The following is a 70830-nucleotide window of genomic DNA, read 5'->3' on the forward strand; positions in this document are numbered from 1 at the left end:
CCATGGGGAATTGTTTCTGATATCTGCATCATTTTCAACCCTGGGCAGTGGTTGGAGATAAGGTCTAGGTTCTGAAGCCTGAAAAACCGAAGTTGGGAAGAGATGACGACCTAAGGCCATGGCGGGTCTGATATGCTCAGTGTGCGGTCAGCTGCCTGGGTGTTGGTCAGGAGGTTCGGGCTCAGGTTGTGTCAGTCAGTGCATTAGTCCCAGGTTAGACTATATGATTTGGGTACAGTCGAGTGCCGTATAGGTTTATCCTCATTTGAGGTGCCTGGGGAGCTCAATAGGCAAGATATTTTTTCTAGAGGGCAGGCAGAGTGCTGCACTTTGGTTCCAGAATTGCCAAACTTGAGGGCTTCTGGGCCAGGAGTGTGAGGACAGAAGTCTGAGAACACAAGCTAGACTTGGGCTTCAGGCCGAGGGCACGGCAGGTACCTCCTGCAGATCTGAACCAATATTTCATGCATCTGAAGTCACGGCGAGGATCAGACGTTGGCTCGGGTTGGAGTTTCTGTGCATTACTGCCCCTTCATGAACGGAGCGGAATCTCAAGGCCATGGAGGTTTTCCCACGTTGGGAGTAGTGGGATGCCCCCTTCAAGGATTCCTTCTGCGGGACAATTGAGACCTGTTGGTCAGCTCCAGGACATCCCATATGGAATGACTCCAGAGCACCGTTCGAGGATCGATGCCAGGGAATCCCGCCTCGCATTCCAATTTTCTCCCAGCAACAAGACAGTTGAGTTTTGATGGCTCGGCGGGAGCAATCGGGGCGGCTGTGTTGAAATGGACTTTCCCGAGGTTGGGGCCTAATGTGTGTTTGTGTCCATGAGGGCCTTGGAATGGGGCGGTGACACCGGGACACTGAAGTATTCTCCTAAGCTTTTGACATAGGTCCCATGCACAAGTTTCCTTGTGGAAACGAGATTTGTTCTGAGGGGTGCCTCAGGAAACCCCCTATGCTGGTCTTCGAATCCAGGCTTTTGAGGAGACATGTCTGTAAACCAAAGCAATGGATCCGAATATGGCCTAGGGTCCTGTCTGGTTCCATCTTCTTCTCTGGGGATATCCATCTATGGAATGAGTGGAGGTAGATGCTCACCTGTTGTCAGACCACCCTTGTTTGTCCCCGGAGTCCTACACTATTGGGATGGCCCCTGGGACTTTGGAGAGTTCTCCTAATTTGTACGATTTTGGACAATGGAATGGGCAGAATTCCCATGGATTGGGTAGGCACAGTCCTAATGTGTGGCTCCAGGGGCCCCAGCCTGTAGGGTGTGTGGCCCAGGAATCTGAGGACAGAATTCTGAAAACACAAACTCAGCTTAGGTTGGGAACGTAGGTATGGCAGGGCCAATCTACAAACCATGAGAAGGACTCTTCAGGATATGAAGAAAGAGCGAGTCTGAGGCGCTTGCTCAGGCTTTTGTCTCTGGATTTTGTATCAAAGATGGGAGTGGAACGTGGGGAGGCCTCATGGGCCATGGACGAATCTTCCTCTCTGTGGATTTGGCCCGGTCCCAATTTCTTTCCGTCAATCTGTGGGATGGGAGGTCTCCTCTCAGGTTTGTTACCTCAGGTGTCCCAACCAAAGAGGAATTCCAAAGCAGAGCCCTGGGGAAGAGTGAAGGGACAACCCAAACGATGGTTATAAATTGGGGCCTAGGGCCATGGCAGACCCAATATGCTGTCTCTTCATCCAGCCACTGAGTGGCCTTACTTAAAGACTGGGCACAGGCTGAGGGTCAGCATGTGTGTTTGTGAACAATGTGGCCCGCGAGCATGGGCGGGGCCTCATGGGCCACACTGGTTTCAACTACACTGAACTTTGGATAACATGCCAATCACAAGGTCTCTTGCCATGGGGAAGGAGCTCTGATTTCTGCATCATTTTCAACCCTGGGCAGTGTTTGGAGATAAGGTCTACGTTCTGAAGCTTTAAAACCGCAGTTGGGAAGAGATGACGACCTAAGGCCATGGCGGGTCTGATGTGCTCAGTGTGCGGTCAGCTGCCTGGGTGTTGGTGCGGAGGTTCGGGTTCAGGTTGTGTCAGACAGTGAATTAGTACCCAGGTTAGACTATATAATTCAGGTACAGTCGAGAGCCGTGTAGGTTTATCCTCATTTGAGGTGCCTGGGCTACTCATTAGGCAATATATTTTTTCTAGAGGCAGGCAGAGTGCTGCATTGTGGGTCCGGTATTGCCAAACATGAGGGATTCTGGACCAGGAGTGTGAGGTCAAGTCTGAGAACAGAAGCTAGACTTGGGCTTCAGGCCGAGGGTACGGCTGGTACCCCCTGCAGATCTGAACGAATATCTCATGCTTCTGAAGTCACGACGAGGATCAGACGTTGGCTCGGGTTGGAGTTTCTGTGCATGACTGCCCCTTCATGAATGGAGCGGAATCTCAAGGCCATGGAGGTTTTCCCACTTTGGGAGTTGTGGGATGCCCCCTTCAAGGATTCCTTCTGCGGGACAATTGAGACCTGTTGGGCAGCTCCAGGATATCCCATATGGAAGGACTCCAGAGCACCGTTCGGGGTGGATGCCTGGGAAGCGGGCCTCGCATTCCAAATGTCTCCTAGCAACAAGACAGTTGAGATCGGATGGCTCTGCGGAAGCAACCGGCGTGGCTGAGTTGAAACGGACTTTTAAGGTCGGGCCCATTGTGTGTTTGTGTCCATGAGGGCCTTGGAATGGGGCGTTGGCACCGGGACCCTGAAGTATTCTCCTAAGCTTTTGACCTACCTCCCATGCACAAGTTTCCTTGTGGAGATGAGATTTGTTCTGAGGGGTGCCTCAGGAAACCCCCTATGCTGGTATTGGAATCCAGGCTTCTGAGGAGACATGCCTGTAAACCAAAACAATGGATCCGATTATGGCCTAGGGTCCTGTCTGGTTCAATCTTCTTCTCTGGTGATATCCATCTATGGAATGAGTGGAGGGAGATGCTCACCTGGTGTCACACCGCCCTTGTTTGTCCCTGGAGACCTACACTATTGGGATGGCCTCGGGGACTTTGGAGAGTTTTCTTAATTGGTGAGATTTTTGCCAATGGAATGGGCACAATTCCCATGGATTGGGTAGGCACAGTCCTAATGTGTGGCTCCAGGGGCCCCAGCCTGGAGGGTGTGCGGCCCAGGACTTTGAGGACAGAAGTCTGAAAACACAAACTCAGCTAAGGTTTTGGGACGTAGGTATGGGAGGCCCAATCTACAAACCATGAGAAGTACCCCTCAGGATATGAAGAAAGAGCGAGTCTGAGGCACTTGCTCAGGCTTTTGTCTCTGGATTTTGTATCAACAATGGCTGTAGAATGTGGGGAGGCCTCATGGGATATGGACGAATCTTCCTCTCTGTGGATTTGGCCCGGTCCCAATAGTTTTTCTTCAATTGTCGGATAGGAGGTCTCCTTTCAGATTTATTACCTCAGGTGTCCGAACAAAATAGGAATTCCAAAGCAGAGCCCTGGGGAAGAGTGAAGGGACAACCCAAACTATGGTTAAAAATTGGGGCCTAGGTGCTTGGCAGGCCCAATATGCTGTCTCTTCATCCAGCCACTGAGAGGCCTTACTTGAGGACTGGGATCATGCTGAGGGTCACAATGTGTGTTTGTGACCAATGTGGCCCGCGAGCATGGGCGGGGCCTCATGGGCCACACTGGTTTCAACTACACTGGACTTTGGACAACCTGCCAAACACAAGGTCTCTGGCCATGGGGAATTGTTTCTGATATCTGCATCATTTTCAACCCTGGGCAGTGGTTGGAGATAAGGTCTAGGTTCTGAAGCCTGAAAAACCGAAGTTGGGAAGAGATGACGACCTAAGGCCATGGCGGGTCTGATATGCTCAGTGTGCGGTCAGCTGCCTGGGTGTTGGTCAGGAGGTTCGGGCTCAGGTTGTGTCAGTCAGTGCATTAGTCCCAGGTTAGACTATATGATTTGGGTACAGTCGAGTGCCGTATAGATTTATCCTCATTTGAGGTGCCTGGGGAGCTCAATAGGCAAGATATTTTTTCTAGAGGGCAGGCAGAGTGCTGCACTTTGGTTCCAGAATTGCCAAACTTGAGGGCTTCTGGGCCAGGAGTGTGAGGACAGAAGTCTGAGAACACAAGCTAGACTTGGGCTTCAGGCTGAGGGCACGGCAGGTACCTCCTGCAGATCTGAACCAATATTTCATGCATCTGAAGTCACGGCGAGGATCAGACGTTGGCTCGGGTTGGAGTTTCTGTGCATGACTGCCCCTTCATGAACGGAGCGGAATCTCAAGGCCATGGAGGTTTTCCCACGTTGGGAGTAGTGGGATGCCCCCTTCAAGGATTCCTTCTGCGGGACAATTGAGACCTGTTGGTCAGCTCCAGGACATCCCATATGGAATGACTCCAGAGCACCGTTCGAGGATCGATGCCAGGGAATCCCGCCTCGCATTCCAATTTTCTCCCAGCAACAAGACAGTTGAGTTTTGATGGCTCGGCGGGAGCAATCGGGGCGGCTGTGTTGAAATGGACTTTCCCGAGGTTGGGGCCTAATGTGTGTTTGTGTCCATGAGGGCCTTGGAATGGGGCGGTGACACCGGGACACTGAAGTATTCTCCTAAGCTTTTGACATAGGTCCCATGCACAAGTTTCCTTGTGGAAACGAGATTTGTTCTGAGGGGTGCCTCAGGAAACCCCCTATGCTGGTCTTCGAATCCAGGCTTTTGAGGAGACATGTCTGTAAACCAAAGCAATGGATCCAAATATGGCCTAGGGTCCTGTCTGGTTCCATCTTCTTCTCTGGGGATATCCATCTATGGAATGAGTGGAGGTAGATGCTCACCTGTTGTCAGACCACCCTTGTTTGTCCCCGGAGTCCTACACTATTGGGATGGCCCCTGGGACTTTGGAGAGTTCTCCTAATTTGTACGATTTTGGACAATGGAATGGGCAGAATTCCCATGGATTGGGTAGGCACAGTCCTAATGTGTGGCTCCAGGGGCCACAGCCTGTAGGGTGTGTGGCCCAGGAATCTGAGGACAGAAGTCTGAAAACACAAACTCAGCTTAGGTTGGGAACGTAGGTATGGCAGGGCCAATCTACAAACCATGAGAAGGACTCTTCAGGATATGAAGAAAGAGCGAGTCTGAGGCGCTTGCTCAGGCTTTTGTCTCTGGATTTTGTATCAAAGATGGGCGTGGAACGTGGGGAGGCCTCATGGGCCATGGACGAATCTTCCTCTCTGTGGATTTGGCCCGGTCCCAATTTCTTTCCGTCAATCTGTGCGATGGGAGGTCTCCTCTCAGGTTTGTTACCTCAGGTGTCCCAACCAAAGAGGAATTCCAAAGCAGAGCCCTGGGGAAGAGTGAAGGGACAACCCAAACGATGGTTATAAATTGGGGCCTAGGGCCATGGCAGACCCAATATGCTGTCTCTTCATCCAGCCACTGAGTGGCCTTACTTAAAGACTGGGCACAGGCTGAGGGTCAGCATGTGTGTTTGTGAACAATGTGGCCCGCGAGCATGGGCGGGGCCTCATGGGCCACACTGGTTTCAACTACACTGAACTTTGGATAACATGCCAATCACAAGGTCTCTTGCCATGGGGAAGGAGCTCTGATTTCTGCATCATTTTCAACCCTGGGCAGTGTTTGGAGATAAGGTCTACGTTCTGAAGCTTTAAAACCGCAGTTGGGAAGAGATGACGACCTAAGGCCATGGCGGGTCTGATGTGCTCAGTGTGCGGTCAGCTGCCTGGGTGTTGGTGCGGAGGTTCGGGTTCAGGTTGTGTCAGACAGTGAATTAGTACCCAGGTTAGACTATATAATTCAGGTACAGTCGAGAGCCGTGTAGGTTTATCCTCATTTGAGGTGCCTGGGCTACTCATTAGGCAATATATTTTTTCTAGAGGCAGGCAGAGTGCTGCATTGTGGGTCCGGTATTGCCAAACATGAGGGATTCTGGACCAGGAGTGTGAGGTCAAGTCTGAGAACAGAAGCTAGACTTGGGCTTCAGGCCGAGGGTACGGCTGGTACCCCCTGCAGATCTGAACGAATATCTCATGCTTCTGAAGTCACGACGAGGATCAGACGTTGGCTCGGGTTGGAGTTTCTGTGCATGACTGCCCCTTCATGAATGGAGCGGAATCTCAAGGCCATGGAGGTTTTCCCACTTTGGGAGTTGTGGGATGCCCCCTTCAAGGATTCCTTCTGCGGGACAATTGAGACCTGTTGGGCAGCTCCAGGATATCCCATATGGAAGGACTCCAGAGCACCGTTCGGGGTGGATGCCTGGGAAGCGGGCCTCGCATTCCAAATGTCTCCTAGCAACAAGACAGTTGAGATCGGATGGCTCTGCGGAAGAAACCGGCGTGGCTGAGTTGAAACGGACTTTTAAGGTCGGGCCCATTGTGTGTTTGTGTCCATGAGGGCCTTGGAATGGGGCGTTGGCACCGGGACCCTGAAGTATTCTCCTAAGCTTTTGACATACCTCTCATGCACAAGTTTCCTTGTGGAGATGAGATTTGTTCTGAGGGGTGCCTCAGGAAACCCCCTATGCTGGTATTGGAAACCAGGCTTTTGAGGAGACATGCCTGTAAACCAAAACAATGGATCCGATTATGGCCTAGGGTCCTGTCTGGTTCAATCTTCTTCTCTGGTGATATCCATCTATGGAATGAGTGAAGGGAGATGCTCACCTGGTGTCACACCGCCCTTGTTTGTCCCTGGAGACCTACACTATTGGGATGGCCTCGGGGACTTTGGAGAGTTTTCTTAATTGGTGAGATTTTGGCCAATGGAATGGGCAGAATTCCCATGGATTGGGTAGGCACAGTCCTAATGTGTGGCTCCAGGGGCCCCAGCCTGGAGGGTGTGCGGCCCAGGACTTTGAGGACAGAAGTCTGAAAACACAAACTCAGCTAAGGTTTTGGGACGTAGGTATGGGAGGACCAATCTACAAACCATGAGAAGTACCCCTCAGGATATGAAGAAAGAGCGAGTCTGAGGCACTTGCTCAGGCTTTTGTCTCTGGATTTTGTATCAACAATGGCTGTAGAATGTGGGGAGGCCTCATGGGATATGGACGAATCTTCCTCTCTGTGGATTTGGCCCGGTCCCAATAGTTTTTCTTCAATTGTCGAATGGGAGGTCTCCTTTCAGGTTTATTACCTCAGGTGTCCGAACAAAATAGGAATTCCAAAGCAGAGCCCTGGGGAAGAGTGAAGGGACAACCAAAACTATGGTTAAAAATTGGGACCTAGGTGCATGGCAGGCCCAATATGCTGTCTCTTCATCCAGCCACTGAGAGGCCTTACTTGAGGACTGGGCTCATGCTGAGGGTCACAATGTGTGTTTGTGACCAATGTGGCCCGCGAGCATGGGCGGGGCCTCATGGGCCACACTGGTTTCAACTACACTGGACTTTGGACAACATGCCAAACACAAGGTATCTGGCCATGGGGAATGTGTTCTGATATCTGCATCATTTTCAACCCTGGGCAGTGGTTGGAGATAAGGTCTAGGTTCTGAAGCCTGAAAAACCGAAGTTGGGAAGAGATGACGACCTAAGGCCATGGCGGGTCTGATATGCTCAGTGTGCGGTCAGCTGCCTGGGTGTTGGTCAGGAGGTTCGGGCTCAGGTTGTGTCAGTCAGTGCATTAGTCCCAGGTTAGACTATATGATTTGGGTACAGTCGAGTGCCGTATAGGTTTATCCTCATTTGAGGTGCCTGGGGAGCTCAATAGGCAAGATATTTTTTCTAGAGGGCAGGCAGAGTGCTGCACTTTGGTTCCAGAATTGCCAAACTTGAGGGCTTCTGGGCCAGGAGTGTGAGGACAGAAGTCTGAGAACACAAGCTAGACTTGGGCTTCAGGCCGAGGGCACGGCAGGTACCTCCTGCAGATCTGAACCAATATTTCATGCATCTGAAGTCACGGCGAGGATCAGACGTTGGCTCGGGTTGGAGTTTCTGTGCATGACTGCCCCTTCATGAACGGAGCGGAATCTCAAGGCCATGGAGGTTTTCCCACGTTGGGAGTAGTGGGATGCCCCCTTCAAGGATTCCTTCTGCGGGACAATTGAGACCTGTTGGTCAGCTCCAGGACATCCCATATGGAATGACTCCAGAGCACCGTTCGAGGATCGATGCCAGGGAATCCCGCCTCGCATTCCAATTTTCTCCCAGCAACAAGACAGTTGAGTTTTGATGGCTCGGCGGGAGCAATCGGGGCGGCTGTGTTGAAATGGACTTTCCCGAGGTTGGGGCCTAATGTGTGTTTGTGTCCATGAGGGCCTTGGAATGGGGCGGTGACACCGGGACACTGAAGTATTCTCCTAAGCTTTTGACATAGGTCCCATGCACAAGTTTCCTTGTGGAAACGAGATTTGTTCTGAGGGGTGCCTCAGGAAACCCCCTATGCTGGTCTTGGAATCCAGGCTTTTGAGGAGACATGTCTGTAAACCAAAGCAATGGATCCGAATATGGCCTAGGGTCCTGTCTGGATCCATCTTCTTCTCTGGGGATATCCATCTATGGAATGAGTGGAGGTAGATGCTCACCTGTTGTCAGACCACCCTTGTTTGTCCCCGGAGTCCTACACTATTGGGATGGCCCCTGGGACTTTGGAGAGTTCTCCTAATTTGTACGATTTTGGACAATGGAATGGGCAGAATTCCCATGGATTGGGTAGGCACAGTCCTAATGTGTGGCTCCAGGGGCCCCAGCCTGTAGGGTGTGTGGCCCAGGAATCTGAGGACAGAAGTCTGAAAACACAAACTCAGCTTAGGTTGGGAACGTAGGTATGGCAGGGCCAATCTACAAACCATGAGAAGGACTCTTCAGGATATGAAGAAAGAGCGAGTCTGAGGCGCTTGCTCAGGCTTTTGTCTCTGGATTTTGTATCAAAGATGGGCGTGGAACGTGGGGAGGCCTCATGGGCCATGGACGAATCTTCCTCTCTGTGGATATGGACCGGTCCCAATTTCGTTCCGTCAATCTGTGGGATGGGAGGTCTCCTCTCAGGTTTGTTACCTCAGGTGTCCCAACCAAAGAGGAATTCCAAAGAAGAGCCCTGGGGAAGAGTGAAGGGACAACCCAAACGATGGTTATAAAATGGGGCCTAGGGCCATGGCAGACCCAATATGCTGTCTCTTCATCCAGCCACTGAGTGGCCTTACTTAAAGACTGGGCACAGGCTGAGGGTCAGCATGTGTGTTTGTGAACAATGTGGCCCGCGAGCATGGGCGGGGCCTCATGGGCCACACTGGTTTCAACTACACTGAACTTTGGATAACATGCCAATCACAAGGTCTCTTGCCATGGGGAAGGAGCTCTGATTTCTGCATCATTTTCAACCCTGGGCAGTGTTTGGAGATAAGGTCTATGTTCTGAAGCCTGAAAACCGCAGTTGGGAAGAGATGACGACCTAAGGCCATGGCGGGTCTGATGTGCTCAGTGTGCGGTCAGCTGCCTGGGTGTTGGTCCTGAGGTTCGGGTTCAGGTTGTGTCAGACAGTGAAGTAGTACCCAGGTTAGACTATATAATTCAGGTACAGTCGATAGCCATGTAGGTTTATCCTCATTTGAGGTGCCTGGGCTACTCATTAGGCAATATATTTTTTCTAGAGGCAGGCAGAGTGCTGCATTGTGGGTCCGGAATTGCCAAACATGAGGGATTCTGGACCAGGAGTGTGAGGACAAGTCTGAGAACAGAAGCTAGACTTGGGCTTCAGGCCGAGGGCACGGCTGGTACCCCCTGCAGATCTGAACGAATATCTCATGCTTCTGAAGTCACGGCGAGGATCAGACGTTGGCTCGGGTTGGAGTTTCTGTGCATGACTGCCCCTTCATGAACGGAGCGGAATCTCAAGGCCATGGAGGTTTTCCCACGTTGGGAGTTGTGGGATGCCCCCTTCAAGGATTCCTTCTGCGGGACAATTGAGACCTGTTGGGCAGCTCCAGGATATCCCATATGGAAGGACTCCAGAGCACCGTTCGGGGTGGATGCCTGGGAAGCGGGCCTCGCATTCCAAATGTCTCCTAGCAACAAGACAGTTGAGATCGGATGGCTCTGCGGGAGCAACCGGCGTGGCTGAGTTGAAATGGACTTTTAGGATCGGGCCCATTGTGTGTTTGTGTCCATGAGGGCCTTGGAATGGGGCGTTGGCACCGGAACCCTGAAGTATTCTCCTAAGCTTTTGACATACCTCTCATGCACAAGTTTCCTTGTGGAGATGAGATTTGTTCTGAGGGGTGCCTCAGGAAACCCCCTATGCTGGTATTGGAATCCAGGCTTTTGAGGAGACATGCCTGTAAACCAAAACAATGGATCCGATTATGGCCTAGGGTCCTGTCTGGTTCAATCTTCTTCTCTGGTGATATCCATCTATGGAATGAGTGGAGGGAGATGCTCACCTGGTGTCACACCGCCCTTGTTTGTCCCTGGAGACCTACACTATTGGGATGGCCTCGGTGACTTTGGAGAGTTTTCTTAATTGGTGAGATTTTGGACAATAGAATGGACAGAATTCCCATGGATTGGGTAGGCACAGTTCTAATGTGTGGCTCCAGGTGCCCCAGCCTGGAGGGTGTGCGACCCAGGACTTTGAGGACAGAAGTCTGAAAACACAAACTCAGCTAAGGTTTTGGGACGTAGGTATGGGAGGCCCAATCTACAAACCATGAGAAGTACCCCTCAGGATATGAAGAAAGAGCGTGTCTGAGGCACTTGCTCAGGCTTTTGTATCAACAATGGCTGTAGAATGTGGGGAGGCCTCATGGGATATGGACGAATCTTCCTCTTGTGGATTTGGCCCGGTCCCAATAGTTTTTCTTCAATTGTCGGATGGGAGGTCTCCTTTCAGGTTTATTACCTCAGGTGTCCGAACAAAATAGGAATTCCAAAGCAGAGCCCTGGGGAAGAGTGAAGGGACAACCCAAACTATGGTTAAAAATTGGGGCCTAGGTGCATGGCAGGCCCAATATGCTGTCTCTTCATCCAGCCACTGAGAGGCCTTACTTGAGGACTGGGCTCATGCTGAGGGTCACAATGTGTGTTTGTGACCAATGTGGCCCGCGAGCATGGGCGGGGCCTCATGGGCCACACTGGTTTCAACTACACTGGACTTTGGACAACCTGCCAAAGACAAGGTCTCTGGCCATGGGGAATGTGTTCTGATATCTGCATCATTTTCAACCCTGGGCAGTGGTTGGAGATAAGGTCTAGGTTCTGAAGCCTGAAAAACCGAAGTTGGGAAGAGATGACGACCTAAGGCCATGGCGGGTCTGATATGCTCAGTGTGCGGTCAGCTGCCTGGGTGTTGGTCAGGAGGTTCGGGCTCAGGTTGTGTCAGTCAGTGCATTAGTCCCAGGTTAGACTATATGATTTGGGTACAGTCGAGTGCCGTATAGGTTTATCCTCATTTGAGGTGCCTGGGGAGCTCAATAGGCAAGATATTTTTTCTAGAGGGCAAGCAGAGTGCTGCACTTTGGGTCCAGAATTGCCAAACTTGAGGGCTTCTGGGCCAGGAGTGTGAGGACAGAAGTCTGAGAACACAAGCTAGACTTGGGCTTCAGGCCGAGGGCACGGCAGGTACCTCCTGCAGATCTGAACCAATATTTCATGCATCTGAAGTCACGGCGAGGATCAGACGTTGGCTCGGGTTGGAGTTTCTGTGCATGACTGCCCCTTCATGAACGGAGCGGAATCTCAAGGCCATGGAGGTTTTCCCACGTTGGGAGTTGTGGGATGCCCCCTTCAAGGATTCCTTCTGCGGGACAATTGAGACCTGTTGGTCAGCTCCAGGACATCCCATATGGAATGACTCCAGAGCACCTTTCGAGGATCGATGCCAGGGAATCCCGCCTCGCATTCCAATTTTCTCCTAGCAACAAGACAGTTGAGTTTTGATGGCTCTGCGGGAGCAATCGGGGCGGCTGTGTTGAAATGGACTTTCCCGAGGTTGGGGCCTAATGTGTGTTTGTGTCCATGAGGGCCTTGGAATGGGGCGGTGACACCGGAACCCTGAAGTATTCTCCTAAGCTTTTGACATAGGTCCCATGCACAAGTTTCCTTGTGGAAACGAGATTTGTTCTGATGGGTGCCTCAGGAAATCCCCTATGCTGGTCTGGAATCCAGGCTTTTGAGTAGACATGTCTGTAAACCAAAGCAATGGATCCGAATATGGCCTAGGGTCCTGTCTGGTTCCATCTTCTTTCCGGGGACATCCATTTATGATATGAGTGGAGGTAGATGCTCAGCTGGTGTCAGACCGCCCTTGTTTGTCCCCGGAGACCTACACTATTGGGATGGCCTCGGGGATTTTGGAGAGTTCTCCTAATTTGTACGATTTTGGATAATGAAATGGGCAGAATGCCCATGGATTGGATAGGCACAGTCCTAATGTGTGGCTCCAGGGGCCCCAGCCTGGAGGGTGTGTGGCCCAGGAATCTGAGGACAGAAGTCTGAAAACACAAACCCAGCTTAGGTTGGGAACGTAGGTATGGCAGGGCCAATCTACAAACCATGAGAAGGACTCTTCAGGATATGAAGAAAGAGCGAGTCTGAGGCGCTTGCTCAGGCTTTTGTCTCTGGATTTTGTATCAAAGATGGGCGTGGAACGTGGGGAGGCCTCATGGGCCATGGACGAATTTTCCTCTCTGTGGATTTGACCCGGTCCCAATTTCGTTCCGTCAATCTGTGGGATGGGAGGTCTCCTCTCAGGTTTGTTACCTCAGGTGTCCCTACCAAAGAGGAATTCCAAAGCAGAGCCCTGGGGAAGAGGGAAGGGACAACCCAAACGATGGTTATAAAATGGGGCCTAGGGGCATGGCAGACCCAATATGCTGTCTCTTCATCCAGCCACTGAGTGGCCTTACTTAAAGACTGGGCACAGGCTGAGGGTCAGCATGTGTGTTTGTGACCAATGTGGCCCGCGAGCATGGGCGGGGCCTCATGGGCCACACTGGTTTCAACTACACTGAACTTTGGATAACATGCCAATCACAAGGTCTCTTGCCATGGGGAAGGAGCTCTGATTTCTGCATCATTTTCAACCCTGGGCCGTGGTTGGAGATAAGGTCTAGGTTCTGAAGCCTGAAAACCACAGTTGGGAAGTGATGACGATCTAAGGCCATGTCGGGGCTCATGTGCTCAGTGTGCGGTCAGCTGCCTGGGTGTTGGTCCAGAGTTTCGGGTTCAGGTTGTGTCAGACAGTGCATTAGTGCCCAGGTTAGAGTATATAATTTAGGTACAGTCGAGTGCCTTGTAAGTTTATCCTCATTTGAGGTGCCTGGGAAAATCATTAGGCAATATATTTTTCCCAGAGGGCAGGCATATTGCTGCATTGAGGGTCCGGAATTGCCAAACTTGAGGGCTTCTGGGCCAAGAGTGTGAGGACAGAAGTTTCAGAACACAAGCTAGACTTGGGCTTCAGGCCTTGGGTAGGGCAATGGGTATGGCAAATACCCCCTGCAGATCTGAACCAATATCTCATGTATCTGAAGTCACGGCGAGGATCAGAAGTTGGCTCGGGTTGGAGTTTCTGTGCTTGTCTGCCCCTCCATGAACGGAGCGGAATCTCAAGGCCATGGAGGTTTTCCAACGTTGGGAGTGTGGGATCCCCCTTCAAGGATTCCTTCTGCGGGACAATTGAGCACTGTTGGTCAGCTCCAGGACAATCCATATGGAATGACTGCAGTGCACCGTTCGAGGACTGATGCCAGGAAGCCAGCCTTGCCTTCCAATTGTCTCCTAGCAACAAGACAGTTGAGTTCTATGGCTCTGACTGAGCAATCGGGGCGGCTGTGTTGAAATGGACTTTCCCGAGGTTGGGGCCTAATGTGTGTTTGTGTCCATGAGGACCTTGGAATGGAGCGGTGGCACTGGGACCCTGAAGTATTCTCCTAAGCTTTTGACATAGGTCCCATGCACAAGTTTCCTCGTGGAGACGAGTTTTGTTCTGATGGGTGCCTCAGGAAACCCCCTATGCTGGTCTTGGAATCCAGGCTCTTGAGGAGATATGCCTGTAAACCAAAGCAATGGATCCGAATATGGCCTAGGGTCCTGTCTGGTTCCATCTTCTTCTCTGGGGACTTCCATTTATGGTATGAGTGGATGTAGATGCTCAGCTGGTGTCAGACCGCCCTTGTTTGTCCCGGGAGACCTACACTATTGGGATGGCCTTGGGTCTTTGGAGGTTTCTTCTAATTTGTACGATTTTGAACAATGGAATGGGCAGAATTCCCATGGATTGGGTAGGCACAGTCCTAATGTGTGGCTCCAGGGGCCCCAGCCTGGAGGGTGTGTGGCCCAGAAATTTGAGGACAGAAGTCTGAAAACACAAACTCAGCTTAGGTTGGGGACGTAGGTATGGCAGGTCCAATCTACAAACCATGAGAAGAACTCTTCAGGATATGAAGAAAGAGCGAGTCTGAGGCGCTTGCTCAGGCTTTTGTCTCTGGATTTTGTATCAAAGATGGGCGTGGAATGTGGGGAGGCCTCATGGGCCATGGATGAATCTTCCACTCTGTTGATTTGGCCCGGTCCCAATTTCTTTCCATCAATCTGTGGAATGGGAGGTATCCTCTCAGGTTTGTTAATTCAGGTGTCCCAACCAAAGAGGAATTCCAAAGCAGAGCCCTGGGGAAGAGTGAAGGGACAACCCAAACGATGGTTAAAAATTGGGGCCTAGGGGCATGGCAGGCCCAATATGCTGTCTCGTCATCCAGCCACTGAGTGGCCTTACTTAAGGACTGGGCACAGCCTGAGAGTCACAATGTGTGTTTGTGACCAATGTGGCCGCGAGCATGGGCGGGGCCTCATGGGCCATACTGGTTTCAACTACACTGAACTTAGGACAATATGCCAATCACAAGGTCTCTTGCCATGGGGAAGGAGCTCTGATTTCTGCATCATTTTCAACCCTGGGCAGTGGTTGGATATAAGGTCTAGGATGTGAAGTCTGAAAACCGCAGTTGGGAAGAGATGACTACCTAAAGCCATGGCGGGTCTGATGTGCTCAGTGTGCGGTCAGCTGCCTGGGTGTTGGTCCGGAGTTTCGGGTTCAGGTTGTGTCAGACAGTGCATTAGTGCCCAGGTTAGACTATATAATTTAGGTACAGTCGAGTGCCGTTTAAGTTTATCCTCATTTGAAGTGCCTGGGCAAATCATTAGGCAAGATATTTTTTCTAGAGGGGAGGCAGGGTGCTGCATTGTGGGTCCGGAATTGCCAAACTTGAGGGCTTCTGGGCCAGGAGTATGAGGACAGAAGTCTGAGAACACAAGCTAGACTTGGGCTTCAGGCCGAGGGCACGGCAGGTACCGCCTGCAGATCTGAAACAATATCTCTTGCATCTGAAGTCACGGCGAGGATCAGACTCTGCCTCGGGTTGGAGTTTCTGTGCATGACTGCCCCTTCATGAACGGAGCAGAATCTCAAGGCCATGGAGGTTTTCCCACGTTGGGAGTTGTGGGATGCCCCCTTCAAGGATTCCTTCTGCGGGACAATTGAGACCTGTTGGGCAGCTCCAGGATATCCCATATGGAAGTACTCCAGAGCACCGTTCGGGGATGGATGCCAGGGAAGTGGGCCTCGCATTCCAATTGTCTCCTAGCAACAAGACAGTTGAGATCTGAAGACTCTGCGGTAGCAAACGGGTTGGCTAGTTGAAATGGACTTTCCCGAGAATGGGGCCTGATATGTGTTTGTTTACATGAGGGCATTGGAATGGGGCGGTGGCACCGGGACCCTGAAGTATTCTCCTAAGCTTTTGACATAGGTCCCATGCACAAGTTTCCTTGTGGAAACGAGATTTGTTCTGATGGGTGCCTCAGGAAATCCCCTATGCTGGTCTGGAATCCAGGCTTTTGAGGAGACATGCCTGTAAACCAAAGCAATGGATCCGATTATGGCCTAGGGTCCTGTATGGTTCCATCTTCTTCTCTGGGGACATCCATCTATGGTATGAGTGGAGGTTGATGCTCAGCTGGTGTCAGACCGCCCTTGTTTATACCGGGAAACCTACACTATTGTGATGGCCTCGGGAAATTTGGAGGGTTCTCCTAATTTGTACGATTTTGGACAATGGAATGGGCAGTGTTCCCATGGATTGGGTAGGCACAGTCCTAATGTGTGGCTCCAGGGGCCCCAGCCCGGAGGGAGAGTGGCCCAGGAATTTGAGGACAGAAGTCTGAAAACACAAACTCAGCTTACGTTTGGGGAAGTACGTATGGCAGGTCCAATCTACAAACCATGAGAAGAACTCTTCAGGATATGAAGAAAGATCGAGTCTGAGGCACCTGCTCAGGCTTTTGTCTCTGGATTTTGTATCAAATATGGGCGTGGAACGTGGGGAGGCCTCATGGGCCATGGACGAATCTTCCTCTCTGTGGATTTGTCCCAGTCCCAATTTCTTTCCGTCAATCTGTGGGATGGGAGTTCTCCTCTCAGGTTTGTTACCTCAGGTGTCCCAACCAAAGAGGAATTCCAAAGCAGAGCTCTGGGGAAGAGTGAAGGGACAACCCAAACTATGTTTAAAAATTGGGACCTAGGGGCATGGCAGGCCCAATCTGCTGTCTCTTCATCCAACCACTGAGAGGCCTTACTTGAGGACTGGACACAGGCTGAGGGTCACAATGTGTGTTTGTGACCAATGTGGCCCGCGAGCATGGGCGGGGCCTCATGGGCCACACTGGTTTCAACTACACTGGACTTTGGATAACATGCCAATCACAAGGTCTCTTGCCATGAGGAAGGTGTTCTGATGTCTGCATCATTTTCAACCCTGGGCAGTGGTTGGAGATAAGGTCTAGGTTCTGAAGCCTGAAAAACCGAAGTTGGGAAGAGATGACGACCTAAGGCCATGGCGGGTCTGATATGCTCAGTGTGCGGTCAGCTGCCTGGGTGTTGGTCAGGAGGTTCGGGCTCAGGTTGTGTCAGTCAGTGCATTAGTCCCAGGTTAGACTATATGATTTGGGTACAGTCGAGTGCCGTATAGGTTTATCCTCATTTGAGGTGCCTGGGGAGCTCAATAGGCAAGATATTTTTTCTAGAGGGCAGGCAGAGTGCTGCACTTTGGTTCCAGAATTGCCAAACTTGAGGGCTTCTGGGCCAGGAGTGTGAGGACAGAAGTCTGAGAACACAAGCTAGACTTGGGCTTCAGGCCGAGGGCACGGCAGGTACCTCCTGCAGATCTGAACCAATATTTCATGCATCTGAAGTCACGGCGAGGATCAGACGTTGGCTCAGGTTGGAGTTTCTGTGCATGACTGCCCCTTCATGAACAGAGCGGAATCTCAAGGCCATGGAGGTTTTCCCACGTTGGGAGTTGTGGGATGCCCCCTTCAAGGATTCCTTCTGCGGGACAATTGAGACCTGTTGGTCAGCTCCAGGACATCCCATATGGAATGACTCCAGAGCACCGTTCGAGGATCGATGCCAGGGAATCCCGCCTCGCATTCCAATTTTCTCCCAGCAACAAGACAGTTGAGTTTTGATGGCTCTGCTGGAGCAATCGGGGCGGCTGTGTTGAAATGGACTTTCCCGAGGTTGGGGCCTAATATGTGTTTGTGTCCATGAGGGCCTTGGAATGGGGCGGTGACACCGGGACCCTGAAGTATTCTCCTAAGCTTTTGACATAGGTCCCATGCACAAGTTTCCTTGTGGAAACGAGATTTGTTCTGATGGGTGCCTCAAAAAACCCCCTATGCTGGTCTTGGAATCCAGGCTTTTGAGGAGACATGTCTTTAAACCAAAGCAATGGATCCGAATATGGCCTAGGGTCCTGTCTGGTTCCATCTTCTTCTCTGGGGACATCCATTTATGATATGAGTGGAGGTAGATGCTCAGCTGGTGTCAGACCGCCCTTGTTTGTCCCCGGAGACCTACACTATTTGAATGGCCTCGGGGACTTTGGAGATTTCTCCTAATTTGTACGATTTTGGATAATGAAATGGGCAGAATGCCCATGGATTGGATAGGCACAGTCCTAATGTGTGGCTCCAGGGGCCCCAGCCTGGAGGGTGTGTGGCCCAGGAATCTGAGGACAGAAGTCTGAAAACACAAACTCAGCTTAGGTTGGGAACGTAGGTATGGCAGGGCCAATCTACAAACCATGAGAAGGACTCTTCAGGATATGAAGAAAGAGCGAGTCTGAGGCACTTGCTCAGGCTTTTGTCTCTGGATTTTGTATCAAAGATGGGCGTGGAACGTGGGGAGGCCTCATGGGCCATGGACGAATCTTCCTCTCTGTGGATTTGGCCCGGTCCCAATTTCTTTCCGTCAATCTGTGGGATGGGAGGTCTCCTCTCAGGTTTGTTACCTCAGGTGTCCCAACAAAAGAGGAATTCCAAAGCAGAGCCCTGGGGAAGAGTGAAGGGACAACCCAAACGATGGTTATAAATTGGGGCCTAGGGCCATGGCAGACCCAATATGCTGTCTCTTCATCCAGCCACTGAGTGGCCTTACTTAAAGACTGGGCACAGGCTGAGGGTCAGCATGTGTGTTTGTGACCAATGTGGCCCGCGAGCATGGGCGGGGCCTCATGGCTCACACTGGTTTCAACTACACTGAACTTTGGGTAACATGCCAATCACAAGGTCTCTTGCCATGGGGAAGGAGCTCTGATTTCTGCATCATTTTCAACCCTGGGCCGTGGTTGGAGATAAGGTCTAGGTTCTGAAGCCTGAAAACCACAGTTGGGAAGTGATGACGATCTAAGGCCATGTCGGGGCTCATGTGCTCAGTGTGCGGTCAGCTGCCTGGGTGTTGGTCCAGAGTTTCGGGTTCAGGTTGTGTCAGACAGTGCATTAGTGCCCAGGTTAGACTATATAATTTAGGTACAGTCGAGTGCCGTGTAAGTTTATCCTCATTTGAGGTGCCTGGGAAAATCATTAGGCAATATATTTTTCCCAGAGGGCAGGCATATTGCTGTATTGAGGGTCCGGAATTGCCAAACTTGAGGGCTTCTGGTCCAAGAGTGTGAGGACAAGTCTGAGAACAGAAGCTAGACTTGGGCTTCAGGCCGAGGGCACGGCTGGTACCCCCTGCAGATCTGAACGAATATCTCATGCTTCTGAAGTCACGGCGAGGATCAGACGTTGGCTCGGGTTGGAGTTTCTGTGCATGACTGCCCCTTCATGAACGGAGCGGAATCTCAAGGCCATGGAGGTTTTCCCACGTTGGGAGTTGTGGGATGCCCCCTTCAAGGATTCCTTCTGTGGGACAATTGAGACCTGTTGGGCAGCTCCAGGATATCCCATATGGAAGGACTCCAGAGCACCGTTCGGGGTGGATGCCTGGGAAGCGGGCCTCGCATTCCAAATGTCTCCTTGCAACAAGACAGTTGAGATCGGATAGCTCTGCGGGAGCAACCGGCGTGGCTGAGTTGAAATGGACTTTTAGGATCGGGCCCATTGTGTGTTTGTGTCCATGAGGGCCTTGGAATGGGGCGTTGGCACCGGGACCCTGAAGTATTCTCCTAAGCTTTTGACATACCTCCCATGCACAAGTTTCGTTGTGGAGATGAGATTTGTTCTGAGGGGTGCCTCAGGAAACCCCCTATGCTGGTATTGGAAATCAGGCTTTTGAGGAGACATGCCTGTAAACCAAAACAATGGATCCGATTATGGCCTAGGGTCCTGTCTGGTTCAATCTTCTTCTCTGGTGATATCCATCTATGGAATGAGTGGAGGGAGATGCTCACCTGGTGTCACACCGCCCTTGTTTGTCCCTGGAGACCTACACTATTGGGATGGCCTCGGGGACTTTGGAGAGTTTTCTTAATTGGTGAGATTTTGGCCAATGGAATGGGCACAATTCCCATGGATTGGGTAGGCACAGTCCTAATGTGTGGCTCCAGGGGCCCCAGCCTGGAGGGTGTGCGGCCCAGGACTTTGAGGACAGAAGTCTGAAAACACAAACTCAGCTAAGGTTTTGGGACGTAGGTATGGGAGGCCCAATCTACAAACCATGAGAAGTACCCCTCAGGATATGAAGAAAGAGCGAGTCTGAGGCACTTGCTCAGGCTTTTGTCTCTGGATTTTGTATCAACAATGGCTGTAGAATGTGGGGAGGCCTCATGGGATATGGACGAATCTTCCTCTCTGTGGATTTGGCCCGGTCCCAATAGTTTTTCTTCAATTGTCGGATGGGAGGTCTCCTTTCAGGTTTATTACCTCAGGTGTCCGAACAAAATAGGAATTCCAAAGCAGAGCCCTGGGGAAGAGTGAAGGGACAACCCAAACTATGGTTAAAAATTGGGGCCTAGGTGCATGGCAGGCCCAATATGCTGTCTCTTCATCCAGCCACTGAGAGGCCTTACTTGAGGACTGGGCTCATGCTGAGGGTCACAATGTGTGTTTGTGACCAATGTGGCCCGCGAGCATGGGCGGGGCCTCATGGGCCACACTGGTTTCAACTACACTGGACTTTGGACAACCTGCCAAAGACAAGGTCTCTGGCCATGGGGAATGTGTTCTGATATCTGCATCATTTTCAACCCTGGGCAGTGGTGGGAGATAAGGTCTAGGTTCTGAAGCCTGAAAAACCGAAGTTGGGAAGAGATGACGACCTAAGGCCATGGCCGGTCTGATATGCTCAGTGTGCGGTCAGCTGCCTGGGTGTTGGTCAGGAGGTTCGGGCTCAGGTTGTGTCAGTCAGTGCATTAGTCCCAGGTTAGACTATATGATTTGGGTACAGTCGAGTGCCGTATAGGTTTATCCTCATTTGAGGTGCCTGGGGAGCTCAATAGGCAAGATATTTTTTCTAGAGGGCAGGCAGAGTGCTGCACTTTGGTTCCAGAATTGCCAAACTTGAGGGCTTCTGGGCCAAGAGTGTGAGGACAGAAGTCTGAGAACACAAGCTAGACTTGGGCTTCAGGCCGAGGGCACGGCAGGTACCTCCTGCAGATCTGAACCAATATTTCATGCATCTGAAGTCACGGCGAGGATCAGACGTTGGCTCGGGTTGGAGTTTCTGTGCATGACTGCCCCTTCATGAACGGAGCGGAATCTCAAGGACATGGAGGTTTTCCCACGTTGGGAGTTGTGGGATGCCCCCTTCAAGGATTCCTTCTGCGGGACAATTGAGACCTGTTGGTCAGCTCCAGGACATCCCATATGGAATGACTCCAGAGCACCGTTCGAGGATCGATGCCAGGGAATCCCGCCTCGCATTCCAATTTTCTCCTAGCAACAAGACAGTTGAGTTTTGATGGCTCTGCGGGAGCAATCGGGGCAGCTGTGTTGAAATGGACTTTCCCGAGGTTGGGCCTAATGTGTGTTTGTGTCCATGAGGGCCTTGGAATGGGGCGGTGACACCGGAACCCTGAAGTATTCTCCTAAGCTTTTGACATAGGTCCCATGCACAAGTTTCCTTGTGGAAACGAGATTTGTTCTGATGGGTGCCTCAGGAAACCCCCTATGCTGGTCTTGGAATCCAGGCTTTTGAGGAGACATGTCCGTAAACCAAAGCAATGGATCTGAATATGGCCTAGGGTCCTGTCTGGTTCCATCTTCTTCTCTGGAGATATCCATCTATGGAATGAGTGGGGGTTGATGCTCACGTGGTGTTAGACCGCCCTTGTTTGTCCCCGGAGATCTACACTATTGGGATGGCCTCGGGGACTTTAGAGGTTTCTCCTAATTTGTACGATTTTGGACAATGGAATGGGCAGAATTCCCATGGATTGGGTAGGCACAGTCCTAATGTGAGGCTCCAGGGGCCCAAGCCAGGAGTGTGTGTTGCCCAGGACTTTGAAGACAGAAGTCTGAAAATACAAACTCAGCTCAGGTTTTGGGACGTAGGTATGGCAGGCCCAATCTACAGACCATGAGGAGAACTCTTCAGGATATGAAGAAAGAGCGAGTCTGAGGCACTTGCTCAGGCTTTTGTCTCTGGATTGTGAATCAACGATGGCCATGGATGTGGGGAGGCCTCATGGGCCATGGACGAATCTTCCTCTCTGTGGATTTGTCCCAGTCCCAATTCTTTTTCGTCAATCTGTGGAATGGGAGGTCGCCTTTCACATTTGTTACCTCAGGTGACCCAACCAAAGAGTAATTACAAAACACAGCCCTGGGGAAGAGTGAAGGGACAACCCAAACTATGTTTAAAAATTGGGACCTAGGGGCATGGCAGGCCCAATCTGCTGTCTCTTCATCCAACCACTGAGAGGCCTTACTTGAGGACTGGGCACAGGCTGAGGGTCACAATGTGTCTTTGTGACCAATGTGGCCCGCGAGCATGGGCGGGGCCTCATGGGCCACACTGGTTTCAACTACACTGGAATTTGGACAACATGCTAATCACAAGGTCTCTTGCCATGAGGAAGGTGTTCTGATGTCTGCATTATTTTCAACCCTGGGCAGTTGTTGGAGATAAGGTCTAGGTTCTGAAGCCTGAAAAACCGAAGTTGGGAAGAGATGACGACATAAGGCCATGGCATGTCTGATATGATCAGTGGGTGGTCAGCTGCCTGGGTGTTGGTCAGGAGGTTCGGGCTCAGGTTGTGTCAGACAGTGCATTAGTGCCCAGGTTTGACTATATGATTTGGGTACAGTCGAGTGCCGTGTAGGTTTATCCTCATTTGATGTGCCTGGGCTGCTCTTAGGCAAGATATTTTTTATAGATGGCAGGCAGAGTGCTGCATTGTGAGTCCGGAATTGCCAAACTTGAGGGCTTCTGGGCCAGGAGTGTGAGTACAGAAGTCTGAGAACACAAGCTAAACTTGGGCTTCAGGCAGAGGGCACAGCATGTACCCCCTGCAGAGTGAATCAATATCTCAAGCATCTGAAGTCACGGTGAGGATCAGACGTTGGCTCAGGTTGGAGTTTCTGTGCATGACTGCCCCTTCATGAACGGAGCGGAATCTCAAGGCTATGGAGGTTTTCCCACGTTGGGAGTTGTGGGATGCCCCCTTCAAGGATTCCTTCTGCAGGACAATTGAGACCTGTTGGGCAACTCCAGGAAATCCCATATGGAATGACTCCAGAGCACCGTTGAAAGATGAATGCCAGGGAAGCCCGCCTCGCATTCCAATTGTCTCCTAGCAACAAGACAGTTGAGGCCGGATGGCTCTGGGAGAACAACCGGGGTGGCTGAGTTGAAATGGACTTTCCCGAGGATGGGGCCTAATATGTGTTTGTGTCCATGAGGGCCTTAAAATGGGGGGGTGGCACCGGGACCCTGAAGTTTCTCCTAAGCTTTTGACATAGCTCCCATGCACAAGTTTCCCTGTGGAGACGAGATTTGTTCTGATAGGTGCCTCAGGAAATCACTTATGCTGGTATTGGAATCCAGGCTTTTGAGGAGACACTTCTGTACCAAAGCAATGGATCCGATTATGGCCTAGGGTCCTGTCTGGTTCCATCTTCTTCTCTGGAGATATCCATCTGTGGAATGAGTGGGGGTAGATGCTCACGTGGTGTTAGACCGCCCTTGTTTGTCCCCGGAGATCAACACTATTGGGATGGCCTCGGGGACTTTGGAGGGTTCTCCTAATTTGTACGATTTTGGACAATGGAATGGGCAGAATTCTCATGCATTGGGTAGGCACAGTCCTAATGTGTGGCTCCAGGGGCCCCAGCCAGGAGTGTGTGTTGCCCAGGACTTTGAGGACAGAAGTCTGAAAATACAAACTCAGCTCAGGTTTTGGGACGTAGGTATGGCAGGCCCAATCTACAGACCATGAGGAGAACTCTTCAGGATATGAAGAAAGAGCGAGTCTGAGGCACTTGCTCAGGCTTTTGTCTCTGGATTGTGAATCAACGATGGCCATGGATGTGGGGAGGCCTCATGGGCCATGGACGAATCTTCCTCTCTGTGGATTTGTCCCAGTCCCAATTCTTTTTCGTCAATCTGTGGAATGGGAGGTCGCCTTTCACATTTGTTACCTCAGGTGACCCAACCAAAGAGTAATTACAAAGCACAGCCCTGGGGAAGAGTGAAGGGACAACCCAAACTATCGTTAAAAATTGGGGCCTAGGGGCATGGCAGGCCCAATATGCTGTCTCTTCATCCAGCCACTGAGAGGCCATACTTGAGGACTGGGCTCAGGCTGAGGGTCACAATGTGTGTTAGTGACCAATGTGGCCTGCGAGCAAGAGCGGGGCCACATGGGCCACACTGGTTTCAACTACACTGACTTTGTACAACATGCCAATCACAAGGTCTCTTGCCATGGGGAAGGTGTTCTGATGTCTGCATCATTTTCAACCCTGGGCAGTGGTTGAAGATAAGGTCCTGGTCTGAAGCCTGAAAAACCGAAGTTGGGAAGAGATGACGACCTAAAGCCATGGCGGGTCTGATATGCTCAGTGTGCGGTCAGCTGCCTGGGTGTTGGTCAGGAGGTTCTGGCTCAGGTTGTGTCAGACAGTGCATTAGTGCCCAGGTTAGACTATATAATTTGGGTGGCCTCAGGGGCCTTGGAGCTTTTCCCTAATGTGTAGGGTTGTGGTGAATGGATTGGGCACACTTTCCTAGGAGAGGCAGGCACAATCTAACGCTGTGGCTAGAGGCCCTAGCCTGGAGGTTGTGTGGGTCCAGGCTGTGGGCACAGAAGTCTGAAAACACAAACTCAGCTTATGAGTGGTGCCTAGGGTATGGCAGGCCGGATGTACACCCCGAGAGGGAGCTGCTCGTCCTCTGAAACAGGGCGAGTGGAGGGCGTTCCCTCAGGCTTTTGTCTCTGGATGTTGTGTCCGGGATAGCCGTGGATTGGAGGGGTGGCCTCAGGGACTGTGGACGAGTATCCCTCTATGGGGATTTGTCCCAGCTCCAAAGAGTTTGGGGTCATTCTGTGGGAAGGGTGGAGTCCTGCTGTTTGGCTCATGTGTCTCTCCAAGAAAGGGATTCCAGAGCAGAGCCCCAGGTACGGGTGGGGCGACTGGAAAACTCAAACACTGGTGAGGATTGGGTGCCTAGGGGCTTGGCAAGCCCCATATGCGGGCTCCTGGCCCTGGCCTTGACAGGCCTTTCTTTGACATGGGGCTCATGCTGAGGGTCAGAGTGTGAATTTGTGCCCAAGCAGCACTCAAGTTTGGGCGTGGCATCAGGGGCATGAAGGTTTCTCCCACCCTGAAGGTGTGACTCCATGCCAAGAGCAAGCTTTATAGCCATGGGAAAGGAGGAGTTCTGTTTTATGCTTGCGATACCCAGCTGTGTGGTGTATTGATATAATATCTAGGTTCAGATATCTGAAAACCAAGATTAGGAAGAGGTGACGGCATAAGACCATGGCGTGTCCGAAGTGCTGGGTGTGCGGCCACCTTTCTCCTTGTCTGTCTGGACGTCTGGCTTCAGGCTGTGTCAGACAGAACATGAGTGCCCAGAGCAGCCTATCCAGTTCGGGTACCGTCGAGGCCCGAACAGGTTGATCCTCATCTGGGTTTTCTGGAGAGCCCCACAGGGAAACGATTTTCTTCCGTTGGGCAGACCCTGGGCTGTGTTGTGGTTCTGGAGATCCTAGTCCGGAGGGCTTGTTTGCCAGGAGTGTGAGGAAGGAAGTCTGAAAACACAAGCTAGCGTGATGTTTGGGACCGAGGGCACGGCAGTCCCACTCTGCAGAGGCTGAATTGAGATCTACTGCACTGAGGTCATGTCAACTATGAGACGTGCCTCAGGCTAGAGTTTTTGTCCAGCATGGCCTCTTCCTGAAGGGTGTGGCTGCTTCATGAGGCCAGGGGTTTTTGCCTACGATGGGATTTGTGAACTACTCCAAACCTCAAGTTTTCCTTCTGCACGACAGTCGAGTCCTATTGGATGGTTCCTGAGGCCCCATACGGAAAGACTCGAGAACAGGTGTCTAAGCATGGATGCCTGGGAATGCCACCTCATATTCCCACTCTTTAGTCAGGAAAAGGCAGGCTCAATCTGCAGGCTCCAGGGTGAGCTACCTAGAGGGGAGAGTTAAAATGGACTCTCCTGAAGATGAGTCCTACTGTGGGTTGGTTTACTGGGAGACCTTGGAATGTGGAGGTGGCTCAGGGACTCTGCAGGATTCTCCAACCTGAGGTGTTTGACACGGCCCCAACAAGGATGCTTCCCATGTGGAGACGAGAGGAGTTCTGTTCAGTGCCTCAGGAAAGCCCCATATCATGTTCTTCGAACCAAAGCCTCTGAGGAGTGACACCTGGAAACCAAAGCAAGAGTTGAGATTAGGGTCTAAGTGCCTGTCCGCCTCAACCTTCTATCTCTGTTGACATCTGTGTGCATGCCTTCGTGGAGGTAGCAGCTCAGCTTGTGTCCAAATGCCCCTGTGTGTCCAGGGAGGCTCCCAGTAGTAGGATGTCCTCGGGGGACTTGAGGTTTCTCATATTCTGGAGGTGTGTGGCCAAAGGAATGGACAGAGTTTCCCAGGAGAGAGCAGGCATGGTCCTGTGGTATGGCTCCAGAGGACCCAGCCTAGAGGCTGTGTTTGCCAGCGCTGTGGGGACAGATGTCTGAAAAAGCAAACTTGGCTCAGGTAGGGGCCAAGGTAATGGCAGGCCTGATCTCCAGTCCGTGAGGGGAGATCCTCTGGATATCAAATGAGGGCAAGTGGCAGGCAGTCGCTCAGGCTTTTGTCTCTGGGTGTTGCGTTCACAGTGGCCATTCAGGGTAGAGGTTGCTTCAGGGGCCGAGGAAGAGCCTTCCTCTCGGGGGATTGTCCAAGCTCCCAAGTGTTTGGGTTCATTCTGTGGTAAGGGAAGAGTACTGTTTTCTGCCACAGGGGACCCCCAGGAGAGGGACTCTAGAGCACAGCAGCGGGTTCCCTCAACTGGAATACACACCATCTAGTTAGTCCTGCGTGCCTATGGGCATGGCAAGCCACATATGCGGGCTCTTGGTCCAATCACTGAGAGGCGTTACTTGAATAAGGTACTCAGGCTGAGGGTCACAATGTGTGTTTGTGCCCAAGGCGGCCCTCACAAATGGGCGTGGCCTCATGGGCCATGCCGTTTTCTCCTACACTGAAGGTTTGTATCACTGCCAGCAGCAAGGTTTCTTGCCATGGGGAAGGAAGGGTTCTGACTTGTGCATCAGGTTCCCCCCTGTGCAGGGATTGGAGATAAGGTCTAGGTTCTGATGACTGAAAACCCAGGTTGGGAATGGATGGTGGCCTAAGGCAGTGGCGGGTCCAATGTGCTGGGTGTGCAGCCAGCAGTTTCGGTGTCTGTTGGAAGGTCTGGGCTCAGGCTATTTGCGACAGAGCATCAGTGTTTAAGGTAGCCTATTCAATTGGGGTGTTGCCGAGGGCCAAGCAGTTTGATCCTCATTGGGGTTTCTGGGCAGCACCATAGACAAAGTTTTTCTCCTGGGAGGCAAGCGGAGTGCTTCATTGTGGCCCCAGAATTCCCAGTAGGGAGGGTTTGTGGGCCAGGAGTGTGAGGACGGAAGTCTAGGAACACAAGCTAAAGTGAGGATTGGAGCCAAGGGCAGAGCAGGCCCACTAGGCAGAGGCTGAATCAAAATCTCCTCCATCTGAAGTCAGGCTGAGGATCAGACTTTGGCTGAGGATGGAGTATGTGTCCATGATGGCACCTTCATGAAGCGGGGGCCTCATGAGGCCAAGGAAGTTTTCCCACGCTGAGTTTGGAGGTTGCCCCAAACCACCAGGTTTCCTTCTGTGGGACATTAGAGTCCTGTTGCATGGCTCCAGGACATACCATACGGAAGGACTGGAGAGCACGGTTCGAAGGATGGATCCCTGTACAGCATGCCTTGCATTCCCATTGGCCATTAGCCACAAGATATGTTTGATCTGCTGCCTCTGGGGCACGCTAACCAGGGGGCTGAGTTGAAATGGCCTCTCCTGAGGATGCATCATAATGTGCGTTTGGGTCCATGGAAACCTTGGAATGTGCTGGTTGTTCAGTGGCCCTGCGGAACTCTCCTACCTGAAGGGTTTGATACATCCCCAGAAAGTAAGCTCCCCATTTGGAGACGAGAGAGGTTTGGTTTGGTGCCTCAGAAAAGCCCCGTGTGCTGGTCTATGAAAACAGACCTCTGAGGACGGACACATGGAAACCAAAGCTAAGGTTCAGATTAGGGCCTGGGGGCCTGTCCATTTCAACCTTCTGTCTCTGGGGACACTGTCTGAGAGTCTAAGTGGAGATAGTTGCTACGCTGGTGTCAGAGAGCCCCTCTTAGTCCAGGGTGGCCTACACTATTGATGGCCTCAGGTACCTTGGAGCTTTTCCCTAACATGTAGGGTTGTGGTCAATGGATTCGGCACAATTTCCTTGGAGAGGGCAGGCAGAATCTTTCGCTGTGGCTCCAGAGGCCCTTGCCTGGCGGTTGTGTGGGTCCAGGCTGTGGGCACAGAAGTCTGAAAACACAAACGCAGCTTATGAGTGGCGCCAAGGGTATGGCAGCCCAGATGTACAGCCCGAAAGGGAGCTCCTGGGCCTCTGAAACAAGGGCGAGTGGGAGGCGTTCCTTCAGGCTTTTGTCTCTGGATGTTGTGTCCGAGATAGCCGTGGATTGGAGGGGTGGACTCAGGGACTGTGGACGAGTATCCCTCTCTGGGGATTTGTCCCAGCTCCCAAGAGTTTGGGGTCATTTTGTGGGAACGGTGGAGTCGTGTTGTCTGGCTCATGTGTCTCTCCAAGAAAAGGATTCCAGAGCAGAGCCCCAGGTACGGGCGGGGCGACTAAAAACTCAAACACTGGTGAGGATTGGGTGCATAGGGTCTGGGCAAGCCCCATATGCGGGCTCTTGGTCCAGGCCCTGACAGGCCTTTCTTTGACATGGGGCTCATGCTGAGGGTACATTGTGAATTTGTGCCCAAGCAGCACTCAAGTTTGGGCGTGGCATCAGGGGCCATGAAGGTTTCTCCCACCCTGAAGGTGTGACTCCATGCCAAGAGCAAGCTTTACAGCCACGGGGAAGCAGGAGTTCTGTGTTGTGCTTGCGATACCCAGCTGTGTGGAGAATTGATATAATGTCTAGGTTCAGATATCTGAAAACCAAGGTTAGGAAGAGGTGACGGCATAAGACCATTGGGTATCCGAAGTGCTGGGTGTGCGGCCAGCTGTCTCCTTGTCTGTCTGGACGTCTGGCTTCAGGCTGTGTAAGACAGAGCATGAGTGCCCAGAGCAGCCTATCCAGTTCGGGTACCGTCGAGGCCCTAGCAGGTTGATCCTCATCTGGGTTTTCTGGAGAGAGCCCCACAGGGAAACGTTTTTCTTCCCTTGGGCAGACCCTGGGCTGGGTTGTGGTTCTGGAGTTCCTAGTTCGGAGGGCTTGTTTGCCAGGAGTGTGAGGAAGGAAGTCTGAAAACACAAGCTAGCGTGAGGTTTGGGACTGATGGCACGGCAGGCCCACTCTGAGAGGCTGAATCGAGATCTCCTGCACTGAGGTCATGTCAACTATGAGACGTGCCTCAGGCTAGAGTTTTCGTCCAGCATGGCCTCTTCCTGAAGGGTGTGAGGGCTTCATGAGGCCAGGGAGGTTTGCCTATGATGGGATTTGTGAACTACTCCAAACCTCAAGGTTTCCTTCTGCACGAAAGTTGAGTGCTATTGGATGGTTCCAGGAGGCCGCATACGGAAAGACCCGAGAGCAGGTGTCTAAACATGGATGACTGGGAACGCCACCTCATATTCCCACTCTTTAGTCAGGACAAGGCAGGCACAATCTGCGGGCTCCTGGGTGAGCTACCCAGAGGGGAGAGTTGAAATGGACTCTCCTGAAGATGAGTCCTACTGTGGCTTGGTGGCCTGGGAGACCTTGGAATGTGGAGGTGGCTCAGGGACTCTGCAGGATTCTCCAACCTGAGGTGTTTGACACGGCTCCAACAAGGAAGCTTCCCATGTGGAGACGAGAGGAGTTCTGTTCAGTGCCTCAGGAAAGCCCCATATCATGTTCTTCGAACCAAAGCCTCTGAGGAGTGACACCTGGACACCAAAGCAAGAGTTGAGATTAGGGCCTAAGTGCCTGTCCGGCTCAACCTTCTATCTCTGTTGACATCTGTGTGCATGCCTTCATGGAGGTAGCAGCTCAGCTTGTGTCCGAAGGCCCCTGTGTGTGCAAGAAGGCTCCCGGTAATGGTATGTCCTCGGGCGCCTTGAGGTTTCTCATATTCTGGAGGTGTGTGGCCAAAGGAATGGACAGAGTTTCCCAGGAGAGAGCAGGCAGGGTCCTGTGGTATGGCTCCAGAGGACCCAGCCTAGAGGCTGTGTTTGCCAGGGCTGTGGGGACAGATGTCTGAAAAAGCAAACTTGGCTCAGGTAGGGGCCAAGGTAATGGCAGGCCTGATCTCCAGTCCGAGAGGGGAGATCCTCTGGATATCAAAGGAGGGCAAGTGGGAGGCAGTCGCTCAGGCTATTGTCTCTGGGTGTTGCGTTCACAGTGGCCGTTCAGGGTAGGGGTTGCTTCAGGGGCTGAGGAAGACCTTCCTCTCGGGGGATTGTCCAAGCTCCCAAGTGTTTGGGTTCATTCTGTGGGAAGGGAAGAGTACTGTTTTCTGCCACAGGGGACCCCCCAGGAGAGGGACTCTAGAGCACAGCAGTGGGTTCCCTCAACTGGAATACACACCATCTAGTTAGTCCTGCGTGCCTATGGGCATGGCAAGCCACATATGCGGGCTCTTGGTCCAATCACTGAGAGGCGTTACTTGAATAAGGTACTCACGCTGAGGGTCACAATGTGTGTTTGTGCCCAAGGCGGCCCTCACACATGGCCGTGGCCTCATGGGCCATGCCGTTTTCTCTTACACTGAAGGTTTGACTCACTGCCAGCAGCAAGGATTCTGCCATGGGGAAGGAGGGGTTCTGACTTGTGCATCAGGTTCCCCCCTGTGCAGGGATTGGAGATAAGGTCTAGGTTCTGATGACTGAAAACCCAGGTTGGGAATGGATGGTGGCCTAAGGCAGTGGCGGGTCCAATGTGCTGGGTGTGCAGCCAGCTGTGTCGGTGTCTGTTGGAAGGTCTGGGCTCAGGCTATTTGCGACAGAGCATCAGTGTTTAAGGTAGCCTATGCAATTGGGGTGTTGCCGAGGGCCAAGCAGTTTGATCCTCATTTGGGGTTTCTGGGCAGCACCATAGACAAAGTTTTTCTCCTGGGAGGCAGGCGGAGTGCTTCATTGTGGCCCCAGAATTCCCAGTAGGGAGGGTTTGTGGGCCAGGAGTGTGAGGACGGAAGTCTAGGAACACAAGCTAAAGTGAGGATTGGAGCCAAGGGCAGAGCAGGCCCACTAGGCAGAGGCTGAATCAAAATCTCCGGCATCTGAAGTCAGGCTGAGGATCAGACGTTGGCTGGGGCTGGAGTATGTGTCCATGATGGCACCTTCATGAAGCGGGGGCCTCATGAGGCCAAGGAAGTTTTCCCACGCTGAGTTTGGAGGTTGCCCCAAAACACCAGGTTTCCTTCTGTTAGACATTCGTGTCCTGTTGCATGGCTCCAGGACATACCATACGGAAGGACTGGAGAGCACGGTTCGAAGGATGGCTCCCTGTACAGCATGCCTCGCATTCCCATTGGCCATTAGCCACAAGATATGTTTGATCTGTTGCCTCTGGGGCACGCTAACCAGGGGGCTGAGTTGAAATGGCCTCTCCTAAGGATGCGTCATAATGTGCGTTTGGGTCCATGGAAACCTTGGAATGTGCTGGTTGTTCAGTGGCCCTGCGGAACTCTCCAACCTGAAGGGTTTGATACATCCCCAGTCAGTAAGCTCCCCATGTGGAGACGAGAGAGGTTTGGTTTGGTGCCTCAGAAAAGCCCCGTGTGCTGGTCTACGAAAACAGACCTCTGAGGACGGACACATGGAAACCAAAGCTAAGGTTCAGATTAGGGCCTGGGGGCCTGTCCATTTCAACATTCTGTCTCTGGGGACACTGTCTGAGAGTCTTAGTGGAGATAGTTGCTCCACTGGTGTCAGAGAGCCCCTCTTAGTCCAGGGTGGCCTACACTATTGATGGCCTCAGGGGCCTTGGACCTTTTCCCTAAACTGTAGGGTTGTGGTCAATGGATTGGGCACAATTTCCTTGGAGAGGGCAGGCACAATCTTTCGCTGTGGCTCCAGAGGCCCTAGCCTGGCGGTTGTGTGGGTCCAGGCTGAGGGCACAGAAGTCTGAAAACACAAATTCAGCTTATGAGTGGCGCCTAGGGTATGGCAGGCTGGATGTACAGCCCGAGAGGGAGCTCCTGGGCCTCTGAAACAAGGGCGAGTGGGAGGCGTTCCTTCAGGCTTTTATCTCTGGATGTTGTGTCCGTGATAGCCGTGGATTGGAGGGGTGGCCTCAGGGACTGTGAACGAGTATCCCTCTCTGGGGAATTGTCCCAGCTCCCAAGAGTTTGGGGTCATTTTGTGGGAAGGGTGGAGTCGTGTTGTCTGGCTCATGTGTCCCTCCAAGAAAGGGATTCCAGAGCAGAGCCCCAGATACGGTCGGGGCGACTGGAAAACTCAAACACTGGTGAGGATTGGGTGCATAGGGGCTTGGCAAGCCCCATATGTGGGCTCTTGGCCCAGGCCCTGACAGGCCTTTCTTTGACATGGGGCTCATGCTGAGGGTCAGAGTGTGAATTTGTGCCCAAGCAGCACTCAAGTTTGGGCGTGGCATCAGGGAACATGAAGGATTCTCCCACCCTGAAGGTGTGACTCCATGCCAAGAGCAAGCTTTACAGCCACGGGGAGGGAGGAGTTCTGTGTTGTGCTTGCGATACCCAGCTGTGTGGAGAATTGATATAATGTCTAGGTTCAGATATCTGAAAACCAAGGTTAGGAAGAGGTGACGGCATAAGACCATGGCGTGTACGAAGTGCTGGGTCTGTGGCCAGCTGTCTCCATGTCTGTCTGGACGTCTGACTTCAGGCTGTGTCAGACAGAGCATGAGTGCCCAGTGCAGACTATCCAGTTCGGCTACCGTCGAGGCCCGAGCAGGTTGATCCTCATCTGGTTTTTCTGGAGAGAGCCCCACAGGGAAACGTTTTTCTTCCCTTGGGCAGACCCTGGGCTGGGTTGTGGTTCTGGAGTTCCTAGTCCGGAGGGCTTGTTTGCCAGGAGTGTGAGGAAGGAAGTCTGAAAACACAAGCTAGCGTGAGGTTTGGGACCGATGGCACGGCAGGCCCACTCTGAGAGGCTGAATCGAGATCTCCTGCACTGAGGTCATTTCAACTCTGAGACGTGCCTCAGGCTAGAGTTTTTGTCCAGCATGGCCTCTTCCTGAATGGTGTGGGGGCCTCATGAGGCCAGGAAGGTTTGCCTACGATGGGATTTGTGAACTACTCCAAACCTCAAGGTTTCCTTCTGCACGACAGTCGAGCCCTATTGGATGGTTCCAGGAGGCCCATACGGAAAGACTCGAGAGCAGGTGTCTAAGCATGGATGCCTGGGAACGCCACCTCATATTCCCACTCTTTAGTCAGGACAAGGCAGGCTCAATCTGTGGGCTCCTGGGTGATCTACCCAGAGGGGAGAGTTGAAATGGACTCTCCTGAAGATGAGTCCTACTGTGGCTTGGTGGCCTGGGAGACCTTGGAATGTGGAGGTGGCTCAGGGACTCTGCAGGATTCTCCAACCTGAGGTGTTTGACACGGCTCCAACAAGGAAGCTTCCCATGTGGAGACGAGAGAAGTTCTGTTCAGTGCCTCAGGAAAGCCCCATATCCTGTTCTTCGAACCAAAGCCTCTGAGGAGTGACACCTGGAAAACAAAGCAAGGGTTGAGATAAGAGTCTAAGGGCCCGTACGGCTCAACCTTCTATCTCTGTTGACATCTGTGTGCAAGCCTTCATTGAGGTAGCAGCTCAGCTTGTGTCTGAAGGCCCCTGTGTGTGCAGGGAGGCTCCCGGTAATGGTATGTCCTCGGGGGCCTTGAGGTTTCTCATATTCTGGAGGTGTGTGGCCAAAGGAATGGACAGAGTTTCCCAGGAGAGAGCAGGCATGGTCCTGTGGTATGGCTCCAGAGGACCCAGCCTAGAGGCTGTGTTTGCCAGGGCTGTGGGGACAGATGTCTGAAAAAGCAAACTTGGCTCAGGTAGGGGCCAAGGTAATGGCAGGCCTGATCTCCAGTCCGAGAGGGGAGATCCTCTGAATATCAAAGGAGGGCAAGTGGGAGGCAGTCGCTCAGGCTTTTGTCTCTGGGTGTTGCGTTCACAGTGGCCGTTCAGGGTAGGGGTTGCTTCAGGGGCCGAGGAAGAGCCTTCCTCTCGGGGGATTGTCCAAGCTCCCAAGTGTTTGGGTTCATTCTGTGGGAAGGGAAGAGTACTGTTTTCTGCCACAGGGGACCCCCCAGGAGAGGGACTCTAGAGCACAGCAGTGGGTTACCTCAACTGGAATACACACCATCTAGTTAGTCCTGCGTGCCTATGGGCATGGCAAGCCACATATGCGGGCTCTTGGTCCAATCACTGAGAGGCGTTACTTGAATAAGGTACTCACGCTGAGGGTCACAATGTGTGTTTGTGCCCAAGGCGGCCCTCACACATGGGCGTGGCCTCATGGGCCATGCCGTTTTCTCCTACACTGAAGGTTTGACTCACTGCCAGCAGCAAGGTTTCTTGCCATGGGGAAGGAGGGGTTCTGACTTGTGCATCAGGTTCCCCCCTGTGCAGGGATTGGAGATAAGGTCTAGGTTCTGATGACTGAAAACCCAGGTTGGGAATGGATGGTGGCCTAAGGCAGTGGCGGGTCCAATGTGTTGGTTGTGCAACCAGCTGTGTCGGTGTCTGTTGGAAGGTCTGGGCTCAGGCTATTTGCGACAGAGCATCAGTGTTTAAGGTAGCCTATGCAATTGGGGTGTTGCCAAGGGCCAAGCAGTTTGATCCTCATTTGGGGTTTCTGGGCAGCACCATAGACAAAGTTTTTCTCCTGGGAGGCAGGCGGAGTGCTTCATTGTGGCCCCAGAATTCCCAGAAGGGAGGGTTTGTGGGCCAGGAGTGTGAGGACGGAAGTCTAGGAACACAAGTTAAAGTGAGGATTGGAGCCAAGGGCAGAGCAGGCCCACTAGGCAGAGGCTGAATCAAAATCTCCTGCATCTGAAGTCAGGCTGAGGATCAGACGTTGGCTGAGGCTGGAGTATGTGTCCATGATGGCACCTTCATGAAGCGGGGGCCTCATGAGGCCAAGGAAGTTTTGAGGTTGCCCCAAACCACCAGGTTTCCTTCTGTGGGACATTCGAGTCCTGTTGTATGGCTCCAGGACATACCATACGGAAGGACTGGAGAGCACGGTTCGAAGGATGGATCCCTGTACAGCATGCCTCGCATTCCCATTGGCATTAGCCACAAATATGTTTGATCTGCTGCCTCTGGGGCATGCAAACCAGGGGGCTGAGTTGAAATGGCCTCTCCTGAGGATGCGTCATAATGTGCGTTTGGGTCCATGGAAACCTTGGAATGTGCTGGTTGTTCAGTGGCCCTGCGGAACTCTCCTACCTGAAGGGTTTGATACATCCCCAGTAAGTAAGCTGCCCATGTGGAGGCGAGAGAGGTTTGGTTTGGTGCCTCAGAAAACCCCGTGTGCTGGTCTACGAAAACAGACCTCTGAGGACGGACACATGGAAACCAAAGCTAAGGTTCAGATTAGGGCCTGGGGGCCTGTCCATTTCAACCTTCTGTCTCTGGGGACACTGTCTGAGAGTCTAAGTGGAGATAGTTGCTCCGCTGGTGTCAGAGAGCCCCTCTTAGTCCAGGGTGGCCTACACTATTGATGGCCTCAGGGGCTTGGAGCTTTTCCCTAAACTGTAGGGTTGTGGTCAATGGATTGTGCACAATTTTCTTGGAGAGTGCAGGCACAATCTTTCGCTGTGGCTCCAGAGGCCCTAGCCTGACGGTTGTGTGGGTCCAGGCTGAGGGCACAGAAGTCTGAAAACACAAACTCAGCTTATGAGTGGCGCCTAGGGTATGGCAGGCCGGATGTACAGCCCGAGAGGGAGCTCCTAGGCCTCTGAAACTAGGGCGAGTGGGAGGCGTTCCTTCAGGCTTTTGTCTCTGGATGTTGTGTCCGAGATAGCCGTGGATTGGAGGGGTGGCCTCAGGGACTGTGGACGAGTATCCCTCTCTGTGGATTTGTCCCAGCTCCAAAGAGTTTGGGGTCATTTTGTGGGAAGGGTGGAGTCGTGCTTCTGGCTCATGTGTCTCTCAAGATAGGGATTCCAGAGCAGAGCCCCAGGTACGTGCGGGGCGACTGGAAAACTCAAACACTGGTGAGGATTGGGTGCATAGGGGCTTGGCAAGCCCCATATGCGGGCTCTTGGCCCAGGCCCTGACAGGCCTTCCTTTGACATGGGGCTCATGCTGAGGGTCAGAGTGTGAATTTGTGCCCAAGCAGCACTCAAGTTTGGGCGTGTCATCAGGGACCAGGAAGGTTCCTCCCACCCTGAAGGTGTGACTCCATGCCAAGAGCAAGCTTTACAGCCACGGGGAGGGAGGAGTTCTGTGTTGTGCTTGCGATACCCAGCTGTGTGGAGAATTGATATAATGTCTAGGTTCAGATATCTGAAAACCAAGGTTAGGAAGAGGTGAAGGCATAAGACCATGGCGTGTCCGTAGTGCTGGGTGTGCGGCCAGCTGTCTCCTTGTCTGTCTGGACGTCTGGCTTCAGGCTGTGTCAGACAGAGCTTGAGTGCCCAGTGCAGCCTATCCAGTTCGCAACCGTCGAGGCCCGAGCAGGTTGATCCTCATCTGGGTTTTCTGGAGAGAGCTCCACAGGGAAACGTTTTTCTTCCCTTGGGCAGACCCTGGGCTGGGTTGTGGTTCTGGAGTTCCTAGTCCGGAGGGCTTGTTTGCCAGGAGTGTGAGGAAGGAAGTCTGAAAACACAAGCTAGCGTGAGGTTTGGGACCGATGGCACGGCAGGCCCACTCTGAGAGGCTGAATCGAGATCTCCTGCACTGAGGTCATTTCAACTCTGAGACGTGCCTCAGGCTAGAGTTTTTGTCCAGCATGGCCTCTTCCTGAATGGTGTGGGGGCCTCATGAGGCCAGGAAGGTTTGCCTACGATGGGATTTGTGAACTTCTCCAAACCTCAAGGTTTCCTTCTGCACGAAAGTCGAGTGCTATTGGATGGTTCCAGGAGGCCCCATACGGAAAGACTCGAGAGCAGGTGTCTAAGAATGGATGCCTGGGAACGCCACCTCATATTCCCACTCTTTAGTCAGGAAAAGGCAGGCTCAATCTGCGGGCTCCTGGGTGAGCTACCCAGAGGGGAGAGTTGAAATGGACTCTCCTGAAGATGAGTCCTACTGTGGCTTGGTGGCCTGGGAGACCTTGGAATGTGGAGGTGGCTCAGGGACTCTGCAGGATTCTCCAACCTGAGGTGTTTGACACGGCTCCAACAAGGAAGCTTCCCATGTGGAGTCGAGAGAAGTTCTGTTCAGTGCCTCAAGAAAGCCCCATATCCTGTTCTTCGAACCAAAGCCTCTGAGGAGTGACACCTGGAAAACAAAGCAAGAGTTGAGATTAGGGCCTGAGTGCCTGTCCGGCTCAACCTTTTATCTCTGTTGACATCTGTGTGCATGCCTTCATGTAGGTAACAGCTCAGCTTGTGTCTGAAGGCCCCTGTGTGTGCAGGGAGGCTCCCGGTAGTGGTATGTCCTCGGGGGCCTTGAGGTTTCTCATATTCTGGAGGTGTGTGGCCAAAGGAATGGACAGAGTTTCCCAGGAGAGAGCAGGCATGGTCCTGTGGTATGGCTCCAGAGGACCCAGCCTAGAGGCTGTGTTTGCCAGGGCTGTGGGGACAGATGTCTGAAAAAGCAAACTTGGCTCAGGTAGGGGCCAAGGTAATGGCAGGCCTGATCTCCAGTCCGAGAGGGGAGATCCTCTGAGTATCAAAGGAGGGCAAGTGGGAGGCAGTTGCTCAGGCTTTTGTCTCTGGGTGTTGCGTTCACAGTGGCCGTTCAGGGTAGGGGTTGCTTCAGGGGCCGAGGAAGAGCCTTCCTCTCGGGGGATTGTCCAAGCTCCCAAGTGTTTGGGTTCATTCTGTGGGAAGGGAAGAGTACTGTTTTCTGCCACAGGGGACCCCCCAGGAGAGGGACTCTAGAGCACAGCAGTGGGTTCCCTCAACTGGAATACACACCATCTAGTTAGTCCTGCGTGCCTATGGGCATGGCAAGCCACATATGCGGGCTCTTGGTCCAATCACTGAGAGGCGTTACTTGAATAAGGTACTCACGCTGAGGGTCACAATGTGTGTTTGTGCCCAAGGCGGCCCTCACACATGGGCGTGGCCTCATGGGCCATGCCGTTTTCTCCTACACTGAAGGTTTGACTCACTGCCAGCAGCAAGGTTTCTTGCCATGGGGAAGGAGGGGTTCTGACTTGTGCATAAGGTTCCCCCCTGTGCAGGGATTGGAGATAAGGTCTAGGTTCTGAAGACTGAAAACCCAGGTTGGGAATGGATGGTGGCCTAAGGCAGTGGCGGGTCCAATGTGCTGGATGTGCAGCCAGCTGTGTCGGTGTCTGTTGGAAGGTCTGGGCTCAGGCTATTTGCGACAGAGCATCAGTGTTTAAGGTAGCCTATGCAATTGGGGTGTTGCCGAGGGCCAAGCAGTTTGATCCTCATTTGGGGTTTCTGGGCAGCACCATAGACAAAGTTTTTCTCCTCGGAGGCAGGCGGAGTGCTTCATTGTGGCCCCAGAATTCCCAGAAGGGAGGGTTTGTGGGCCAGGAGTGTGAGGACGGAAGTCTAGGAACACAAGCTAAAGTGAGGATTGGAGCCAAGGGCAGAGCAGGTCCACTAGGCAGAGGCTGAATCAAAATCTCCTGCATCTGAAGTCAGGCTGAGGATCAGACGTTGGCTGAGGCTGGAGTATGTGTCCATGATGGCACCTTCATGAAGCGGGGGCCTCATGAGGCCAAGGAAGTTTTCCCACGCTGAGTTTGGAGGTTGCCCCAAACCACCAGGTTTCCTTCTTTGGGACATTCGATTCCTGTTGTATGGCTCCAGGACATACCATACGGAAGGACTGGAGAGCACGGTTCGAAGGATGGATACCTGTACAGCATGCCTCGCATTCCCATTGGCCATTAGCCACAAGATATGTTTGATCTGCTGCCTCTGGGGCACGCTAACCAGGGGGCTGAGTTGAAATGGCCTCTCCTGAGGATGCGTCATAATGTGCGTTTGGGTCCATGGAAACCTTGGAATGTGCTGGTTGTTCAGTGGCCCTGCGGAACTTTCCTACCTGAAGGGTTTGATACATCCCCAGTAAGTAAGCTCCCCATGTGGAGACGAGAGAGTTTTGGTTTGGTGCCTCAGAAAAGCCCCGTGTGCTGGTCTACGAAAACAGACCTCTGAGGACAGACACATGGAAACCAAAGCTAAGGTTCAGATTAGGGCCTGGGGGCCTGTCCATTTCAACCTTCTGTCTCTGGGGACACTGTCTGAGAGTCTAAGTGGAGATAGTTGCTCCGCTGGTGTCAGAGAGCCCCTCTTAGTCCAGGGTGGACTACACTATTGATGGCCTCAGGGGCCTTGGAGCTTTTCCCTAACCTGTAGGGTTGTGGTCAATGGATTGGGCACAATTTCCTTGGAGAGGGCAGGCACAATCTTTCGCTGTGGCTCCAGAGGCCCTAGCCTGGCGGTTGTGTGGGTCCAGGCTGAGGGCACAGAAGTCTGAAAACACAAACTCAGCTTATGAGTGGCGCCTAGGGTATGGCAGGCCGGATGTACAGCCCGAGAGGGAGCTCCTGGGCCTCTGAAACAAGGGCGAGTGGGAGGCGTTCCTTCAGGCTTTTGTCTCTGGATGTTGTGTCCGAGATAGCCGTGGATTGGAGGGGTGGCCTCAGGGACTGTGGACGAGTATCCCTCTCTGGGGATTTGTCCCAGCTCCCAAGAGTTTGGGGTCATTTTGTGGGAAGGGTGGAATCGTGTTGTCTGGCTCATTTGTCTCTCCAAGAAAGGGATTCCAGAGCAGAGCCCCAGGTACGGGCGGGGCAACTGGAAAACTCAAACACTGGTGAGGATTGGGTGCATAGGGGCTTGGCAAGCCCCATATGCGGGCTCTTGGCCCAGGCCCTGACAGGCCTTCCTTTGACATGGGGCTCATGCTGAGGGTCAGAGTGTGAATTTGTGCCCAAGCAGCACTCAAGTTTGGGCGTGGCATCAGGGACCAGGAAGGTTTCTCCCACCCTGAAGGTGTGACTCCATGCCAAGAGCAAGCTTTACAGCCACGGGGAAGGAGGAGTTCTGTGTTGTGCTTGCGATACCCAGCTGTGTGGAGAATTGATATAATGTCTAGGTTCAGATATCTGAAAACCAAGGTTAGGAAGAGGTGAAGGCATAAGACCATGGCGTGTCCGAAGTGCTGGGTGTGCGGCCAGTTGTCTCCTTGTCTGTCTGGACGTCTGGCTTCAGGCTGTGTCAGACAGAGCTTGAGTGCCCAGTGCAGCCTATCCAGTTCGCTACCGTCGAGGCCCGAGCAGGTTGATCCTCATCTGGGTTTTCAGGAGAGAGCCCCACAGGGAAACGTTTTTCTTCCCTAGGGCAGACCCTGGGCTGGGTTGTGGTTCTGGAGTTCCTAGTCCGGAGGGCTTGTTTGCCAGGAGTGTGAGGAAGGAAGTATGAAAACACAAGCTAGCGTGAGGTTTGGGACTGATGGAACGGCAGGCCCACTCTCAGAGGCTGAATCGAGATCTCCTGCACTGAGGTCATTTCAACTATGAGACGTGCCTCAGGCTAGAGTTTTTGTCCAGCATGGCCTCTTCCTGAATGGTGTGGGGGCCTCATGAGGCCAGGAAGGTTTGCCTACGATGGGATTTGTGAACTACTCCAAACCTCAAGGTTTCCTTCTGCACGAAAGTCGAGTGCTATTGGATGGTTCCAGGAGGCGCCATACGGAAAGACTCGAGAGCAGGTGTCTAAGCATGGATGCCTGGGAACGCCACCTCATATTCCCACTCTTTAGTCAGGAAAAGACAGGCTCAATCTGCGGGCTCCTGGGTGAGCTACCCAGAGGGGAGAGTTGAAATGGACTCTCCTGAAGATGAGTCCTACTGTGGCTTGGTGGCCTGGGAGACCTTGGAATGTGGAGGTGGCTCAGGGACTCTGCAGGATTCTCCAACCTGAGGTGTTTGACACGGCTCCAACAAGGAAGCTTCCCATGTGGAGTCGAGAGAAGTTCTGTTCAGTGCCTCAGGAAAGCCCCATATCCTGTTCTTCGAACCAAAGCCTCTGAGGAGTGACCCCTGGAAAACAAAGCAAGAGTTGAGATTAGGGCCTGAGTGCCTGTCCGGCTCAACCTTCTATCTCTGTTGACATCTGTGTGCATGCCTTCATGGAGGTAGCAGCTCAGCTTGTGTCTGAAGGCCCCTGTGTGTGCAGGGAGGCTCCCGGTAATGGTATGTCCTCGGGGGCCTTGAGGTTTCTCATATTCTGGAGGTGTGTGGCCAAAGGAATGGACAGAGTTTCCCAGGAGAGAGCAGGCATGGTCCTGTGGTATGGCTCCAGAGGACCCAGCCTAGAGGCTGTGTTTGCCAGGGCTGTGGGGACAGATGTCTGAAAAAGCAAACTTGGCTCAGGTAGGGGCCAAGGTAATGGCAGGCCTGATCTCCAGTCCGAGAGGGGAGATCCTCTGGATATCAAAGGAGGGCAAGTGGGAGGCAGTCGCTCAGGCTTTTGTCTCTGGGTGTTGCGTTCACAGTGGCCGTTCAGGGTAGGGGTTGCTTCAGGGGCCGAGGAAGAGCCTTCCTCTCGGGGGATTGTCCAAGCTCCCAAGTGTTTGGGTTCATTCTGTGGGAAGGGAAGAGTACTGTTTTCTGCCACAGGGGACCCCCCAGGAGAGGGACTCTAGAGCACAGCAGTGGGTTCCCTCAACTGGAATACACACCATCTAGTTAGTCCTGCGTGCCTATGGGCATGGCAAGCCACATATGCGGGCTCTTGGTCCAATCACTGAGAGGCGTTACTTGAATAAGGTACTCACGCTGAGGGTCACAATGTGTGTTTGTGCCCAAGGCGGCCCTCACACATGGGCGTGGCCTCATGGGCCATGCCGTTTTCTCCTACACTGAAGGTTTGACTCACTGCCAGCAGCAAGGTTTCTTGCCATGGGGAAGGAGGGGTTCTGACTTGTGCATCAGGTTCCCCCCTGTGCAGGGATTGGAGATAAGGTCAAGGTTCTGATGACTGAAAACCCAGGTTGGGAATGGATGGTGGCCTAAGGCAGTGGCGGGTCCAATGTGCTGGGTGTGCAGCCAGCTGTGTCGGTGTCTGTTGGAAGGTCTGGGCTCAGGCTATTTGCGACAGAGCATCAGTGTTTAAGGTAGCCTATGCAATTGGGGTGTTGCCAAGGGCCAAGCAGTTTGATCCTCATTTGGGGTTTCTGGGCAGCACCATAGACAAAGTTTTTCTCCTGGGAGGCAGGCGGAGTGCTTCATTGTGGCCCCAGAATTCCCAGAATGGAGGGTTTGTGGGCCAGGAGTGTGAGGACGGAAGTCTAGGAACACAAGTTAAAGTGAGGATTGGAGCCAAGGGCAGAGCAGGCCCACTAGGCAGAGGCTGAATCAAAATCTCCTGCATCTGAAGTCAGGCTGAGGATCAGACGTTGGCTGAGGCTGGAGTATGTGTCCATGATGGCACCTTCATGAAGCGGGGGCCTCATGAGGCCAAGGAAGTTTTGAGGTTGCCCCAAACCACCAGGTTTCCTTCTGTGGGACATTCGAGTCCTGTTGTATGGCTCCAGGACATACCATACGGAAGGACTGGAGAGCACGGTTCGAAGGATGGATCCCTGTACAGCATGCCTCGCATTCCCATTGGCATTAGCCACAAATATGTTTGATCTGCTGCCTCTGGGGCACGCAAACCAGGGGGCTGATTTGAAATGGCCTCTCCTGAGGATGCGTCATAATGTGCGTTTGGGTCCATGGAAACCTTGGAATGTGCTGGTTGTTCAGTGGCCCTGCGGAACTCTCCTACCTGAAGGGTTTGATACATCCCCAGTAAATAAGCTGCCCATGTGGAGGCGAGAGAGGTTTGGTTTGGTGCCTCAGAAAACCCCGTGTGCTGGTCTACGAAAACAGACCTCTTAGGACGGACACATGGAAACCAAAGCTAAGGTTCAGATTAGGGCCTGGGGGCCTGTCCATTTCAACCTTCTGTCTCTGGGGACACTGTCTGAGAGTCTAAGTGGAGATAGTTGCTCCGCTGGTGTCAGAGAGCCCCTCTTAGTCCAGGGTGGCCTACACTATTGATGGCCTCAGGGGCTTGGAGCTTTTCCCTAACCTGTAGGGTTGTGGTCAATGGATTGTGCACAATTTTCTTGGAGAGTGCAGGCACAATCTTTCGCTGTGGCTCCAGAGGCCCTAGCCTGACGGTTGTGTGGGTCCAGGCTGAGGGCACAGAAGTCTGAAAACACAAACTCAGCTTATGAGTGGCGCCTAGGGTATGGCAGGCCGGATGTACAGCCCGAGAGGGAGCTCCTAGGCCTCTGAAACTAGGGCGAGTGGGAGGCGTTCCTTCAGGCTTTTGTCTCTGGATGTTGTGTCCGAGATAGCCGTGGATTGGAGGGGTGGCCTCAGGGACTGTGGACGAGTATCCCTCTCTGTGGATTTGTCCCAGCTCCAAAGAGTTTGGGGTCATTTTGTGGGAAGGGTGGAGTCGTGCTTCTGGCTCATGTGTCTCTCAAGATAGGGATTCCAGAGCAGAGCCCCAGGTACGTGTGGGGCGACTGGAAAACTCAAACACTGGTGAGGATTGGGTGCATAGGGGCTTGGCAAGCCCCATATGCGGGCTCTTGGCCCAGGCCCTGACAGGCCTTCCTTTGACATGGGGCTCATGCTGAGGGTCAGAGTGTGAATTTGTGCCCAAGCAGCACTCAAGTTTGGGCGTGTCATCAGGGACCAGGAAGGTTCCTCCCACCCTGAAGGTGTGACTCCATGCCAAGAGCAAGCTTTACAGCCACGGGGAGGGAGGAGTTCTGTGTTGTGCTTGCGATACCCAGCTGTGTGGAGAATTGATATAATGTCTAGGTTCAGATATCTGAAAACCAAGGTTAGGAAGAGGTGAAGGCATAAGACCATGGCGTGTCCGTAGTGCTGGGTGTGCGGCCAGCTGTCACCTTGTCTGTCTGGACGTCTGGCTTCAGGCTGTGTCAGACAGAGCTTGAGTGCCCAGTGCAGCCTATCCAGTTCGCAACCGTCGAGGCCCGAGCAGGTTGATCCTCATCTGGGTTTTCTGGAGAGAGCTCCACAGGGAAACGTTTTTCTTCCCTTGGGCAGACCCTGGGCTGGGTTGTGGTTCTGGAGTTCCTAGTCCGGAGGGCTTGTTTGCCAGGAGTGTGAGGAAGGAAGTCTGAAAACACAAGCTAGCGTGAGGTTTGGGACCGATGGCACGGCAGGCCCACTCTCAGAGGCTGAATCGAGATCTCCTACACTGAGGTCATTTCAACTCTGAGACGTGCCTCAGATTAGAGTTTTTGTCCAGCATGGCCTCTTCCTGAATGGTGTGGGGGCCTCATGAGGCCAGGAAGTTTTGCCTACGATGGGATTTGTGAACTACTCCAAACCTCAAGGTTTCCTTCTGCACGAAAGTCGAGTGCTATTGGATGGTTCCAGGAGGCCCCATACGGAAAGACTCGAGAGCAGGTGTCTAAGCATGGATGCCTGGGAACGCCACCTCATATTCCCACTCTTTAGTCAGGAAAAGGCAGGCTCAATCTGCGGGCTCCTGGGTGAGCTACCCAGAGGGGAGAGTTGAAATGGACTCTCCTGAAGATGAGTCCTACTGTGGCTTGGTGGCCTGGGAGACCTTGGAATGTGGAGGTGGCTCAGGGACTCTGCAGGATTCTCCAACCTGAGGTGTTTGACACGGCTCCAACAAGGAAGCTTCCCATGTGGAGACGAGAGAAGTTCTGTTCAGTGCCTCAGGAAAGCCCCATATCCTGTTCTTCGAACCAAAGCCTCTGAGGAGTGACACCTGGAAAACAAAGCAAGAGTTGAGATTAGGGCCTGAGTGCCTGTCCGGCTCAACCTTTTATCTCTGTTGACATCTGTGTGCACGCCTTCATGTAGGTAACAGCTCAGCTTGTGTCTGAAGGCCCCTGTGTGTGCAGGGAGGCTCCCGGTAGTGGTATGTCCTCGGGGGCCTTGAGGTTTCTCATATTCTGGAGGTGTGTGGCCAAAGGAATGGACAGAGTTTCCCAGGAGAGAGCAGGCATGGTCCTGTGGTATGGCTCCAGAGGACCCAGCCTAGAGGCTGTGTTTGCCAGGGCTGTGGGGACAGATGTCTGAAAAAGCAAACTTGGCTCAGGTAGGGGCCAAGGTAATGGCAGGCCTGATCTCCAGTCCGAGAGGGGAGATCCTCTGAATATCAAAGGAGGGCAAGTGGGAGGCAGTCGCTCAGGCTTTTGTCTCTGGGTGTTGCGTTCACAGTGGCCGTTCAGGGTAGGGGTTGCTTCAGGGGCCGAGGAAGAGCCTTCCTCTCGGGGGATTGTCCAAGCTCCCAAGTGTTTGGGTTCATTCTGTGGGAAGGGAAGAGTACTGTTTTCTGCCACAGGGGACCCCCCAGGAGAGGGACTCTAGAGCACAGCAGTGGGTTCCCTCAACTGGAATACACACCATCTAGTTAGTCCTGCGTGCCTATGGGCATGGCAAGCCACATATGCGGGCTCTTGGTCCAATCACTGAGAGGCGTTACTTGAATAAGGTACTCACGCTGAGGGTCACAATGTGTGTTTGTGCCCAAGGCGGCCCTCACACATGGGCGTGGCCTCATGGGCCATGCCGTTTTCTCCTACACTGAAGGTTTGACTCACTGCCAGCAGCAAGGTTTCTTGCCATGGGGAAGGAGGGGTTCTGACTTGTGCATCAGGTTCCCCCCTGTGCAGGGATTGGAGATAAGGTCTAGGTTCTGAAGACTGAAAACCCAGGTTGGGAATGGATGGTGGCCTAAGGCAGTGGCGGGTCCAATGTGCTGGATGTGCAGCCAGCTGTGTCGGTGTCTGTTGGAAGGTCTGGGCTCAGGCTATTTGCGACAGAGCATCAGTGTTTAAGGTAGCCTATGCAATTGGGGTGTTGCCGAGGGCCAAGCAGTTTGATCCTCATTTGGGGTTTCTGGGCAGCACCATAGACAAAGTTTTTCTCCTGGGAGGCAGGCGGAGTGCTTCATTGTGGCCCCAGAATTCCCAGAAGGGAGGGTTTGTGGGCCAGGAGTGTGAGGACGGAAGTCTAGGAACACAAGCTAAAGTGAGGATTGGAGCCAAGGGCAGAGCAGGTCCACTAGGCAGAGGCTGAATCAAAATCTCCTGCATCTGAAGTCAGGCTGAGGATCAGACGTTGGCTGAGGCTGGAGTATGTGTCCATGATGGCACCTTCATGAAGCGGGGGCCTCATGAGGCCAAGGAAGTTTTCCCACGCTGAGTTTGGAGGTTGCCCCAAACCACCAGGTTTCCTTCTTTGGGACATTCGATTCCTGTTGTATGGCTCCAGGGCATACCATACGGAAGGACTGGAGAGCACGGTTCGAAGGATGGATCCCTGTACAGCATGCCTCGCATTCCCATTGGCCATTAGCCACAAGATATGTTTGATCTGCTGCCTCTGGGGCACGCTAACCAGGGGGCTGAGTTGAAATGGCCTCTCCTGAGGATGCGTCATAATGTGCGTTTGGGTCCATGGAAACCTTGGAATGTGCTGGTTGTTCAGTGGCCCTGCGGAACTCTCCTACCTGAAGGGTTTGATACATCCCCAGTAAGTAAGCTCCCCATGTGGAGACGAGAGAGGTTTGGTTTGGTGCCTCAGAAAAGCCCCGTGTGCTGGTCTACGAAAACAGACCTCTGAGGACAGACACATGGAAACCAAAGCTAAGGTTCAGATTAGGGCCTGGGGGCCTGTCCATTTCAACCTTCTGTCTCTGGGGACACTGTCTGAGAGTCTAAGTGGAGATAGTTGCTCCGCTGGTGTCAGAGAGCCCCTCTTAGTCCAGGGTGGACTACACTATTGATGGCCTCAGGGGCCTTGGAGCTTTTCCCTAACCTGTAGGGTTGTGGTCAATGGATTGGGCACAATTTCCTTGGAGAGGGCAGGCACAATCTTTCGCTGTGGCTCCAGAGGCCCTAGCCTGGCGGTTGTGTGGGTCCAGGCTGAGGGCACAGAAGTCTGAAAACACAAACTCAGCTTATGAGTGGCGCCTAGGGTATGGCAGGCCGGATGTACAGCCCGAGAGGGAGCTCCTGGGCCTCTGAAACAAGGGCGAGTGGGAGGCGTTCCTTCAGGCTTTTGTCTCTGGATGTTGTGTCCGAGATAGCCGTGGATTGGAGGGGTGGCCTCAGGGACTGTGGACGAGTATCCCTCTCTGGGGATTTGTCCCAGCTCCCAAGAGTTTGGGGTCATTTTGTGGGAAGGGTGGAATCGTGTTGTCTGGCTCATTTGTCTCTCCAAGAAAGGGATTCCAGAGCAGAGCCCCAGGTACGGGCGGGGCAACTGGAAAACTCAAACACTGGTGAGGATTGGGTGCATAGGGGCTTGGCAAGCCCCATATGCGGGCTCTTGGCCCAGGCCCTGACAGGCCTTCCTTTGACATGGGGCTCATGCTGAGGGTCAGAGTGTGAATTTGTGCCCAAGCAGCACTCAAGTTTGGGCGTGGCATCAGGGACCAGGAAGGTTTCTCCCACCCTGAAGGTGTGACTCCATGCCAAGAGCAAGCTTTACAGCCACGGGGAAGGAGGAGTTCTGTGTTGTGCTTGCGATACCCAGCTGTGTGGAGAATTGATATAATGTCTAGGTTCAGATATCTGAAAACCAAGGTTAGGAAGAGTTGAAGGCATAAGACCATGGCGTGTCCGAAGTGCTGGGTGTGCGGCCAGTTGTCTCCTTGTCTGTCTGGACGTCTGGCTTCAGGCTGTGTCAGACAGAGCTTGAGTGCCCAGTGCAGCCTATCCAGTTCGCTACCGTCGAGGCCCGAGCAGGTTGATCCTCATCTGGGTTTTCAGGAGAGAGCCCCACAGGGAAACGTTTTTCTTCCCTAGGGCAGACCCTGGGCTGGGTTGTGGTTCTGGAGTTCCTAGTCCGGAGGGCTTGTTTGCCAGGAGTGTGAGGAAGGAAGTATGAAAACACAAGCTAGCGTGAGGTTTGGGACCGATGGCACGGCAGGCCCACTCTCAGAGGCTGAATCGAGATCTCCTGCACTGAGGTCATTTCAACTCTGAGACGTGCCTCAGGCTAGAGTTTTTGTCCAGCATGGCCTCTTCCTGAATGGTGTGGGGGCCTCATGAGGCCAGGAAGGTTTGCCTACGATGGGATTTGTGAACTACTCCAAACCTCAAGGTTTCCTTCTGCACGAAAGTCGAGTGCTATTGGATGGTTCCAGGAGGCCCCATACGGAAAGACTCGAGAGCAGGTGTCTAAGCATGGATGCCTGGGAACGCCACCTCATATTCCCACTCTTTAGTCAGGAAAAGACAGGCTCAATCTGCGGGCTCCTGGGTGAGCTACCCAGAGGGGAGAGTTGAAATGGACTCTCCTGAAGATGAGTCCTACTGTGGCTTGGTGGCCTGGGAGACCTTGGAATGTGGAGGTGGCTCAGGGACTCTGCAGGATTCTCCAACCTGAGGTGTTTGACACGGCTCCAACAAGGAAGCTTCCCATGTGGAGACGAGAGAAGTTCTGTTCAGTGCCTCAGGAAAGCCCCATATCCTGTTCTTCGAACCAAAGCCTCTGAGGAGTGACCCCTGGAAAACAAAGCAAGAGTTGAGATTAGGGCCTGAGTGCCTGTCCGGCTCAACCTTCTATCTCTGTTGACATCTGTGTGCATGCCTTCATGGAGGTAGCAGCTCAGCTTGTGTCTGAAGGCCCCTGTGTGTGCAGGGAGGCTCCCGGTAATGGTATGTCCTCGGGGGCCTTGAGGTTTCTCATATTCTGGAGGTGTGTGGCCAAAGGAATGGACAGAGTTTCCCAGGAGAGAGCAGGCATGGTCCTGTGGTATGGCTCCAGAGGACCCAGCCTAGAGGCTGTGTTTGCCAGGGCTGTGGGGACAGATGTCTGAAAAAGCAAACTTGGCTCAGGTAGGGGCCAAGGTAATGGCAGGCCTGATCTCCAGTCCGAGAGGGGAGATCCTCTGGATATCAAAGGAGGGCAAGTGGGAGGCAGTCGCTCAGGCTTTTGTCTCTGGGTGTTGCGTTCACAGTGGCCGTTCAGGGTAGGGGTTGCTTCAGGGGCCGAGGAAGAGCCTTCCTCTCGGGGGATTGTCCAAGCTCCCAAGTGTTTGGGTTCATTCTGTGGGAAGGGAAGAGTACTGTTTTCTGCCACAGGGGACCCCCCAGGAGAGGGACTCTAGAGCACAGCAGTGGGTTCCCTCAACTGGAATACACACCATCTAGTTAGTCCTGCGTGCCTATGGGCATGGCAAGCCACATATGCGGGCTCTTGGTCCAATCACTGAGAGGCGTTACTTGAATAAGGTACTCACGCTGAGGGTCACAATGTGTGTTTGTGCCCAAGGCGGCCCTCACACATGGGCGTGGCCTCATGGGCCATGCCGTTTTCTCCTACACTGAAGGTTTGACTCACTGCCAGCAGCAAGGTTTCTTGCCATGGGGAAGGAGGGGTTCTGACTTGTGCATCAGGTTCCGCCCTGTGCAGGGATTGGAGATAAGGTCTAGGTTCTGATGACTGAAAACCCAGGTTGGGAATGGATGGTGGCCTAAGGCAGTGGCGGGTCCAATGTGCTGGGTGTGCAGCCAGCTGTGTCGGTGTCTGTTGGAAGGTCTGGGCTCAGGCTATTTGCGACAGAGCATCAGTGTTTAAGGTAGCCTATGCAATTGGGGTGTTGCCAAGGGCCAAGCAGTTTGATCCTCATTTGGGGTTTCTGGGCAGCACCATAGACAAAGTTTTTCTCCTGGGAGGCAGGCGGAGTGCTTCATTGTGGCCCCAGAATTCCCAGAATGGAGGGTTTGTGGGCCAGGAGTGTGAGGACGGAAGTCTAGGAACACAAGTTAAAGTGAGGATTGGAGCCAAGGGCAGAGCAGGCCCACTAGGCAGAGGCTGAATCAAAATCTCCTGCATCTGAAGTCAGGCTGAGGATCAGACGTTGGCTGAGGCTGGAGTATGTGTCCATGATGGCACCTTCATGAAGCGGGGGCCTCATGAGGCCAAGGAAGTTTTGAGGTTGCCCCAAACCACCAGGTTTCCTTCTGTGGGACATTCGAGTCCTGTTGTATGGCTCCAGGACATACCATACGGAAGGACTGGAGAGCACGGTTCGAAGGATGGATCCCTGTACAGCATGCCTCGCATTCCCATTGGCATTAGCCACAAATATGTTTGATCTGCTGCCTCTGGGGCACGCAAACCAGGGGGCTGATTTGAAATGGCCTCTCCTGAGGATGCGTCATAATGTGCGTTTGGGTCCATGGAAACCTTGGAATGTGCTGGTTGTTCAGTGGCCCTGCGGAACTCTCCTACCTGAAGGGTTTGATACATCCCCAGTAAGTAAGCTGCCCATGTGGAGGCGAGAGAGGTTTGGTTTGGTGCCTCAGAAAACCCCGTGTGCTGGTCTACGAAAACAGACCTCTTAGGACGGACACATGGAAACCAAAGCTAAGGTTCAGATTAGGGCCTGGGGGCCTGTCCATTTCAACCTTCTGTCTCTGGGGACACTGTCTGAGAGTCTAAGTGGAGATAGTTGCTCCGCTGGTGTCAGAGAGCCCCTCTTAGTCCAGGGTGGCCTACACTATTGATGGCCTCAGGGGCTTGGAGCTTTTCCCTAAACTGTAGGGTTGTGGTCAATGGATTGTGCACAATTTTCTTGGAGAGTGCAGGCACAATCTTTCGCTGTGGCTCCAGAGGCCCTAGCCTGACGGTTGTGTGGGTCCAGGCTGAGGGCACAGAAGTCTGAAAACACAAACTCAGCTTATGAGTGGCGCCTAGGGTATGGCAGGCCGGATGTACAGCCCGAGAGGGAGCTCCTAGGCCTCTGAAACTAGGGCGAGTGGGAGGCGTTCCTTCAGGCTTTTGTCTCTGGATGTTGTGTCCGAGATAGCCGTGGATTGGAGGGGTGGCCTCAGGGACTGTGGACGAGTATCCCTCTCTGTGGATTTGTCCCAGCTCCAAAGAGTTTGGGGTCATTTTGTGGGAAGGGTGGAGTCGTGCTTCTGGCTCATGTGTCTCTCAAGATAGGGATTCCAGAGCAGAGCCCCAGGTACGTGTGGGGCGACTGGAAAACTCAAACACTGGTGAGGATTGGGTGCATAGGGGCTTGGCAAGCCCCATATGCGGGCTCTTGGCCCAGGCCCTGACAGGCCTTCCTTTGACATGGGGCTCATGCTGAGGGTCAGAGTGTGAATTTGTGCCCAAGCAGCACTCAAGTTTGGGCGTGTCATCAGGGACCAGGAAGGTTCCTCCCACCCTGAAGGTGTGACTCCATGCCAAGAGCAAGCTTTACAGCCACGGGGAGGGAGGAGTTCTGTGTTGTGCTTGCGATACCCAGCTGTGTGGAGAATTGATATAATGTCTAGGTTCAGATATCTGAAAACCAAGGTTAGGAAGAGGTGAAGGCATAAGACCATGGCGTGTCCGTAGTGCTGGGTGTGCGGCCAGCTGTCACCTTGTCTGTCTGGACGTCTGGCTTCAGGCTGTGTCAGACAGAGCTTGAGTGCCCAGTGCAGCCTATCCAGTTCGCAACCGTCGAGGCCCGAGCATGTTGATCCTCATCTGGGTTTTCTGGAGAGAGCCCCACAGGGAAACGTTTTTCTTGCCTTGGGCAGACCCTGGGCTGGGTTGTGGTTCTGGAGTTCCTAGTCCGGAGGGCTTGTTTGCCAGGAGTGTGAGGAAGGAAGTCTGAAAACACAAGCTAGCGTGAGGTTTGGGACCGATGGCACGGCAGGCCCACTCTGAGAGGCTGAATCGAGATCTCCTGCACTGAGGTCATTTCAACTCTGAGACGTGCCTCAGGCTAGAGTTTTTGTCCAGCATGGCCTCTTCCTGAATGGTGTGGGGGCCTCATGAGGCCAGGAAGGTTTGCCTACGATGGGATTTGTGAACTTCTCCAAACCTCAAGGTTTCCTTCTGCACGAAAGTCGAGTGCTATTGGATGGTTCCAGGAGGCCCCATACGGAAAGACTCGAGAGCAGGTGTCTAAGCATGGATGCCTGGGAACGCCACCTCATATTCCCACTCTTTAGTCAGGAAAAGGCAGGCTCAATCTGCGGGCTCCTGGGTGAGCTACCCAGAGGGGAGAGTTGAAATGGACTCTCCTGAAGATGAGTCCTACTGTGGCTTGGTGGCCTGGGAGACCTTGGAATGTGGAGGTGGCTCAGGGACTCTGCAGGATTCTCCAACCTGAGGTGTTTGACACGGCTCCAACAAGGAAGCTTCCCATGTGGAGACGAGAGAAGTTCTGTTCAGTGCCTCAGGAAAGCCCCATATCCTGTTCTTCGAACCAAAGCCTCTGAGGAGTGACACCTGGAAAACAAAGCAAGAGTTGAGATTAGGGCCTGAGTGCCTGTCCGGCTCAACCTTTTATCTCTGTTGACATCTGTGTGCACGCCTTCATGTAGGTAACAGCTCAGCTTGTGTCTGAAGGCCCCTGTGTGTGCAGGGAGGCTCCCGGTAGTGGTATGTCCTCGGGGGCCTTGAGGTTTCTCATATTCTGGAGGTGTGTGGCCAAAGGAATGGACAGAGTTTCCCAGGAGAGAGCAGGCATGGTCCTGTGGTATGGCTCCAGAGGACCCAGCCTAGAGGCTGTGTTTGCCAGGGCTGTGGGGACAGATGTCTGAAAAAGCAAACTTGGCTCAGGTAGGGGCCAAGGTAATGGCAGGCCTGATCTCCAGTCCGAGAGGGGAGATCCTCTGAATATCAAAGGAGGGCAAGTGGGAGGCAGTCGCTCAGGCTTTTGTCTCTGGGTGTTGCGTTCACAGTGGCCGTTCAGGGTAGGGGTTGCTTCAGGGGCCGAGGAAGAGCCTTCCTCTCGGGGGATTGTCCAAGCTCCCAAGTGTTTGGGTTCATTCTGTGGGAAGGGAAGAGTACTGTTTTCTGCCACAGGGGACCCCCCAGGAGAGGGACTCTAGAGCACAGCAGTGGGTTCCCTCAACTGGAATACACACCATCTAGTTAGTCCTGCGTGCCTATGGGCATGGCAAGCCACATATGCGGGCTCTTGGTCCAATCACTGAGAGGCGTTACTTGAATAAGGTACTCACGCTGAGGGTCACAATGTGTGTTTGTGCCCAAGGCGGCCCTCACACATGGGCGTGGCCTCATGGGCCATGCCGTTTTCTCCTACACTGAAGGTTTGACTCACTGCCAGCAGCAAGGTTTCTTGCCATGGGGAAGGAGGGGTTCTGACTTGTGCATCAGGTTCCCCCCTGTGCAGGGATTGGAGATAAGGTCTAGGTTCTGAAGACTGAAAACCCAGGTTGGGAATGGATGGTGGCCTAAGGCAGTGGCGGGTCCAATGTGCTGGATGTGCAGCCAGCTGTGTCGGTGTCTGTTGGAAGGTCTGGGCTCAGGCTATTTGCGACAGAGCATCAGTGTTTAAGGTAGCCTATGCAATTGGGGTGTTGCCGAGGGCCAAGCAGTTTGATCCTCATTTGGGGTTTCTGGGCAGCACCATAGACAAAGTTTTTCTCCTGGGAGGCAGGCGGAGTGCTTCATTGTGGCCCCAGAATTCCCAGAAGGGAGGGTTTGTGGGCCAGGAGTGTGAGGACGGAAGTCTAGGAACACAAGCTAAAGTGAGGATTGGAGCCAAGGGCAGAGCAGGCCCACTAGGCAGAGGCTGAATCAAAATCTCCTGCATCTGAAGTCAGGCTGAGGATCAGACGTTGGCTGAGGCTGGACTATGTGTCCATGATGGCACCTTCATGAAGCGGGGGCCTCATGAGGCCAAGGAAGTTTTCCCACGCTGAGTTTGGAGGTTGCCCCAAACCACCAGGTTTCCTTCTTTGGGACATTCGATTCCTGTTGTATGGCTCCAGGGCATACCATACGGAAGGACTGGAGAGCACGGTTCGAAGGATGGATCCCTGTACAGCATGCCTCGCATTCCCATTGGCCATTAGCCACAAGATATGTTTGATCTGCTGCCTCTGGGGCACGCTAACCAGGGGGCTGAGTTGAAATGGCCTCTCCTGAGGATGCGTCATAATGTGCGTTTGGGTCCATGGAAACCTTGGAATGTGCTGGTTGTTCAGTGGCCCTGCGGAATTCTCCTACCTGAAGGGTTTGATACATCCCCAGTAAGTAAGCTCCCCATGTGGAGACGAGAGAGGTTTGGTTTGGTGCCTCAGAAAAGCCCCGTGTGCTGGTCTACGAAAACAGACCTCTGAGGACAGACACATGGAAACCAAAGCTAAGGTTCAGATTAGGGCCTGGGGGCCTGTCCATTTCAACCTTCTGTCTCTGGGGACACTGTCTGAGAGTCTAAGTGGAGATAGTTGCTCCGCTGGTGTCAGAGAGCCCCTCTTAGTCCAGGGTGGCCTACACTATTGATGGCCTCAGGGGCCTTGGAGCTTTTCCCTAACCTGTAGGGTTGTGGTCAATGGATTGGGCACAATTTCCTTGGAGAGGGCAGGCACAATCTTTCGCTGTGGCTCCAGAGGCCCTAGCCTGGCGGTTGTGTGGGTCCAGGCTGAGGGCACAGAAGTCTGAAAACACAAACTCAGCTTATGAGTGGCGCCTAGGGTATGGCAGGCCGGATGTACAGCCCGAGAGGGAGCTCCTGGGCCTCTGAAACAAGGGCGAGTGGGAGGCGTTCCTTCAGGCTTTTGTCTCTGGATGTTGTGTCCGAGATAGCCGTGGATTGGAGGGGTGGCCTCAGGGACTGTGGACGAGTATCCCTCTCTGGGGATTTGTCCCAGCTCCCAAGAGTTTGGGGTCATTTTGTGGGAAGGGTGGAATCGTGTTGTCTGGCTCATTTGTCTCTCCAAGAAAGGGATTCCAGAGCAGAGCCCCAGGTACGGGCGGGGCAACTGGAAAACTCAAACACTGGTGAGGATTGGGTGCATAGGGGCTTGGCAAGCCCCATATGCGGGCTCTTGGCCCAGGCCCTGACAGGCCTTCCTTTGACATGGGGCTCATGCTGAGGGTCAGAGTGTGAATTTGTGCCCAAGCAGCACTCAAGTTTGGGCGTGGCATCAGGGACCAGGAAGGTTTCTCCCACCCTGAAGGTGTGACTCCATGCCAAGAGCAAGCTTTACAGCCACGGGGAAGGAGGAGTTCTGTGTTGTGCTTGCGATACCCAGCTGTGTGGAGAATTGATATAATGTCTAGTTTCAGATATCTGAAAACCAAGGTTAGGAAGAGGTGAAGGCATAAGACCATGGCGTGTCCGAAGTGCTGGGTGTGCGGCCAGTTGTCTCCTTGTCTGTCTGGACGTCTGGCTTCAGGCTGTGTCAGACAGAGCTTGAGTGCCCAGTGCAGCCTATCCAGTTCGCTACCGTCGAGGCCCGAGCAGGTTGATCCTCATCTGGGTTTTCAGGAGAGAGCCCCACAGGGAAACGTTTTTCTTCCCTAGGGCAGACCCTGGGCTGGGTTGTGGTTCTGGAGTTCCTAGTCCGGAGGGCTTGTTTGCCAGGAGTGTGAGGAAGGAAGTATGAAAACACAAGCTAGCGTGAGGTTTGGGACTGATGGAACGGCAGGCCCACTCTCAGAGGCTGAATCGAGATCTCCTGCACTGAGGTCATTTCAACTATGAGACGTGCCTCAGGCTAGAGTTTTTGTCCAGCATGGCCTCTTCCTGAATGGTGTGGGGGCCTCATGAGGCCAGGAAGGTTTGCCTACGATGGGATTTGTGAACTACTCCAAACCTCAAGGTTTCCTTCTGCACGAAAGTCGAGTGCTATTGGATGGTTCCAGGAGGCCCCATACGGAAAGACTCGAGAGCAGGTGTCTAAGCATGGATGCCTGGGAACGCCACCTCATATTCCCACTCTTTAGTCAGGAAAAGACAGGCTCAATCTGCGGGCTCCTGGGTGAGCTACCCAGAGGGGAGAGTTGAAATGGACTCTCCTGAAGATGAGTCCTACTGTGGCTTGGTGGCCTGGGAGACCTTGGAATGTGGAGGTGGCTCAGGGACTCTGCAGGATTCTCCAACCTGAGGTGTTTGACACGGCTCCAACAAGGAAGCTTCCCATGTGGAGACGAGAGAAGTTCTGTTCAGTGCCTCAGGAAAGCCCCATATCCTGTTCTTCGAACCAAAGCCTCTGAGGAGTGACCCCTGGAAAACAAAGCAAGAGTTGAGATTAGGGCCTGAGTGCCTGTCCGGCTCAACCTTCTATCTCTGTTGACATCTGTGTGCATGCCTTCATGGAGGTAGCAGCTCAGCTTGTGTCCGAAGGCCCCTGTGTGTGCAGGGAGGCTCCCGGTAATGGTATGTCCTCGGGGGCCTTGAGGTTTCTCATATTCTGGAGGTGTGTGGCCAAAGGAATGGACAGAGTTTCCCAGGAGAGAGCAGGCATGGTCCTGTGGTATGGCTCCAGAGGACCCAGCCTAGAGGCTGTGTTTGCCAGGGCTGTGGGGACAGATGTCTGAAAAAGCAAACTTGGCTCAGGTAGGGGCCAAGGTAATGGCAGGCCTGATCTCCAGTCTGAGAGGGTAGATCCTCTGGATATCAAAGGAGGGCAAGTGGGAGGCAGTCGCTCAGGCTTTTGTCTCTGGGTGTTGCGTTTACAGTGGCCGTTCAGGGTAGGGGTTGCTTCAGGGGCCGAGGAAGAGCCTTCCTCTCGGGGGATTGTCCAAGCTCCCAAGTGTTTGGGTTCATTCTTTGGGAAGGGAAGAGTACTGTTTTCTGCCACAGGGGACCCCCCAGGATAGGGACTCTAGAGCACAGCAGTGGGTTCCCTCAACTGGAATACACACCATCTAGTTAGTCCTGCGTGCCTATGGGCATGGCAAGCCACATATGCGGGCTCTTGGTCCAATCACTGAGAGGCGTTACTTGAATAAGGTACTCACGCTGAGGGTCACAATGTGTGTTTGTGCCCAAGGCGGCCCTCACACATGGGCGTGGCCTCATGGGCCATGCCGTTTTCTCCTACACTGAAGGTTTGACTCAATGCCAGCAGCAAGGTTTCTTGCCATGGGGAAGGAGGGATTCTGACTTGTGCATCAGGTTCCCCCCTGTGCAGGGATTGGAGATTAGGTCTAGGTTCTGATGACTGAAAACCCAGGTTGGGAATGGATGGTGGCCTAAGGCAGTGGCGGGTCCAATGTGCTGGGTGTGCAGCCAGCTGTGTCGGTGTCTGTTGGAAGGTCTGGGCTCAGGCTATTTGCGACAGAGCATCAGTGTTTAAGGTAGCCTATGCAATTGGGGTGTTGCCGAGGGCCAAGCAGTTTGATCCTCATTTGGGGTTTCTGGGCAGCACTATAGACAAAGTTTTTCTACTGGGAGGCAGGCGGAGTGCTTCATTGTGGCCCCAGAATTCCCAGTAGGGAGGGTTTGCGGGCCAGGAGTGTGAGGACAGAAGTCTAGGAACACAAGCTAAAGTGAGGATTGGAGCCAAGGGCAGAGCAGGCCCACTAGGCAGAGGCTGAATCAAAATCTCCGGCATCTGAAGTCAGGCTGAGGATCAGACGTTGGCTGAGGCTGGAGTATGTGTCCATGTTGGCACCTTCATGAAGCGGGGGCCTCATGAGGCCAAGGAAGTTTTCCCACGCTGAGTTTGGAGGTTGCCCCAAACCACCAGGTTTCCTTCTGTGGGACATTCGATTCCTGTTGTATGGCTCCAGGACATACCATACGGAAGGACTGGAGAGCACGGTTCGAAGGATGGATCCCTGTACAGCATGCCTCGCATTCCCATTGGCCATTAGCCACAAGATATGTTTGATCTGCTGCCTCTGGGGCACGCTAACCAGGGGGCTGAGTTGAAATGGCCTCTCCTGAGGATGCGTCATAATGTGCGTTTGGGTCCATGGAAACCTTGGAATGTGCTGGTTGTTCAGTGACCCTGGGGAACTCTCCTACCTGAAGGGTTTGATACAACCCCAGTAAGTAAGCTCCCCATGTGGAGACGAGAGAGGTTTGGTTTGGAGCCTCAGAAAAGCCCCGTGTGCTGGTCTACGAAAACAGACCTCTGAGGACGGACACATGGAAACCAAAGCTAAGGTTCAGATTAGGGCCTGGGGGCCTGTCCATTTCAACCTTCTGTCTCTGGGGACACTGTCTGAGAGTCTATGTGGAGATAGTTGCTCCGCTGGTGTCAGAGAGCCCCTCTTAGTCCAGGGTGGCCTACACTATTGATGGCCTCAGGGGCCTTGGAGCTTTTTCCTAACCTGTAGGGTTGTGGTCAATGGATTGGGCACAATTTCCTTGGAGAGGGCAGGCACAATCTTTCGCTGTGGCTACAGAGGCCCTAGCCTGGCGGTTGTGTGGGTCCAGGCTGAGGGCACAGAAGTCTGAAAACACAAACTCAGCTTATGAGTGGCGCCTAGGGTATGGCAGGCCGGATGTACAGCCCGAGAGTGAGCTCCTCGGCCTCTGAAACAAGGGCGAGTGGGAGGCGTTCCTTCAGGCTTTTGTCTCTGGATGTTGTGTCCGAGATAGCCGTGGATTGGAGGGGTGGCCTCAGGGACTGTGGACGAGTATCCCTCTCTGGGGATTTGTCCCAGCTCCCAAGAGTTTGGGGTCATTTTGTGGGAAGGGTGGAAAAGTGTTTTGTGGCTCACGTGTCTCTCCAAGAAAGGGATTCCAAAGTAGAGCCCCAGGTACGGGCGGGGCGACTGGAAAACTCAAACACTGGTGAGGATTGGGTGCATAGGGGCTTGGCAAGCCCCATATGCGGGCTCTTGGCCCAGGCCATGACAGGCCTTCCTTTGACATGGGGCTCATGCTGAGGGTCAGAGTGTGAATTTGTGCCCAAGCAGCACTCAAGTTTGGGCGTGGCATCAGGGACCAGGAAGGTTTCTCCCACCCTGAAGGTGTGACTCCATGCCAAGAGCAAGCTTTACAGCCACGGGGAAGGAGGAGTTCTGTGTTGTGCTTGCGATACCCAGCTGTGTGGAGAATTGATATAATGTCTAGGTTCAGATATCTGAAAACCAAGGTTAGGAAGAGGTGACAGCATAAGACCATGGCGTGTTCGAAGTGCTGGGTGTGGGCCAGCTGTCTCCTTGTCTGGACGTCAGGCTTCAGGCTGTGTCAGACAGAGCATGAGTGCCCAGAGCAACCTATCCAGTTCGGGTACCGTCGAGGCCCGAGCAGGTTGATCCTCATCTGGGTTTTCTGGAGAGAGCCCCACAGGGAAACGTCTTTCTTCCCTTGGGCAGACCCTGGGCTGGGTTGTGGTTCTGGAGTTCCTAGTCCAGAGGGCTTGTTTGCCAGGAGTGTGAGGAAGGAAGTCTGAAAACACAAGCTAGCGTGAGGTTTGGGACCGATGGCACGGCAGGCCCACTCTGAGAGGCTGAATCGAGATCTCCTGCACTGAGGTCATTTCAACTATGAGACGTGCCTCAAGCTAGAGTTTTTGTCCAGCATGGCCTCTTCCTGAATGGTGTGGGGGCCTCATGAGGCCAGGAAGGTTTGCCTACGATGGGATTTGTGAACTACTCCAAACCTCAAGGTTTCCTTCTGCACGAAAGTCGAGTGCTATTGGATGGTTCCAGGAGGTCCCATACGGAAAGACTCGAGAGCAGGTGTCTAAGCATGGATGCCTGGGAACGCCACCTCATATTCCCACTCTTTAGTCAGGAAAAGGCAGGCTCAATCTGCGGGCTCCTGGGTGAGCTACCCAGAGGGGAGAGTTGAAATGGACTCTCCTGAAGATGAGTCCTACTGTGGCTTGGTGGCCTGGGAGACCTTGGAATGTGGAGGTGGCTCAGGGACTCTGCAGGATTCTCCAACCTGAGGTGTTTGACACGGCTCCAACAAGGAAGCTTCCCATGTGGAGACGAGAGAAGTTCTGTTCAGTGCCTCAGGAAAGCCCCATATCCTGTTCTTCGAACCAAAGCCTCTGAGGAGTGACACCTGGAAAACAAAGCAAGAGTTGAGATTAGGGCCTAAGGGCCTGTCCGGCTCAACCTTCTATCTCTGTTGACATCTGTGTGCATGCCTTCATGGAGGTAGCAGCTCAGCTTGTGTCCGAAGGCCCCTGTGTGTGCAGGGAGGCTCCCGGTAATGGTATGTCCTCGGGGGCCTTGAGGTTTCTCATATTCTGGAGGTGTGTGGCCAAAGGAATGGACAGAGTTTCCCAGGAGAGAGCAGGCATGGTCCTGTGGTATGGCTCCAGAGGACCCAGCCTAGAGGCTGTGTTTGCCAGGGCTGTGGGGACAGATGTCTGAAAAAGCAAACTTGGCTCAGGTAGGGGCCAAGGTAATGGCAGGCCTGATCTCCAGTCCGAGAGGGGAGATCCTCTGGATATCAAAGGAGGGCAAGTGGGAGGCAGTCGCTCAGGCTTTTGTCTCTGGGTGTTGCGTTCACAGTGGCCGTTCAGGGTAGGGGTTGCTTCAGGGGCCGAGGAAGAGCCTTCCTCTCGGGGGATTGTCCAAGCTCCCAAGTGTTTGGGTTCATTCTGTGGGAAGGGAAGAGTACTGTTTTCTGCCACAGGGGACCCCCCAGGAGAGGGACTCTAGAGCACAGCAGTGGGTTCCCTCAACTGGAATACACACCATCTAGTTAGTCCTGCGTGCCTATGGGCATGGCAAGCCACATATGCGGGCTCTTGGTCCAATCACTGAGAGGCGTTACTTGAATAAGGTACTCACGCTGAGGGTCACAATGTGTGTTTGTGCCCAAGGCGGCCCTCACACATGGGCGTGGCCTCATGGGCCATGCCGTTTTCTCCTACACTGAAGGTTTGACTCACTGCCAGCAGCAAGGTTTCTTGCCATGGGGAAGGATGGGTTCTGACTTGTGCATCAGGTTCCCCCCTGTGCAGGGATTGGAGATAAGGTCTAGGTTCTGATGACTGAAAACCCAGGTTGGGAATGGATGGTGGCCTAAGGCAGTGGCGGGTCCAATGTGCTGGGTGTGCAGCCAGCTGTGTCGGTGTCTGTTGGAAGGTCTGGGCTCAGGCTATTTGCGACAGAGCATCAGTGTTTAAGGTAGCCTATGCAATTGGGGTGCACCCTTCAAAGATTCCTTCTGCGGGACAATTGAGACCTGTTGGTCAGCTCTAAGACATCACATATGGAATGACTCCAGAGCACCGTTCGACGATGGATGCTAGAAAGCCAGCCTCGCATTCCAGTTTTCTCCTAGCAACAAGATACTTGAGATCTGATGGCTCTGCGGGAGCAATCGGGGCGGCTGTGTTGAAAGGGACTTTCCCGAGGATGGGGCCTAATGTGTGTTTGTCTCCATGAAGGCCTTGGTATGGGGCGGTGGCACCGGGACCATGAATTATTCTCCTAAGCTTTTGACATAACTCCCATGCACAAGTTTCCTTGTGGAGACGAGATTTGTTTTGATGGGTGCCTCAGGAAACCCCCTATGCTGGTCTTGGAATCCAGGCTTTTGAGGAGACATGCCTGTAAACCAAAGCAATGGATCCGATTATGGCCAAGATCCTGTCTGGTTCCATCTTCTTCTCTGGGGACATCCATCCATGGTGTGAGTGGAGGTAGATGCTCAGGTGGTGTCAGACCGCCCTTGTTTGTCCCGGGAGACCTACACTATTGGGATGGCCTCGGGGATTTGGAGGGTTCTCCTAATTTGTACGATTTGGAAGAATGGAATGGGCAGAATTCCCATGGATTGGGTAGGCACAGTCCTAATGTGTGGCTCCAGGGGCCCCAGCCTGGAGGGTGTGTGGCCCAGGACTTTGAGGACAGAAGTCTGAAAACACAAACTTAGCTTAGGGTTGTGGACATGGTATGGCAGGCCCTATCTACAAACCATGAAAAGAACTCTTCAGGATATGAAGAAAGAGCGAGTCTGAGGCGCTTCCTCAGGCTTTTGTCTCTGGCTTTTGTATCAACGATGGCCGTGGAATGTGGGGAGGCCTCATGGGCCATGGACGAATCTTCCTCTCTGTGGATTTGGCCGGGTCCCAATTGTTTTTCGTCAATCTGTGGGATGGAAGGTCTCCTTTCAGGTTTGTTACCTCAGGTGTCCCAACCAAAGAGGAATTCCAAAGCAGAGCCCTGGGGAAGAGTGAAGGGACAACCCAAACTATGATTAAAAATTGGTGCCTAGGGGCATGGCAGGCCCAATATGCTGTCTCTTCATCCATCCACTGAGAGGCATTACTTGAGGACTGGGCTCAGGCTGAGGGTCACAATGTGTTTTTGTGTACAATGTGGCCCGGGAGAGTGGGCGTGGCCTCGTGGGCCACACTGGTTTCAACTACACTGAACTTTGGACAAATGCCAATCACAAGGTCTCTTGCCATGGGCAAGGAGTTCTGATTTCTGCATCATTTTCAATCCGGGGCAGTGGTTGGAGATAAGTTCTAGGTACTGAAGCCTGAAAACCGCAGTATGGAAGAGATGACGACCTAAGGCCATGGCGGGTCTGATGTGCTCAGTGTGCGGTCAGATGCCTGGATGTTGGTCAGGAGGTTCGGGCTCATGTGGTGTCAGACAGTGCATTAGTGCCCAGGTTACACTCTATAATTTGGGTACAGTCGAGTGCCGTGTAGGTTTATCCTCTTTTGAGGTGCCTGGGCAGCTCAGTAGGCAAGATATATTTGCTAAAGGGCAGGCAGAGTGCTGCATTGTGGGTCCGGAATTGCCAAACTTGAGGGCTTCTGGGCGAGGAGTGTGAGGACAGAAGTCTGAGAACACGATCTAGACTTGGGTTCAGGCCGAGGCTACGGCAGGTACCCCCTGCAGATCTGAACCAATCTCTCATGCATCTGAAGTCACGGCGAGGATCAGACGTTGGCTCAGGTTTGAGTTTCTGTGCATGACTGCCCCTTCATGACGGACCAGAATCTCAAGGCCATGGAGGTTTTCCCACGATGGGAGTTGTGGGATGCACCCTTCAAGAATTTCTTCTGCGGTACAATTGAGACCTGTTGGGCAGCTCCAGGATATCCCATATGGAAGGACTCCAGAGCACCGTTCGGGGATGGATGCCAGGGAAGCCGGCCTCGCATCCAAATTGTCTCCTAGCAACAAGACAATTGAGATCTGATGGCTCTGCCGGAGCTACCGGGGTGTCTGAGATGAAATGGAATTTCCCGAGGATGGGGCCCAATATGTGTTTGTGTTTCTAATGACCCTGGAAAAGGGCAGTGGCATCGGGACCCTGAAGTATTCTCCTAAGCTTTTGACATAGGTCCCATGCACAAGTTTCCTTGTGGAGACAAGATTTGTTCTGATGGGTGCCTCAGGAAACCCCCTATGCTGGTCTTGGAATCCAGGCTTTTGAGGAGACATGCCTGTAAACCAAAGCAATGGATCCGATTATGGCTAGGGTTCTGTCTGGTTCCATCTCCTTCTCTGGGGACATCCATCTATGGTATGAGTGGAAGTAGATGCTCAGCTGGTGTCAGACCGCCCTTGTTTGTCCACGGAGTCCTATACTATTGGGATGGCCTCGGGGACTTTGGAGGGTTCTACTAATTTGTACAATTTGGAACAATGGAATGGGCAGAATTCCCATGGATTGGGTAGGCACAGTCCTAATGTGTGGCTCCAGGGGCCCCAGCCTGGAGGGTGTGTGGCCCAGGACTTTGAGGACAGAAGTCTGAAAACACAAACTCAGCTTAGGTTAGGGGACGTAGGTATGGCAGGTCCATTCTACAAACCATGAGAAGAACTCTTCAGCATATGAAGAAAGAGCGAGTCTGAGCCACTTGCTCTGGCTTTTGTCTCTGGACTTTGTATCAACGATGGCCGTGGATGTGGGGAGGCCTCATGGGCCATGGACGAATCTTCCTCTCTTTGGATTGGTCCGGTCCCAATTGTTTTTCATCAATCTGTGGGATGGAAGGTCTCCTTTCAGGTTTGTTACCTCAGGTGTCCCAACCAAAGAGGAATTCCAAAGCAGAGACCTAGGGAAGAGTGAAGGGACAACCCAAACTATGGTTAAAAATAGGCGCCTAGGGGCATGGCAGGCCCAATATGCTGTCTCTTCATCCATCCACTGAGAGGCCTTACTTGAGGACTGGGCTCAGGCTGAGGGTCACAATGTGTGTTTGTGTCCAATGTGGCCCGGGAGAGTGGGCGTGGCCTCATGGGCCACACTGGTTTCAACTACACTAAACTTTGGACAACTTGCCAATCACAAGGTCTCTTGCCATGGGGAAGGAGTTCTGATTTCTGCATCATTTTCAATCCTGGGCAATGGTTGGAGATAAGTTCCTGGTACTGAAGCATGAAAACCGCTGTTTGGAAGAGATGACGGCCTAAGGCCATGGCCGGTCTGTTGTGCTCAGTGTGCGTTCAGCTGCCTGGGTGTTGGTCAGGAGGTTCGGTCTCATGTGGTGTCAGACAGTGCATTAGTGCCCAAGTTACACTCTATAATTTGGGGACAGTTGAGTGCCGTGTAGGTTTATCCTCATTTGAGGTGCCAGGGCAGCTCATTAGGCAATATATTTTTGCTAGAGGGCAGGCAGAGTGCTGCATTGTGGGTCCGGAATTGCCAAACTTCTGGACTCTTGGACCAGGAGTGTGAGGACAGAAGTCTGAGAACACGATCTAGACTTGGGCTTCAGGCCGAGGGCACGGCAGGTACCCCCTGCAGATCTGAACCAATCTCTCATGCATCTGAAGTCACGGCGAGGTTCAGACGTTGGCTCAGGTTGGAGTTTCTGTGCATGACTGCCCCTTCATGAACGGACCGGAATCTCAAGGCCATGGAGTTTTTCCCACGTTGAGAGTTGTGGGATGCCCCTTTCAAGGATTTCTTCTGCGGGAAAATTGAGACCTTTTGGGGCAGCTCCATGATATCCCATATGGAATGACTCCAAAGCACTTTCGGGGATGATGCCAGGGTAGCCGGCCCCGCATACCAATTGTCTCCTAGCAACAAGACAGTTGAGATCTGATGGCTCTGCGGGAGCAACCGATGTGGCTGAGTTGAAATGGACTTTCCCGAGGATGGGGCCTAATATGTGTTTGTGTCCATTAAAGCCTTGGAATGGGGCGGTGGCACCGGGACCCTGAAGTATTCTCCTAAGCTTTTGACATAGGTCCGAAACTGAAGTTTTCTTGTGGAGACGAGATTTGTTCTGATGGGTGCCTCAGGAAACCCCCTATGCTGGTATTGGAATCCAGGCTTTTGAGGAGACATGCCTTTAAACCAAAGCAATGGATCCGATTATGGCCTAGGGTCCTGTCTGATTCCATCTTCTTCTCTGGGGACATCCATCTATAGTATGAGAGGAGGTAGATGCTCAGCTGGTGTCAGACCTCCCTTGTTTGTCCACGGACTCCTACATTATTGGGATGGCCTCGGGAACTTTGGAGGGTTCTCCTAATTTGTACGATTTTGGGCAATGGAATGGGCAGAATTCCCATGGATTTGGTAGGCACAGACCTAATGTGTGGCTCCAGAGGCCCCAGCCTGGAGTGTGTGTGGCCCAGGAATTTGAAGACAGAAGTCTGAAAACACAAAGTCAGCTTAGGTTAGGGGACGTAGGTATGGCAGGTCCAATCTACAACCATGAGAAGAACTCTTCAGGATATGAAAAAAGAGCGATTCTGAGGTGCTTCCTCAGGCATTTGTCTGTGGATTTTGTATCAAAGATGGGCGTCAAATGTGGGAAGACCTCATGGGCCATGGACGAATCTTCCTCTCTGTGGATTTGGCCCGGTCCCAATTTCTTTCCGTGAATCTGTGGGATGGAAGGTCTCCTCTCAGGTTTGTTACCTCAGGTGTACAACCAAAGAGGAATTCCTAAGGAGAGCCCTGGGGAAGAGTGAAGGGACAACCCAAATTATGGTTAAAAAATGGGGCCTAGGGCCATGACAAGCCCAATATGCTGTCTCTTCTTCCAGCCACTGAGTGGCCTTACTTGAGGACGGGGTTCAGGCTGAGGGTCACAATGTGTGTTTGTGACTAATGTGGCCTGCGAACAGGGGAGGGGCCTCATGTGCCACACTGGTTTCATCTACTTTGAATTTTGGACAACATGCTAATCACAAGGTCTCTTGCCATGTTGAAGGAGCTCTGATTTCTGCATCATTTTCAACCCTGGGCAGTGGTTGGAGATAAGGTCTAGGTTCTGAAGCCTGGAAACCGCAGTTGGGAAGAGATGACGAACTAAGGCCATGGCGGGTCTGATGTGCTCAGTGTGCGGTCAGCTGCTGGGTGTTGGTCCGGAGGTTCTCTTTCAGGTTGTGTCAGACAGTGCATTAGTGCCAAGGTTAGATATATAATTTAGGTACATTCTAGTGCCGTGTAGGTTTATCATCATTTGAGGTGCCTGGGCAACACATTAGGCAATATATTTTTTCTAGAGGGCAAGCAGAGTGCTGCATTGTGGGTCCGGTATTGCCGAACATGAGGGATTCTGGACCAGGAGTGTGAGGACAAGTCTGAGAACAGAAGCTAGACTTGGGCTTCAGGCCGAGGGCATGGCTGGTACCCCTTGCAGATCTGAACGAATATCTCATGCTTCTGAAGTTACGGCGAGGTTCAGACGTTGACTCAAGTTGGAGTTTCTGTGCTGACTGCCCCTTCATGAACGGAGCGGAATCTCAAGGCCATGGAGGTTTTTCCACGTTGGGAGTTGTGGGATGCCCCCTTCAATGATTCCTTCTGCGGGAAAATTGAGACCTGGTGGGCAGCTCCAGGATATCCGATATGGAATGACACCAGAGCACCGTTCGGGGATGGATGCCAGGGAAGCCGGCCTCGCATTCTAATTGTCTCCTAGCAACAAGACAGTTGAGATCTGAAGGCCATGCCGGAGCAACCGGGGTGGCTGAGTTGAAATGGACTTTCCCGAGGATGTGGCCTAATATGTGTTTGTGTCCATGAGAACTTGGAATGGGGCGGTGGCACCGGGACCCTGAAGTATTCTCCTAAGCTTTTGACATAGGTCCCATGCACAAGTTTCCTTGTGGAGACGAGATTTGTTCTGATGGGTGCCTCAGGAAGCCCCCTATGCTGGACTTGGAATCCAGGCTTTTCAGGAGACATGCCTGTAAACAAAAGCAATGGATCCGATTATGGCCTAGGGTACTGTCTGGTTCCATCTTCTTCTCTGGGGACATCAATCTATGGTATGAGTGTAGGTAAATGCTCAGCTGGTGTCAGACCGCCCTTGTTTGTCCCGGGAGATCTACACTATTGGGATGGCGTCGGGAACTTTGGAGGATTCTCCTAATTTGTACGATTTTGGACAATGGAATGGGCAGAATTCCCATGGATTGGGTAGACACAGTCCTAATGTGTGGCTCCAGGGGCCCCAGGTTGGAGGGTGTGTGGCCCAGGAATTTGAGGACAGAGGTCTGAGAACACAAACTCAGCTTAGGTTTGGGGACGTAGGTATGTCAGGTCCAATCTACAAATCATGTGAAGAACTCTTCAGGATATGAAGAAAGAGCGAGTCTGAGGCGCTTGCTCAGGCTTTTGTCTCTGGATTTTGTATCAAATATGGGGGTGGAATGTGGGGAGGCCTCATGGGCCATGGAGGAATCTTCCTCTGTGGATTTGGCCCGATCTCAATTTCTTTCCTTCAATCTGTGGGATGGGAGGTCTCCTCTCAGGTTTGTTACCTCAGGTGTCCCAACCAAAGAGGAATTCCAAAGCAGAGACCTGGGGAAGAGTGAAGGGACAACCCAAACTATGGTTAAAAAATGGGGCTTGGGGAAAGGCAGGCCCCATATGCTGTCTCTTCATCCAGCCACTGAGTGGCCTTACTTAAGGACTGGGCACAGGCTGTGGGTCACAATGTGTGTTTGTGACCAATGTGGCCCACGAGCATGAGTGGGACCTCATAGGCCACACTGTTTCAACTAAACTGAACTTTGGACAACATGCCAATCACAAGGTCTCTTGCCATGGGGAAGGAGCTCTGATTTCTGCATCATTTTCAACCCTGGGCAGTGTTTGGAGTTAAGGTCTAGGTTCTGAGGCCTGAAAACCGCAGTTGTGAAGAGATGACGACCTAAGGCCATGGCGGTTCTGATGTGCTCAGTGTGCGGTCAGCTGCCTGGGTGTTGGTCAGGAGGTTCGGGTTCAGGTTTTGTTAGCCAGTGCATTAGTGCCCGGATTAGACTATATAATTTAGGTACAGTCGAGTGCCGTGTACGTTTATACTCATTTGAGGTGCCTGGGCTACTCATTAGGCACGATATTTTTTAAGAGGGCTGGCAGAGTGCTGCATTGTGGGTCCAGAATTGCCAAAATTGAGGGCTTCTGGGCCAGGAGTAGGAGGACAGAAGTCTGAGAACACAAGCTAGACCTGGGCTTCAGGCCGAGGGCACGCCAGGTACCGCCTGCAGATCTGAACCAATATCTCATGCATCTGAAGTAACGGCGAGGATCAGACGTTGGCTCAGGTTGGAGTTTCTGTGCATGACTGCCCCTTCATGAACGGAACGGAAACTCAAGGCCATGGAGGTTTTCCCACGTTGGAAGTTGTGGGATGTTTCCTTGAAGGATTCCTTCTGCGGGACAATTGGGACCTGTTGTCAGCTCCAGGACATCCCATATGGAATGACACCAGAGCACCGTTCTAGGATGGATGCTAGGGAAGCCCGCCTCGCATTCCAATTGTCTGCTAGCAACAAGACAGTTGAGATCTGATGGCTCAGGGGGAGCAATTGGGGCGGCTGTGTTGAAATGGACTTTCCCGAGGATGGGGCCTAATGTGTGTTTATGTCCATTAAGACCTTGGATTTGGGCGGTGGCACCGGGACCCTGAAGTATTCTCCTAAGCTTTTGACATAGGTCCCATGCACAAGTTCCTTGTGGAGACGAGATTTATTTTGATGGGTGCCTCAGGAAACCCCCTATGCTGGTCTAGGAATCCAGGCTTTGAGGAGACATGCCTGTAAACCAAAGCAATGGATCCGATTATGGCCTAGGGTCCTGTCTGGTTCCATTTCTTCTCTGGGGATGTCCATCTATGGTATGAGTGGAGGTACATGCTCAGGTGGTGTCAGACGGCCCTTGTTTGTCCCGGGAGACCTACACTATTGGGATGGTCTAGGGGACTTCGGAGGGTTCTTCTAATTTGTACGATTTTGAACAATGGAATGGGCAGAATTCCCATGGATTGGTTAGGCACAGTCCTATGTGTGGCCCAGGGGTCCCAGCTTGGAGGGTGAGTGGCCCAGGAATTTGAAGACAGATGTCTGAAAACACAAACTCAGCTTAGGTTTGGGGACGTAGGTATGGCAGGTCCAATCTACAAACCATGAGAAGAACTCTTCAGGATATGAAGAAAGAGCGAGTCTGAGGCACTTGCTCAGGCTTTTGTCTCTGGATTTTTTATCAAAGATGGGCGTGGAATGTGGGGAGGCCTCATGGGCCATGGACGAAACTTCCTATCTGTGGATTTGGCCCGGTCCCAATTTCTTTCCGTCAATCTGTGGGATGGGAGGTCTCCTCTCAGGTTTGTTACCTCAGGTGTCCCAACCAAAGAGGAATTCCTAAGCAGAGCCCTGGGGAAGAGTGAAGGGACAACCCAAATTATCGTTAAAAAATGGGGCTTAGGGGCATGGCAGGCCAAATATGCTGTCTCTTCTTCCAGCCACTGAGTGGCCTTACGTGAGGAAGGGGTTCAGGCTGAGGGTCACAATGTGTGTTTGTGACTAATGTTGCCCGCCAGCAGGGGCGGGGCCTCATGTGCCACACTGTTTTCATCTACACTGAACTTTGGACAACATGCCAATCACATGGTCTCTTGCCATGGGGAAGGAGCTCTGATTTCTGCATCATTTTCAACCCTGGGCAGTGGTTGGAGATAATGTCTAGTTTCTGAAGCCTGGAAACCGCAGTTGGGAAGAGATGACGACCTAAGGCCATGGCGGGTCTGATGTGCTCAGTTTGCGGGCAGCTGCCTGGGTGTTGGTCCGGAGTTTCGGGTTCAGGTTGTGTCAGACTGTGCATTAGTGCCCAGGTTAGATATATAATTTAGGTACATTCTAGTGCCGTGTAGGTTTATCCTCATTTGATGTGCCTGGGTATCTCATTAGGCAATATATTTTTTTCTAGAGGGCAAGCAGAGTGCTGCATTGTGGGTCCGGTATTGCCGAACATGAGGGATTCTGGACCAGGAGTGTGAGGACAAGTCTGAGAACAGAAGCTAGACTTGGGCTTCAGGCCGAGGGCATGGCTGGTACCCCTTGCAGATCTGAACGAATATCTCATGCTTCTGAAGTTATGGCGAGGTTCAGAAGTTGGCTCAGGTTGGAGTTTCTGTGCTGACTGCCCCTTCATGAATGGAGCGGAATCTCAAGGCCATGGAGGTTTTCCCACGTTCGGAGTTTTGGAATGCCCCCTTCAAGGATTCCTTCTGCGGGCCAATTGAGACCTGTTGGGCAGCTCCATGATATCCCATATGGAATGAGTCCAGAGCACCGTTTGGGGATGAATGCCAGGGAAGCCGGCCTCGCATTCTAATTTTCTCCTAGCAACAAGACAGTTGAGATCTGAAGGCTCTGCGGGAGCAACCAGGGTGGCTGAGTTGAAATGGACTTTTCCGAGGATGGGGCCTAATATGTGTTTGTGTCCATGAGGGCCTTGGAATGGGGCGGTGGCACCGGGACTCTGAAGTTTTCTCCTAAGCTTTTGACATAGGTCCCATGCACAAGTTTCCTTGTGGAGACGAGATTTGTTCTGATGGGTGCCTCAGGAAACCTGCTTTGCTGGTCTTGGAATCCAGGCTTTTGAGGAGACATGCCTGTAAACCAAAGCAATGGATCTGATTATGACCTAGGGTCCTGTCTGGTTCCATCTTCATCTCTGGGGACATCCATCTATGGTATGACTGTAGGTAGATGCTCAGGTGGTGTCAGACCGCCCTTGTTTGTCCCGGGAGTCCTACACTATTGGGATGGCCTCGGGAACTTTGGAGAGTTCTCCTAATTTGTACGATTTTGGACAATGGAATGGGCTGAATTCCCATGGATTGGGTAGGCACATTCCTAATGTGTGGCTCCAG

The sequence above is a fragment of the Mustela nivalis genome (assembly GCF_964662115.1).
Source record: "Mustela nivalis genome assembly, contig: HAP1_SCAFFOLD_39, whole genome shotgun sequence".
Lineage (NCBI taxonomy): Eukaryota > Metazoa > Chordata > Mammalia > Carnivora > Mustelidae > Mustela > Mustela nivalis.